At 45.0% G+C, this 72,089-nt stretch overlaps 1 protein-coding gene across 1 annotated transcript; it reads right to left on the bottom strand.

Moving 5' to 3' along the window:
* Positions 1-11,815: 11,815 nt before the first annotated feature.
* On the bottom strand, positions 11,816-71,117 carry LOC144511566 (E3 ubiquitin-protein ligase RNF144B-like). The gene is made up of 8 exons (XM_078241907.1): positions 70,756-71,117; positions 42,850-43,054; positions 40,433-40,537; positions 22,625-22,685; positions 18,300-18,510; positions 16,899-17,043; positions 15,115-15,204; positions 11,816-14,131 (listed from the first exon to the last, which is right to left on the bottom strand). Exons 2-8 carry the CDS (start codon positions 43,015-43,017, stop codon positions 13,991-13,993), a joined length of 921 nt encoding a protein of 306 aa, XP_078098033.1. The 5' UTR covers positions 43,018-43,054; positions 70,756-71,117; the 3' UTR covers positions 11,816-13,990.
* Between the last annotated feature and the right edge of the window lie 972 nt (positions 71,118-72,089).

The following is a 72,089-nucleotide window of genomic DNA, read 5'->3' as shown; positions in this document are numbered from 1 at the left end:
CTGGCATCACCTGACTCTGCCAGTCCTGGAGGACCATTTGCGTTCTAGCCATGGTGATCGAGCCCTCTGCGATGGCCCTCTGAGACTGGACCGTGCTAAGCAGCCCCTCAGCAATGACCCTCTGCGACTAGGCCATGTTCTCAAGGGCTGCTGCCGTAGCACGCTATGTCTCAGCACTGTCCCGCTGGGTCTCCTGCAAGCTCTCGAGCCTCTCAAACATGGGCAACAAAATCTCGAGAAATGTGTTCAGGCCCTCAGCTGTAGCCTGCTGTGACTCGACCATCACTTTGACCCTGCCACTCATGGTGAGGATTCCCTGCCCCAGGCTCTCCACCACGGACGCCACCCTTGCAGTGTTGGCCTGGGAACCATGCAAGACATGCAATAGCTGGTCCAATCAACTTTTACAGATGCACCATGGAAAGCATTCTTTCTGGTTGTATCACAGCTTGGTATGGCTCCTGCTCTGCCCAAGACCGCAAGGAACTACAAAAGGTCGTGAATGTAGCCCAATCCATCACGCAAACCAGCCTCCCATCCATTGACTCTGTCTACACTTCCCGCTGCCTCGGCAAAGCAGCCAGCATAATTGAGGACCCCACGCACCCCGGACATTCTCTCTTCCACCTTCTTCCTTTGGGAAAAAGATACAAAAGTCTGAGGTCACGTACCAACCGACTCAAGAACAGCTTTTTCCCTGCTGCTGTCAGACTTTTGAATGGACCTAACTTACATTAGGTTGATCTTTCTCTGCATCCTTGCTATAATTATAACACTATATTCTGCATTCTCTTGGTTCCATCTCTATGAACGGTATGCTTTGTCTGTATAGCGCGCAAGAAGCAATACTTTTCACTATATGCTAATATATGTGACAATAATAAATCAAATCAAATCAAAAAGCCTGAAAGGTTTGGGACTTCTCCCAACAGCCTCACAGTTGGTCCAGTGTGGCCGTCAGCCCCTCCTGCATTCCCTGGCTCTGTTGCTGCATCTCCAGCAGCTGTGGGAGAAGTGATCTCAGAGGCCCAGCATGGAGCCTGGGGCCAGCTGAGTCCTCGCCTCCGCATGCCAGAGGCCTCGGGCGTTCCCTCTTCAGCAGATGTGTCGTGAGCATCAGAGAGTGACCCAGATGCCTCGCCACGAACTTGACCCACCGATGTGAGAGTCTCTGGGATGGTGAGTTGTGAGGTGGAAGCTGACGCCAAACTGGTGCCCCCCTCGGAGGTCCCTTCACCAGCTTCCTCCGAGGAGTCTTCCAAGCTGTCAGCGGCAGGCTGGGTGGGAGCAGCAGTGGGGGCCGCGATGCCAGATGGCCCAGGTACATCAGGGTCCCTTCCTGCAAGACAGGACACAAGGTTCAGTGCCAGGGAGGGAGAGGAATCTGGGATGCAGGCAGCTTACTTGACATGTCTCCATTGAACAAAGAACAAAGAAAATTACGGCACAGGAACAGGCCCTTCAGCCCTCCAAGCCTGCAGCAACCGTGCTGCCCGTCTGAACTAAAACCTCCTACCCTCCCGGGGACCGTATCCCTCTATTCCCATCCTATTCATGTATTTGTCAAGACATCCCTTAAAAGTCACTATCATATCCGCTTCCATGACCTCCTCCGGCAGTGAGTTCCAGGCACCCAGCACCCTCTGTGTGAAAGACTTGTCTCGTACATCTCCTTTAAATCCTGCCCCTCGCACCTAAACCCATGCCCCCTAGAAGTTGCCTCAAACTGAGTGGAAAATTGACAGGTGCTCACTTCTCAACTCCAGCCTGACCATGCTGTTGCTGGTAGCCCAGATGTCCTCCTCTCCCGCAAGCTCCAGCGCCCGCTCCTCAAAGTGGACTCGGAGGTCAGGGTCACCACCCCCTGTCTTCGCCCCCTCCCAGCGATTATAGGCATTCTTCTCTTGTGGGGACAGAAGGAGCCATGACAAATCTGATGGTGTGACTCCTGCAGAGTATCAGGGAGTGGCCCTCAGAGGGCAAGCGTGTGATACTCTTGGAGGGGGGGAAGGAAGGAGGCGTTTGGGGGTCAGGGGTTGGAAGCATGAGGGGTGCTGGGGATGGGGGCATCTGGGGGAAGATGCTAGATGGGGTTAAACACTCGCCCTTGCTGCCCGGATGAGGTCATTCATTTTCTTGCGGCACTGCTTGCCGGTTCTCCTGGCCAGTGCCATGGCACTCACAAAGGCGGCCACTGCCTCTCAGGCCACATATCCATTGCTTCCCTTGGGATGATATCCTGTTGGGGGGAAGAGGGTGTCCTGTCTTGCCTCCACTGCCTCCAGCAACCTGGTAAGAAGTCTCACAACACCAGGTTAAAGTCCAACAGGTTTATTTGGTAGCAAATACCATAAGCTTTCGGAGCGCTGCTCCTTCGTCAGATGGAGTGGAAATGTGCTCTCAAACAGTGCAAACAGACACAAAATCAAGTTGCAGAATACTAATTAGAATGCAAATCTTACAGCCAGCCAGGTCTTAAAGGTACAGACAATGTGGGTGGAGGGAACATTAAACACAGGTTAAAGAGATGTGTATTGTCTCCAGACAGAACAGCTAGTGAGATTCTACAAGACCAGGGGCAAGCTGTGGGGGTTACTGATAATGTGACATAAACCCAACATCCCGGTTTAGGCCGTCCTCATGTGTGCGGAACTTGGCTATCAGTTTCTGCTCACCAACTCTGCGCTGTCGTGTGTCGTGAAGGCCGCCTTGGAGAACGCTTACCCGAAGATCAGAGGCTGAATGCCCGTGACTGCTGAAGTCCAGCAACCTGGCCAGGTCAGATTCAGAAAATCTGGGAGCTGCCTTTCTTCCTGCACTGCCTGCCTGTCTGTCCATCCTTGGGGTTTTTATGGAGCTGTCTGTCGTTAGGGCAGATAAGCTGCAGGCCATTTGGCAGAGCATTCCAGCAAGTTAAATGCAGTTTGCTTAGAAACATAGAAACATAGAAACCCTACAGTGCAGAAGGAGGCCATTCGGCCCATCGAGTCTGCACCGACCACAATCCCACCCAGGCCCTACCCCCACATATTTACCCGCTAATCCCTCCAACCTACGCATATCAGGACTCTAAGGGGCAATTTTTAACCTGGCCAATCAACCTAACCTGCACATCTTTGGACTGTGGGAGGAAACCGGAGCACCCGGAGGAAACCCACGCAGACACGAGGAGAATGTGAAAACTCCACACAGACAGTGACCCGAGCCGGGAATCGAACCCGGGACCCTGGAGCTGTGAAGCAGCAGTGCTAACCACTGTGCTACCGTGCCGCCCATCAGCATTGAGGGGAAGTCAAGTGAGTACTTGCAGGTGTGCTGATGAGGGGGAGGTGAATTTGTGCCTCTATGATGATTGGGGGCAGGGGAGAGAGAGGGAGAGAGGGTCGTGTCAGGCAGCCATCAGGGCTAGGAGGTGATGGGGCCAAGTGCAAGTGGGTCCGGGGTGTGGGGGTAAGGGGACCAGTAATGTTGGGGGGGGTCTAATGTCCGTGGGGGCTGGGGGGGAGGCTGTGTCCGGCCCGGGAGGGATCTGGCGGGAGAGCTGCTTTATGTTAGTCTTTTTCTGCGCAGTGCAGTTTGAGGCTCCGATCGGAGCTGCAGGTTTTCGGGAGCGTTAAGCCCCGTCCACCGCCTTCTGTAGCGAGAAATAGACTCGCCCAAAATTTTGCAGGCAGGGTGTATGCGATTGGGCTTGAAAACCTGCCCAGAAAATGGATCTGGAACTCTCCCAGTTTCACGCCAGCCCAACACTTAGAAACAAATCTCGTAAAATTAGTCTTCCTCTTTCATTCAGTGATTCACTGGGATATCACCCCAAACCCCACTCCCCATCGCCCCACCACCCACTTAGTAATCATTCAACCTAAAAAGAATGTGAACTTCAATCCCTCTATAAACGTGCTTTACCCAATTACACATACTTTCTTCCCCAGTGGGAAATTTTACAACCATCGCTAATGACGTCCTCCAATTGCACAGGATTTCCTGCTTTGCTCTCCCTGTGGTGACTGGCCGAAAGTACACGGAAAGTACAGAATTAGCAATATGATCTAACAGTTCAAGCAGTACAGACGAGTTTGCAATGCATTTGACACTTGAGCCAGTAAATCAACAAGACTGAATTTCTCTCTGTGCTGTAAACGCTCTATGATTCTAAGGACATTACAAACCCAGAACCTCAGTCCTTGATGTTTTTGAAAAAAAAACACTTGTAAGGAAGTTCTACATGAGGAATATCCCCAGATTTGAGAGCTCTCAATATGTGCAAATAATTGGAGATCTGTCGCTAAGAGACTTATAAACCTGGCCACAGCCACAAGTGGTCAACCCCATTAACTACTCAGAGAACTTCTGGCCACAGACTGTGAGCATCTAGTGTCATGTGTACAGGATATTCGGAGGCTGGTTGTCTGGTTTGCGTCATCATGAATTAGTGGATAAATGCGTTTCAAATAAATTTAAGTTTGTGTTCTTAAATTTAATTAATATTAAAGGAGATGTCATTTACTCTGGAGTTTAGAAGTGTCGGAGGTGATCACATTGAAATATAGGGGGTTCTTGACAAGATAGATGTTGAGCGATTTGCGGCACAGTGGCACAGTGTTTGCACTGCTGCCTCACAGCGCCAGGGACCCGGGTTCGATTCCAGTCTTGGGTAACTGTCTATGTGGAGTTTGCACGTTCTCCACGTGTCTGCTTGGGTTTCCTCCGGGTACTCCGGTTTCCTCCCATTGTCCCAAGACGTGCGGGTTAGGTGGATTGGCCATGCGAAATTGATCCGAATGTCAGGGGAATTAGCAGGGTAAATGTGGGGCCTGGGTGGGATTGTGCTTGGTGTGGATGGGCCGAATGGCCTCCTTCGGGGATTCTATCTATAGTCTGGAGCATCTCAAACTAAGGGTCAATGGCTGGAATTTTCCAGCTGTTCCTGCCAGCTGGATCTTCTGGTCCGGCCGATAGTGCATCCCTGCCACGGGTTTCCCGGCATGTGGAGGCAAGACAATAGGAAACCCCATGGACAACAGCAGGACCAGAAGGTCCCGCCACCGGCGAACAGCACACCACCTCCCGCCATGAGAAACATGCGGTGGGGAAGCCAAAAAATCCCCTTCCTCCGCCATCGTCTCAGGATAAAATGTTGACCTTTTCGTACTGAGATGAGATGAAATTCCTTTACTCAGAGGGTTGTGAACCTTTTTCTCCCCTGAGGGATTGTGGATGTTCAGGTGATGAGTATATTCAAGGCAGAGATTGATAAGTTCTTGAAGGGAACCCATGGGATAAAGCGGGAAAATGGAGTCCAGCCCAGTACCTTATTTATAGTTAAGAGTAGGCTCAAGTTCATATTGATTTGATTTGATTTATTATTGTCACATATATTGGGATACAGTGAAAAGTAGTGTTTCTTGCACACAAAATAGACAAAGCATACCATTCACACAGTACATAGAGGAGAAGGAAAGGAGAGAGTGCAGAATATAATGTTACAGTTACCGATAGGGTGCAGAGAAAAATCAGCTTAATATTTGATGGGACCATTCAAAAGTCTAATGGCAGCTGGGAAGAAGCGGTTCTTGAGGCGGTTGGTGTGTGATCTCAGACTTTTGTACCTTTTTCTTGATGGAAGAAGGCGAAAGAGAGAATGTCCGGGGTGCGTGGGGTCCTTGATTAAGCTGGTTGCTTTTCCGAGGCAGCGAGATGTATAGACGGAGTCAATGGATGGGAGTGGAATTCGCTACCTCAATGTGGGGTGGATGCTGGGACAGTGAGTAAATTTAGGGAGGAGTTAGACAGATTTTTAATTGGTAATGGGTTGAAAGTTATGGGGAGAAGGCAGGAAAATGGGGATGAGGAGCATATCGGCCATGATCGAATGGCAGAGCGGACTCGATGGGCTGAATGGCCTAATTCTGCTCCTATATCTTATGAATTTATGAATAAGGCTGGTTTGTGTGATGGACTGGACTACATTCACAACTCTTTGTAGTTTCTTTTGCGGTCTTGGTCAGAGCAGGAACCTTACCAAATTGTGATATAACTTACTCTTGCTCCTATTACATTCCTTGAATAATGTGCACACACGCTTCAGTTCCTGGTAAAGTGCTGCTCCTTGGTGAGTTTAGTGGTGCGTGTGGGAAGTGTGGTATAAGCTGACACTGCATGTGATTCATCAAACATTGAGGTACTTGCTAATTACATCATGAGATTTTCAGATGATGAGAGAAGTGGCCCCATAAACCAATAAAAAAAAAGATTTGAATCATGTGACATCTCATCACAAAATCCTTGAATTCTTCATTTCAAAATGATAACCCAGTGAAAGAGCTGTGGGTTTCTGTGGAGAGCGGAATTGTGTCCTCATGTCTGTGAATGTTGCCACCAAGGAGTGTGGCATGTGGGCAAGGGAGACGAGGTGGGCAAGAATTGATTGCTGGGCACACGAGGTAACTGCAATAGTTTGTGGGGAGATTTGGCTCAGTGGGGTCGGGGAGGGGATAGAAAGAGTGAAAAGAGCTGAACAAATGTGATGGCAATGAAAGCCACAAGCTCCTCATACTTGCTACAGATGAGATTGGTGGGTAAAGGGGAGAGTGGAACTTTTCAAGGGGAAGAAAAATTAGGCGTTATCTTTATTGTCCAGGATGACGTGGTGAAGGAGAGTTTTAGCAAATAGAAGTGAAGTCCAGTAACATTTAATGTGGACCTGATGGCTTGGCTAAATACGTTGTGCAAAAGACATACTCAGTTCTGGATTTGAAGATCTATAAAAGTAGCATCTTACCAAATCTAAGTGGTTCAGTTTGAAAGCATGGCGGGGGGGGGGACGGACTTGGGTACTGTTGGTGGGAAGGAAATGTGCAAGGTGCGTCCATCTCTTATCAATAGACAATTGAGATTCAACCGGTCTCTGTCAGCATTATATTACTGATAAACACATGCACAAATTGGTTCTGTAGAAGGATCATTTAGATCCGAACCATAAGCTCTGTTTCTCTTCACAAACTCAGTGGGTCTGACAGCCTCCATCTTACATCTTTCAGTTTTTGTTTCAGATTTGCAGCGTCTGCAGTATTTTATTTGGACACAAATTGGTGCCATTGGAGCAGTTGCCCGGTCGGTACGAGCAACAATGACCCTTGAAGGTGTGCTGGTGGCAGGAGATGGATCTGAAACATCACTGTGGAAAAACGGTGCGCTGTCTTTAGAAGCCCATTTGGTTGAGAGGATGGCAGAATGGATCAGTGCCAAAGGGGTGGCAGTTTTTGGGTTCCTGACCTCAGCGTGCCAAGGGAGACATTAAGCCAACAAAGACCAGGCGGCTAAGACTTTTTTTTAGCAGCAGAGGATGCCAAGAGAATTAACTCGGATCCTTTGGCACAAACATCCAACGAGAATAACATTTGAGAACCTTTCATTCAGGTTGCATTCTAACCTTTTCAATTATAGATGGTGCATACCAAGCAGACACAATCTTGACATTTGAGCCTTGGGTTCAGAAGCAAAGTGCTGCTTCACAAAAAGGGTGGTAGAAATGTGGAAGCCCCACCCCAAAAAGACCATGACTGGGATTTTACACCTGTGCTCACTGCGGGCACAAACAGCAACGTACAGGAGTCAGAAAATGAGAATCGCACTGGTGAGATCCTCTCATCCCCCGCCGCCGGTGATGGTTTCCTCCCGCAGTCCAAAGATGTGCGAGTTAGGCGGATTGGCTATGCTAACTTGCCCCTTAGTGCCCCAAGATATGGAAATTCGGGGGGATTAGCGGGGATGAGTGCGTGGGCCTATGGGGGTGGGGCAGGGGTGGGCCTGGGTAAGATGCTCTGTCGGGGAGTCAGTGCAGACTCGATGGGCCAAAAGGCCTCCTTCTGCACTGTATGGGCTCTACGGGCACAATCCTTCTGGCCCGCTGCGCCGGCCGATCGGCTATGGGCCGGGAAGACAGCGTGCGAGGCTTTTATGCCAGGCGCAAACTGGTCCCGCACCGAAAGCCATCTTCCCAGCCCTGTTTTGCCAGCACGACCGGAGCACAAAGCCGATTTGAATATTAATGACATGCTTATCCGTTTCCAACCTTCTGGACATCTCCCCCTTCGCCAGCGAGAGGTCTTACGACAAGAATCACTCGTGGTTCCCATCCAACGAGGACCAAGTGTGATGGCTACAGCGGGGGCATCGGCGACCATTGAAGTCCCTGGGTGGTCGGGCGCGTGGCCAGGTAGTGCCCATCATGCATTGCCAGCCTGACAGTGCCCATCAGGCAGCATAACAATGCCAGGGGCAGCACCAAGGGGGTGGGGCCTGAGTTGGGGGGGGGGAGCTATGAAGCAGGAGCTTTGCAGGGGGTGAGGGAGAGGCTTGGGGGCATTGCAGGGGGAGTGGGGAGGCAAAGCAGGAGCTTTGGGAGAGGGCTGATTGGCAATGGAGGCGGCGTGCAAAGGGTCAGCAATGGTGGGGGGCATGTAGGGGGGGATGATCAGCAAGGGTGGCTGCAGAGTGGGTCATGACGGGCAACTCATCAGGAGGGTCCCGTTGCCCTGATGCTGGTGACCCATGTTACCATTGGGGTTACACTGCTGATGATGGGAGTGAGTGATGTCGGTGTGGCAGATGACAGGGCACCTACACACTGGTGCCCCGAGTCTGCAGCCGGTTTCCCTGGCGAGCTTTCCCCGCCCCTGCGCCCCTCACTACCCCCAGAACGCTCCCGCCAGACCTTTTTGACACATGGAATTTATTGGGAAGATTGTCCCCCATGATCCATTTAAATAAACACCATCGTCCCCCAGCAGTGGGGGTCACCCCTTAAACCTGGCGAGGTTTACAACAGGTTTTTTAAAACGGGAACCAGGCCAAAGGAACCCCCCCCCCCCCGCCCCACCAACCATAGGTGTGCACAGGTAAGTAATGCTCCCCAGAGGGAGAGAGACATGACCAGTCTGTACCCTGGCACTGCCACCAGAGTGTCTATGGGGCACCTCTGGGGGGTCCACTGGGGGTGGGGTGTGGCACATGTACCCTGTCTTGTTGAGATCCGACCCACTACGGTGGTGTCGTCAGCAAACTTGAAAATCGAGTTGGAGTGGAATTTGGCCACACAGTCATAGGTGTATAAGGAGTATAGTAGGGGGCTGAGAACGCAGCCTTGTGGGGCACCGGTGTTGAGGATGATTGTGGAGGATGTGTGTGGCCTATCCTTACTGATTGTGGTCTGTTGGATTATATATCCAGCAAACAGTTACCTAAACAATAACTGAGCTACAGGTTAAGGCTACAGATGCTAAACTTACTTACACTGGAGATTGTGGAGAGGTGATCTTAGTCAAACAAGATCGCCGAGGCTACCAACAAATTGATCCTCTCCCTGTGAACAGGAATTAGGATCAAGAGAGAAACTGAACAGACAGAACAAATGTAACCACTTCACAGAGAGTTGGCGAAATTGGAACCGGCTGCTTGGAATGGAAAGCTTGCGTCATTGATTATTTTAAGCACAGGTTGGGTAGGCATTTGGTCAGAAAACTTGTTGAAGGTTTGGGAAATTAGCTGTGTTTCGGTCTTTGAACTCTGGGACTAGTCCAGTGGATTAAAATGGTCTTTTTTGGGGGTCATACATGTTCTCAAACACATTTTTCTTAGAATCCTACAGTGCAGAAGGAGGCCATTTGGCCCATCGGGTCTGCACCGATCACAATCCCACCCAGACTCTATCCCCATAACCCCATGCATTTACCCTAGCTAGCCCCCCGACACTAAGGGGCAATTTAGCATGGCTAATCCATCTAACCTGCACATCTTTGGACTGTGGGGGGAAGCCACAGCACCCAGAGGAAACCCACGCAGACACAGGGAGAACGTGCGAACTCCACACAGTGACCCAAGCCGGGAAATGAACCTGGGTCCCTGGCACCGTGAGGCAACAATGTTAACCACTGTGCCACCGTGCTGCCCCTTGGTTCAAGTCAGAGAACAGACGACTATATAAAATAACGTTTACTGCTCCTACAGATTCCCAATTGCTTGATCCCAATGCAATCGTTAATATTTTGAAAGTTATCTTAAAAGTCTCCTGGTTGCAGATGTTTATATATCAGTGAAAGGTGGAGCTGTATTAGCCACTCTCTGCAGCGGAAGAGGCAGAGCCATCATAATTCGTCTCAATCAACCAGGATTCCTGCTCTCGATTGCAGTCAAGCACTTTGATTTTATTTATAAGTGTCACAAGTAGGCTTACGTTACCACTGCAATGAAGTTACTGTGAAAATCTCCCAGTCGCCACACTCCAGCGTGTTTGGGTACACTGAGGGAGAATTTAGCATGGCCAATGCATCTAACAAACACGTAAGAACATAAGAACATAAGAAATAGGAGCAGGAGTAGGCCATCTAGCCCCTCGAGCCTGCCCCGCCATTCAATAAGATTATGGCTGATCTGATAGTGGTTTAGTTCCACTTACCCACCCGCTCCCCATAACCTTTAATTCCCTTATTGATCAGAAATCTATCTACCTGTGACTTAAACATATTTAACAAGGTAGCCTCCACTGCTTCAATGGGCAGAGAATTCCAGAGATTCACTATCCTCTGAGAGAAGAAGTTCCTCCTCAACTCTATCCTAAACGGACTCCCCCTTATTTTGAGGCTGTGTCCTCCAGTTCTTGTTTCCTTTCTAAGTGGAAAGAATCTCTCTGCCTCTACCCTGTCCAGCCCCTTCATTATCTTATATGTCTCTATAAGATCTCCCCTCAGCCTTCTAAACTCCAACGTCTTTCGGACTGTGGGAGGAAACTGGAGTACCCGGAGGAAACCCACGCAACACGGTGAGAACGTGCAGTCTCCGCACAGACAATGACCCAAGCCGGGAATTGAACCCGGTCCCTGGCACTGTGAGGCAGCAGCGCTAACCACTGTGCCACCGGTCCTTGACATGAATGTGAGTGAACACAGGCCAAGATCAAGTTTGATTGTAATGCTGATTATATTCATATAGTAAGAAGTCTCACAACACCAGGTTAAAGTCCAACAGGTTTATTTGGTAGCTACCAAATAAACCTGTTGGACTTTAACCTGGTGTTGTGAGACTTCTTACTGTGCTTACTCCAGTCCAACGCCAGCATCTCCACATCATATATTCATATAGTCAGCCAATACATGCCATTGAGACACATGGGCTGGAGCTCTACCACCTCGTCTGCCACAGAATTGGAGCAGGCGAGGGTCCAACAACGTTGACCTCGGGCAGGAATTTCCCGTCTCACCCGAGCGAGGTTGTAAAATCCCACCCATGAATGAAAATTGCTTACTTGGATGAGGTAACAGAAAGAAGTCGCCACCTGTAAACACACACCAAGTCCTTGCATTTAATGCTGCAAAATGTCCCAAGAAGCTGCTCAGAAACATAATCAAACAAAAACTCACACGGATCCAGAGAACAAAGCATTGCTGGTAGATGCTTCATTTGTACAGAAGGCAGGGTTGTGCATTATGACAAATGGCATAGCCCTCACCTCCAACTAGCACTCCCTTTGCTTTCTTGCAGGCAAGCGCGGAGAGCTCCAGGTTCCCAGCTCAGATCAGCGTCAGACAATTTTAACCAAGGCCCAGAAAAGAATGAAACAGTAAATCTGCTGAAGATCACGGGCGAGGGGGAAGGCAGCTTGCAATAAACCCCAGGCCGGACTAGGAATATCAATGCCATACTGTTCAGTGAGACTGAAGCTAGTTCTTCCAATATTATAGTGACGTGCTGAGGATAGCAGCCAAATGTCAATAAAAAGCAACACACCAGGATAAGTAATAGGATTTATTTTAATATCAAACAAAAATATACACAAGCTTCCAAACTTTTATTTTCTTACAAACTTTGAACATTATTCAGCAATATGGCACAATTATATGGAGAGTTATATATATATATATATATATATATGTATATACACAGATATAAAGTGCATGGATTTACAATATTGTTCTTATCATTTTATGACAATGAGAACAGGCATCATAAGATGGTCAATGACGTGGACTGCAAGAGCAGTTGTAAGTGGCCTTTCCATTACTCAAGTGAAGCTGACTGCAGCCCAGGAGTTGCCAATCCTCCATGATTGTCCTGGTCTCTTTTGAAATTGAAGAGGAATATTCAGGACACTTGCTGTGTCCGGGAAGAGGGGGGGGGGAGTCATCGAAGCATTGAAAAAGGTAAGTTGTGTGTTTGTCCCCCAATTCCTTTTCCACTATATTTCTACTGAGTCCTGGAAAATGGGGGAAGATGATGAGCAACCCATTAAAAGCAGGAGATCATGTGATGAAAACTGACCTCCAACCAGAGGTGGCAACTCTATTGCTGTTACATTGTGCTCAAGATGCCAGCTGCAGCCATCAGTAGTGTTCCCACTGATCCTTCTTAGGTGAAGTCTATCCGTTTCGGCAGGGTAAGCATGGGGAAAACAGGGCCACAGCTTGTGCCCTTGTCAGAACGGCATGCAAGTTCTCGCTATGTGACTTTCTTACCTTAGGATTTAAATTAAGGATATTTAATAAATTATCAAAAGTATATAATAAGAGCTTCCTAAGGATCCCAAAAAAGATGCAGTAACCTCATTGCATCTTTAGACTACCAGGCTTTGGAACTGTTTCTCAAGTGTGTCCCATGATTCACAAAGTACTTAACACAATTCAAACTAAAGACATTCTTCCAGGCCACCCCCGACTCCCCCACTCCCACCCACTGCGGTCTCCAGTGTGTATGTGTGGGGAAGGAGGGGGAGCGATGTTAGAAAACAGTAAAACATAACAAAGTGCAATATATACTGTGGTAGGGGGATAGGGTGGGGGAGAAGGGGAAGAGAAAGTCCAGTATATGAAGCTTCTTATCCTGGACCAACAACACCAAATAGATAAACACAGAAAAGCTTCTTGAAATCCGCACCAACGTTAAGAATTTTGACATTCATTCAGTCATAATTGAGGTAAGCTGCCCAAGATTGTCATTCAACTGGCACAGTGGCACAGTGGTTAGCACTGCTGCCGCACAGCGCCAGGGACCCAAGTTCAATTCCGGCCTTGTTCTCCCTGTGTTTGTGTGGGTTTCCTCCAGATGCTCCAGTTTCCTCCCACAGTCCAAAAGATGTGCGGGTTAGATTGATTGGCCATGCTAAATTGCCCACAGTGTCAGGGGATAGCAGGGTAAATACTTGGGGTTTCGGGTATGGGGATAGGGCCTGTGTGGGATTGTCATCGGTGCAGGTTCAATGGGCTAAATAACCTCCTTCTGCACTGTAGGGATTCTATGATTCTGTGCATGACTGGTGCTTTTGCACATAATCAGCACATAACACAGAGAGCTCGCAATGACAAAGAAGTTAGTGTTTGGGGGAAAAGCAAAGTCTATAAGTGCACGAACAAAACAACAACCATCGTCCAAACATCAGAGTGTGGGCCTCGTGGTAAAACCATGCAGTTTCTCACATCCAAAAGGGACAGATAGCTCTGAGTTCCAGCCTCAAATTGCCCCTTCCATATGAATCCCTTTATGTTACTGATTGTAGTAATTTTACCTCTGGTCAAACACTGCATTGACCAGGGGAGGGAGGAAGTTGGGATTGAGAATCTTATCCCGTCCCAAGGCGGCCAAACAAATCAATGGATCTGGGTGGGGAGGTAGGGGGGGGGGGGGTATAACAACTAACTGAGAACGTACAGTTATCCACAGATTATTAAGAAATGTGGACTGCAGCAGCTTGCAGTATAAAGACAGTTGGGCAATGTCAAAACACATCCGCCAACTTCACTTTGGTGTGATGTGTTTCCTTCAGTTACTACAATGATATATCCACAATCTAAGCTACCCCAACACCCGTTCCCCCGACATAATCTACATTATATGTGCTTCCGCAGCACTGATCCAACAGGCACTTCTCCACTCGCCTGATCATTCTCTCAGGTGAAGTCTTGCCACCAGAAGGACATTGGATCGGGGGCTTTCCTCAGTTTTAAGTAGATGGCGGGCCATGGTGTTTCCTCTTACTTCTGAGGGACTTGCAGGCACAGCAGACGATGCAAGGGGAGGCCAGGAGGAGGAGCGGAGATGTGACCAGTACAATAAGACCTAGACCAAAGAGGATCCCGACAACCTGCAAAGGAGAGAAGGAAGAAAAGGCCTTAGTGTTTCCATCATGCACAGGATCAGTGACTCGAGCTGCTCAGACACCAAGACTCAGATTCAAACCCCAAGTGCTTTCTTCTTCAATTGGTAAGATACATCAGCACTAGGAACTTCCAAATAAAGAATATTTTAATGATAAGAACCAGAGCTTATCTTCCAATGCAGGAGGATTGCGAGCCCACTTGTCATCTTCCTCACTTTCTGCTTTTTCCAAAAAAAAACATTTAAACATCCAAATTGAATCCTGAAGTTTGCACCAGAAAGGAACCACCAATAATTTTTGTAGAGCACATAGGGCTTTGATTTATATATTTCTAATCACGGCACGGTGGTGTAGTGGTTAACATTGCTGCCTCACAGCGCCAGGGACCAGAGTCCGATTCCAGCCTCGGGTCACTGTGTGGAGTCTTCACGTTCTCCCCGTGTCTGTGTGGGTTTCCTCTGGGTGCTCTGGTTTCCTCCCACACTCCAAAGATGTGCAGGTTCGGTGGATTGGCCATGCTAAATTGTCCCTTAGCATCCCAAGAGGTGTAGGTTAGGGGGATTAACAGGGTAAATCGAGGGGGGGCGGGGTTTATAAGGATAGGGCCTGGGTGGGATTGTAGTTGATGCAGACTTAATGGGCCGAATGGCCTTCTTCTGCACTGTAGGGATTCTATGACAATCACTTGTAGCATCATCATATTTCATGCTAACTATAATTTCTCTCATTAATGCACAAACACACCAACACGTGTCAGTCCCCTGTGGTGCTGCTCACACGGGGTCAAGGACTAAGTTCATCCCCAGATGGAGGAGGGAATAGTTCAAGCTGTATAGACCCAATTCAATCTGCACTAGTTACCAGATATCCTGCAGAGTACTTCACACCTGCACTTCTAGACCATTATCTCCACATAACACATCAATGCAGAATTTAAGTGGTTCCACCTTCTCCGTTGGGCCACTCACCTGGGTTCTGTTCCAAATAACGGAGGCCCTGGAATGGCCAAGTTTATTGCGACATGGACCTTTGTCATAATGTCTCAAGAAAATGTCATTCTGAAAGATACAAATTGTCTGCATCTGAATAAACTATATTGAATTGCCACATTCTACTGAGTGTCATCAACAATGTGTTCGTTCAATACCAGTTGGTCATCAATAATACTGGATCTGAAGATTTGCATGTGGTTTTGTTTGCTGGGTTACAGAGATTAATTCAAATGACATTAATTCAAATAATGTTTGAAGCACAGCACAGAATTACATTTACTACCGCCACTGCAGTAACAACAACAACTTGAATTCGCAGAGCGTCTTTAACATTGAAAATATCCCAAAGCTTCATGAGAGCTTTAATAAAAAGAAAGGATCTCAAAGAACAAAATGGAGACACAAGGAAGAGTGGCCAAAAGTTAGGTTAAATAGAGTTTTAAGGCGGAGGGGGAAACAGAGAGGAGGAAAGGGTGACAGTGGGGTAGAGGGGTTTCTATACCATGGTATAGATGCTGCAACTGTTCTCCCAAGACTAACGAAAACTAGAGACAGATTTAATTGAGATCATAGAATCCCTACATTACAAAAGGAGGCCATTCGGCCCAGTGAGCCTGCACCGACAATAATTCCACCCAAGCACTATCCCCGTAACTCCACGTTTTTACCCTGCTAATCCCCTCATGCGAAGGGTCAATTTAGCATGGCCATTCAACCTAACCCTGCACATTTTTGGAGTGTGGGAGGAAATCGGAACACCCGGAGGAAACCCACGCAGACACGAGGAGAATGTGCAAAATTATGAAGGATTTTGAGTAAATATGCAAAAACTAACAGGAAAGTTATCATCAAAGGAGACAGATTAAAAGAGAAATCTACCCAGTGAGGCAACGGTGCAAACTGACCCCACAATCTGCTGAGCAACCTGGAAGGGTTTATTCTCATGTTGCGAAGATGAATTAACGAGGCCCTCACTGAATTTCTTTTGCCTTTCATTGGGATGGAATTTTCCGCATCCCCTACACGCAGTGTTTTGTAGCGGTGGCCAGCAACAGGATCTTCTGACCGCACCACTGTCAACAGGATTTCCCCCTTATTCATACTCTCCGCCCACGGGAGACCCGCGGCATAGGGTTGACTGTCACCGAGACCCGAAGAACCCGCGAGCAGGAAGAGTCGGAAAATCCTCTCCATAGAATCCACAAATAATAAACAGTTAGCTAATGAACTATGTTTTGTGTGGAGCAGATTACAGTTCATAACATGGTTCAAGATAGGTTAAGTGGCCTCCATCCGTGCAGTTCAATGTTATACTAGGCAACTGAAGGCACAACCTCCAATGGTGGGGCCAGGATGGGGGGGCAAATGCATATCAGATCAGTCCCGTGAACACTTTTGCCTAGACCATAACTTTCCAACAAAATTAGAAGCAGCACGGTGGTCAGCACTGCTACCTCAGAGCGCCAGGGACCCGAGTTCAATTCCTGACTTGGGTCACTGTCTGTGCCGAGTCTGCACGTTCTCCCCATGTCTGTGTGGGTTTTCCCCACAGTCCGAAAGATGTGCTAGTCAGGTGAATTGGCCATGCTAAATTCTCCCTTAGTGTTCCCGAACAGGTGTTGGAATGTGGCGACTAGGGGATTTTCACAGTAACTTCATTGCAGTGTTAATGTAAGCCTACTTGTGACATAAATAAAATAGAAAAATAAAATAAGAATACGAATTGAGTGACTAACAGCTTCTTGGAGGAAGACACTTACATCCAGATTATGAAGACAGTACCAGCAAAAGGTGTGCTTGCAGTTTTTACACATCATTTGGGCGCAACCTTCATTTCGTTCTATGAAGATATGACACACCGGACATTGTTTAATGGGAGCATCGGTGTCCTGGCTGGTGGAAACCCTATCAGAAAAAGAGGCAAAAGACAAAGAAGATGTGTTAGAATATATTAAAATGTAACTTTAACCTTATAACTTGGAAAGAATAAACAGACTACGGCCAATCTCTAAAAAAATCCTAATGTATACTAGAGCGTATCAGAATTACTACACAATATAATCAGATGATTTCATAATTAACACCCGGGATATAAACAAATTAGTTGCCATCAAAAAAAATCATTCTCTGAATATTGTCTCATTTTGGAATTTTCAAATATACATAAACATCAAAAGCGATTGACTATAGTCTGATCCACGTCAAATGATTAATTGTTAATTGGTCTAAGGACTCCATGACCTGGATTGGAGCTTCCAAAGTGGCGGGTGTGACCCAGATGTGAAGTCCCACTCTTACTTCTGATAGATCCAGTTTTTGCCAATGGAAAAAGCAGGCAGGGTGAAATGCACACACAAGGTAAACCTAGACCCAGCCTGGCCATTTGAACTCAGTGCTGAGTACAAGCAGACCCCAATTTGGCTGCTGCAAAAGACTTAATCTGCAACGTAGGAGTATACGAAGTTATGGGGTGGGCATATGCAGCGGGATTCTCCAACTCTTCCTGTCGGCAGGATCTTCCAGCCCGTCCCCCAGTGGCAAGATAGGTGAGCCACGCATATTATCATAGACATCGGTGGGACCGGAAGATCCTGCCAGCGGCCAATGGCGAGCTGTCTCCACTGCCAGAAAACACACTGCAGAATGATTGGAAAATTCCACCCAGAGGCTCTTGAAGGGGGAATAAGGTTAATCATACTGTCATCATCTGAAGATTATTAAATCCCCTGCTCTTTAAGCTTTAAAAACCCTGGCTGCAGCTGTCAAGGTAGCCTGGTGGCACAATGGTTAGCACTGCTACCTCACAGTGCCAGGGATCCAGGTTCGATTCCTGACTTGGGTCACTGTCTGTGCGGAGTCTGCACGTTCTCCCCATGTCTGCGTGGGTTTCCTCCAGGTGCTCCGGTTTCCTCCCACAGTCCGAAAAACGTGCTGGTTAGGTGTACTGGCCATGCTGAATTCAAGGGCAACCCTCCGCGCGTGTTGCCTGGCAGCGGAGGGTGCGGGGCATGCCAAAAAAACCCATAAAGATCAGCAGGACTCGCCTGCAAATGGGGACCACCTCCACCACCGGAAAATACGCATCGGGGTGGGGATCCCATCCAAAGTGTTGCTTATTCTGAGAATCGGAAGGATACTGTTTCCTGCTTCATAATTCTTACCCAGCATCATCCGCTTTTGAGGACATGAAGGACTGGCTCTCTTGACATGCTTGCCCTGGATGCCAGCTGGCCTTGCAAACGGAACAAAACTGGATGTGGCAGGAGGGGCATTGTACTGGTACAGCCTGATGAGAATCAGCCGCGTCAATCTGGCACACAGCCTGACACTGAACTCTGGGGCACCACGTCCTGGAGGGATCCAGATGGACTTCTAAAAATAAAACGAAGAGACATTAAGCAAATTCTCAATACCAACGATTAATTGAGTGCAAACTATATTCAATCCTAACCCTCTAGATATTAGAAAAATTAGATTTTATCAGCAGTTGCGTTAGTTTTTCTCCCTCACCCAGGTAATGTATCATTGTGTGTTTGTTTTAATTTTCACTGTTGTGGATTGGATAACCCTCTTCTCAAGAGCTTAGACATGAATATTAAAAATCAACCTAAGTGAAGCAATTGTTAAATGTTTGGTTTTAAATCAACTGCTGTGCATTTTATTGCGAGGATAAGCGCCTCTTACCTTTCCCCTTGTTTTTGTGTCTCTGACTCATCTTTCATTCCCTCCTCCTGCAGTATAAATATCTCCCACTTTCTATGCCTTTTAGCTTTGACAAAGGGTCATCTGGACTCTTTTTTTCTCCTTACAGATGCTGCCAGACCTGCTGAGATTTTCCAGCATTTTCTCTTTTGGTTTCAGATTCCAGCATCTGCAGTAATTTGCTTTTATCCAGTGTTCCCGGAGTTATTTTTGTGTGTAAACTCCACGCAGACAGTGACCCAAGCCGGCAATCAAACCCGGGTCCCTGCAACAGGGACTTCCCTAGATTTTCCATTTCTCGGAAAGGTATGGCATTTTGAGGGCAGCGAATGTGTGGAAAACGGCAATGGAAAATAACCCCAATACCTAGGAAGGCATTCTACAACTGTACCATACTTCAACTGAAAGAGGCAATTATCACAAAGAAAGAAGTGCTTTATGCAATGATCAGAATCTGCTGAAGGGGACATGTGAAGGAGGATAATGAACTAGTTACACGGTCTGTTAATAGGAGGAGCTTTTTCCCAATCATGATACATGTGAGTGTCATCTACCTAGAAAGGGTTAAAGGGAGAGTGTGACGCCTACAGGAAATAAATTCCAAATGCAAGACTTCACCTATATTTGTGAGGGTTCTTCCCTGGTCATTCTGAGCCTTTATTTTAATATTAGCAGATAACAGTAAAAACCAGTGTGCTCTGCATCATCAGTATTTGATAATGCCCACACTGATGGAACAACAATTGGAATGGAAACTTTGCAGTTTATGGGGGTCACAAGCAACAACTGGTTTGAGGAAAGTAACACGAGAAATTTTTAATCCATTGAGGAGAACCGCTTGAGCCTCAGGTGAAACAACTTAGAGAGAGCACTGTGCCAACTAACAATCGAGCGGATTCTGTTCCACTAGTAATATATCATCAGAGATATCTCAGCAATATTTGATGGAGGATGTATAGATTAAGAAAAATTGCCCAGAGGAGTTAGAGAGAAATGGTCGCTATTTACCAAGTGTCAGAAGAACTCATGAAATAGATAAGGTACATTATCTAGCACATTGCTGCAACAAAGAGGACAATTATATTCAAGTGAGGCTTATCACTTCTCCATTTCCAAACAGAGACCAGTTTATACCCCCTCTAGCATCCATTGTACCACTCTTATTTGCCCTCCACTGAAGGCAGTGACCGGGTCAATTGGAAGTACTCACCACCCCTCATTGGGACTATCAAAAGCATTGAATAAACCCCTTCCTCACTGGTCTACTGAAAGCAGCGAACAATCCCTCCCCCTCTGGATTTTAGAAAGCCCTGCCCCCCCACCCCACCCCCGCCCCCCCCTACCCCACTGGACTATTGAAAGCCCTGACCCCATTCCAAAGATGGTTGGATTACTGAAAGTATGGACCACCCTCACTGGACATAGTTTTTTGGGCTCTGGTGTCATGCTGAATTAACCACTATTCGAGTGCAAGAATTGACAGTACACACCAGCAGGTTTTTGGCTGCAAAGCATCACCAGTGAACCCAATCTGTCCCCACTCAATAATCTCATGCAAACTTCCAGCAACAGTTGCTGGATATTAATCAGGAACAGGATTCTAGCTGGTTTTCCTCCCTTTATAATGCAGTGACACTGAGGCCAATGCAGCACTCATACTGTCATTTCAGATTAACTTAGTACTGTCCCAGAACCAAAGGTGGTCATTTCCTCAGCTGTCAGCCCATCTGCTCCTTAGCATCAATATTTTGGCTGAAAAAGAAACTCGGCTGCTCAATGGGATGGTCATTAGGTTTTTCACTACCTAGTTTATGTAATATAATCATTACAGGGCAGCATGGTGGCACAGCGGTTGGCATTGCTGCCTCTCAGTGCCAGGGCCCCAGTTCAATTCCAGCCTCGGTTCACTGTGTGTGGAGTTTGCACATTCTCCCCGCGCCTGCGTGGGTTTCCTCCGGGTGCTCCGGTTTCCTCCCACAGTCCAAAGGTGCACGGGTTAGGTTGATTGGCCATGCTAAATTGCCCCTTCGTGTCAGGGGATTAACAGGGTAAATATGAGGAGTTATGGGAATAGGATCTGGGTGGGATTGTGTTCAGTGCAAACTCGATGTGCTGAATGGCCTCCTTCTGCACTGTAGGGATTCTATGATTCAGTACAGACGGTAGCATTTGCCACAAGTGAGAATAAACTTCCACGTTCATTTCCCACCAGCCCCCCCACACACGGAGAGTAATAGCAGCTCAACCACAAGCTGACTCTGACCATAAGACCATAAGGGGTAGGAGCAGAAACAATCATTCAGCCTATTAATGATGATCTCACGGAATGGCAGAGCAGACTCAATGGGCCGAATGGCCTATTTCTACTCCTACATCCTATGGCCAGAGTCAGCTTGTGGTTAAACGTCCCCTGGTCAAGAATGGGATTGAACATCATAGGAACCTGTATAAACAGAGATGCTCAAAGGAACACGAAGGGCGATTCCCAGATGCAGAATTGCTCAAAAGGAGAAATTCCACGAGCGAGCGCAGCTCATGACTTTTTGCATCCATTAATTGCAACTTTAGCTGATTAAAAGTCACAGGTTGTACGCCTGCAATTTTCCACGCTGGACTTCCTGTGGGTGCCAATATTCACCTCGATAACAGCTTCTTGGACAGATTAAATGAACGCTGAAAGCAAACGGCCATTGTTGAACGGTAGGAATGGGAGGGATGAATGGATATGTTGCAGATTCACTTGAGTATCTTTTTCGGGCCGGGGTGGCGGGGAGATGCAATTTTCACAGAATTTTCCACCAGCAGATTAAATAATTGGTGCAGAGCCTGTGATATGACTGGTTGTTAATAGACTGGGGAAGATTAAGTAGTCAGGATAGACTCCATTATAGGACCATTTACACATGGACTGTAGAAGGAGATTAAGTAATCAGGGTAGTACGCAAGACTGGAAGAAGTGAAATGGAGTGGCAAACTTCTCTTTCTATGCTTCCTTTCATTCTCGAGATCAAAGTAGAAACTTTCCAAGAATTTAACAATTTTTTTTTTCTGGATGTAAATCATGGCTCAATGTGCAAGTAATAAAACCACATTTTACCTTACGTCCAAGTCTGAAGAGAGACCACTTGTCTGACATATCACATTGAACAGTGTGCAAAGTATTCGAGAAGCTAACAAAGTAAGTGTGGGAAAATAACGAAAGAATCAGGAGAGAAGTGAAGCAAAATTTGAGTGCAATATAGGCAAAGCACAAACAAGTCATCTCAGCTTGCTACCTCATCCTTAAAGTTACAAAACCAATGCTCAGAATGGACCGGGGAAAACCCAAATCCATTCCTTGCTTGTTCCAAAAACCAAATTCAAAATCCAATTGAATTCAATTCATGGTCCCCCATAAGGGAGACAAACAAGATCCAAAGCTGACAAGATGAGGCATTGCATCCCATCTTGGGCTTGATCTTAGACAAAAGGCTGAAGATGTCAAGGATGTGAAAGGTTGTGGGCGGAATTTTCCCATCTCGCCCGCCACGGGAATCGTAGTGGGCGGGACACGGACGATGCAAAGATCTGTTGACCTTGGGCGGGATTTTCCAGTCCCGGGGCGAGCTCGGTTGGAAAATCCCACCCTATACCTGTAACAATGTAAAATAAAAGCCCACTGACACCCCCAGCAGATGCAGTGATTTTAGGCGCGAGTTGCTTTGAGAATCAGAAGGTAACAGCATCCCCGGCGCAGGAACCCAAGACATCATGCTGTTGCATATATTAAAAAAAAGTTGCACACCTCGTTCAAATTTCAGTTGCTGGTACAACTGAAACGCGTCAGCTGGAACCAAACATGCAATCTGAAACAAATATAAAATACCACAAGTTAAACAAGACCTTTGGAAACAAAAATTATAAATAATTAGACACACATGCAACTCAAAATACATCATAAACACTCTTTCTCTCCGTCGGCTGCCACCAGTGAGGCGGGTCATTATCTAGTAATGAAACTTGTTGTTGTCTCCGAGTACCGAAAGTAGAGAGATATCGTTGATTCTCGGAGAAGGGGGAACAGATCAGCTCGTCATTAAATGATCAATGGCAGAACTTTCTTGATTATCTGCATTTTGCATCTGCTCTCTTGCTGAGGTGCGGTTCCATTGGCATTGGTTGCCTGTTATACCTCATCCTGAACCATAAAAGTGAGCCACATTGGACTGTTCGATGCGTACGGAGAGACGAGGTGGTGGACACCCATGTGCCAATGGGCAGCATGGTGGCACAGTGGTTAGCACTGCTACCTCACAGCACCAGGGACCTAGGTTCATTTCCAGCTTAGGGTGACTGCCTCTGGGAGTTTGCACTTTCTCCCCGTGTCTGCGTGGGTTTCCTCCAGGTGCTCAGATTTCCTCCCACAGCCCAATGATGTGTGAGTTAGGTGGATTGGCCATGCTAAATTGCCCTTTAGTGTCAGGGAGATTAACAGAGTGAATGCGTGGGGTTACGGGGATAAGGCCTGGGTGGGATTGTTGTCAGTGCAGGCTCGATGGGAGGAATGGCCTTTTTCTGCACTGTAGGGATTCTACGAACAGGGTATTCCAAATCCAGATTAATATCCCTATCTTCACCCGAGCTGAGACCAGTCAACTCGGTGTAACCCAGGGATCACAGCTGGGACCTTTGTGATTTGGTTATTCGCTGAATTACCTAGCTGGGATACCAGTACAGCTAGTTTGCCGTATTTTATTTGCACTTGCACTGAAAAAGCCAGAAACTTCAGTGTCACTATAAACAACTCTTTGGGCCGCAATGAGCTTATATTTGAGCATTCAGCAGGGTACCTTAGCTGTGCAGAGCACATAAATGTTTTTACTTTACACCCAGCAAATTAGTCAATTATACTAATCTCATAGATGGCAATGTCACATGCTGCAGCTTTGGAATGTCCCTGTCACTCGACAGCTAAAACTGTGGCTGCTGGGACTGCTGGAACTCTGACAGTTTGGCAGAATCCTCAGATGACCTACGCATTTCCACTGATGGGAAAATCTGACTTTTGGCTAGTATCTATATTCCTTCCGGTAATCCCACCTCCTCCCAAAGGAAAAATTGTACAATGCAAGTTCTGAATCATCCTCGAGAAAGTCACATTACAAATTATTACAGTCCAGTCAAATAAATGAGCTAATTAAATTTAATAATCAGAAAGCAGTTTTTCTTTAACCTGCACACATTGTGTTCACTTCTAATTGAATACTCCCAGATATAAACTTGTGACCTTCACCACCCAGAAAGACAAGGGAGTCAATGCAGGGAACGATCCAAGTCTGTCTCTATGTCACACACCATCCAATTTGGAGATACGTTGGCTGGAATTATCACCCCACCACCACTGCCAGCAAGAACAGAGAATTTGGCACTCAGACAAATTTCCATTTCTAGCAGCTGGACCGGGGAATCCCAGCTACTGACATGGTCAGAGAATCCCAGCTGCGGGCGAGGGCAGAAAATCCCAGCCATTATCATTTAAAAATCGAGGAACTCCCTACCTAGTGGAAGTATCTTCGCCACTCTCACTGCAGCAGCTCAAGAATGTGCCTCAATGCCATCTTCAAGGATAACTAGGGATGGGCAATAAACGCTGGCTTTGCTGCTGCCAACCACATCCTCACAAAGAATATTTTTAAGCCAACAAATAGCCCAAACAGAGCAAAGATGTGCGGGTTAGGCAGATTGGTCATACTAAATTGCCCCTTACTGTCAGGGGGACTAGCTAGGGTAAATGCATGGGGTTATGAGGATAGGGCCTGGGTGTGATTGTGGTTGGTGCAATGGCCTCCTTCTGTACTATAGGATGCTATGATTCTATGAAATAGCCTTACTCGTGTATTCCTTCAAATAAAATGCTTAATTTGTTTGCAAGGATCAAGTGCATGAACCATAGAACCCCTACAATGCAGAAAGAGTGCAGACCCATCAAGTCTGCACTGACTCTCCAAAAGGGCATCTTACCCAGGTCTGTCCCCACACCCTCCCCTCCCCCCATTATCCCCGATCCCTGTTACCCCGTGTACTTACCATGGCTAATCCCCCTAACCTACACATCTTGGGACACTAAGGGGCAATTGAGTCTGGCCAATTCACCTAACCTGCACATCTTTGGAGAAACCTGGAGGAAATCCACGCAGACACGGGGAGAACATGCAGATTCTGCACAGACACAGTCACCCAAACTGGGAATCGAACCAGGGTCTCTAGCGTTGAGAGGCAGCAGTGTTAACCACTGTGCCACCCATGAAAGATATGCCTGATTTATTTCCTCGCTGAGGCCAAGAGTTTTTATACCCTGCCCAGCATAGCATTCCAAACAGTAATTAACCAAGGAGAGACAGGCGGGGATGTATGGCAATGCTGGGAATTGAAGACACATGGCAAGTTACCTAGAAACCCTGTTGCCTAACATTTTTAAACAAGAAAAAAACTAATAAGAGGATGAATTCACATCCTTAAATCAAAAAAAAACTGCTTCTCCAAAATGGAAACAGCTGAAGGAAGTGGCCAGAACACAACAGCTGGTGTGCTTAAGTTATACAAGGCCAAAAGCCCTGGGTTCAATTGTTGGCTTCTACTGCATTTGCTGATTTCAGCCAGTGTAGCAGATTTAGTGATAGCATTGGCCTGAGGATCCTTGGGCTGGGAACAGGAAACTAACAGTTCCCCCAGGAAATCACTATTCACTGCTCCCAGCCGTGTGGATAGAAAGTAAGGAATACAAGGAGCCTGGTTGCCCTTTTCCATTTCCAATCTGGAGAGCTGGCACATCCACAAGGTATTGTAGAACTGGATGGTGCTTGTGGAGTGGTAACCCATGGTCACAATCACCAAATGACCAGCTCATAAGGGGGTAAAAAAAAAATTAATATTACGCTGTTCATGGGATCTCCTGGTGTGTAAATCAGCTGGCCCATTTCCCAAAATTAGCCACTTCCTCTCTCTAAATTACAACATTGACAAAACATCAAATAGAGTTTTGATGACCGTGAACTGCTTTGGGACACCTGGAGGTTGTGGAAGGCACTCTAGATGGACATTGCATTTGTGTCTGTAAAAGCTGTGCTTGTAAAAGCCGATTCTTGCGACTACACAAGACTGAAAGATGGTCCAGAGTGATGTATGTTTAATAACAAATATATTATCATGCCAATGGCTCCAAACTGTGGATTTTACTTTTGAGACTGGGCACAATAGGACAGACAGAAAATTCACTTCAAAGAAGGAGGGAAATCGTATCAGCATGAAGCATCACAGATGAATGGGTTGGTTATGAATGGATAAGTCATCATCACACAAGTGATGCCAAGTTACCATGGTGACTAGTCACTACTGAATCCACAGTTACAAGGATGACTGTAAACTTCTTAATTATAGCATTACGTAAAAATGAGGAAACCAAACAAACTGCCCAGATTCCTACACATAGATCTGAGCTCTAACGAAGGGTCATCCCAACTTGAAGCGTTGGCTCTATGCTCTCTCCACAGATCCTGTCAGACCTGCTGAGATTCTCCAGCAACTTCTGTTTTTGTTTCAGATTCCCACTTCCGCAGTATTTTGCTTTAATGTCCAAATTCCTACTTTTCCTCAGTAACTCCCGGGGCATGTCTATTTGTGTATGTACACCTGGTGCAATAGCTCCCACCCACCTCCACATTCACTGTCCAAGGTTCATAGGTGAAGAAAGACCAGCAAAAATGTGTGTTCCTAGTTGCTGAAACTACCTCATCCCGACCACTCCTGGAAGCCCCCTCTCCACCTTTGTTACCATCACCCTCTACAGCACTAACGTACTCCTTTCCAGTCTCTCAACCCCACCCTACACAAATTTCAACTCCCCCAGAGATCCAACGTCACCATCTTCACTGACAACTGCTGGCTATTTGGCCCTCAATTCAAGATCTTGCTCACCACGACCTTAAGGACAGTTCTGAATGGGCATTAATTCTGGCCTTGTCGGTGACTCTCAAGTCCCATGCACAAATAAAATAAATAAACCACACGTCTGTCTCTTCAACCATACCTTTGATCACTTCCTGCAACTTCAGCTCTGTGCCCATGTCCATGGGGGGAGTTAATTTAAATTGAAAACCTCCCAGCATTGGTTACTATTCTGAGTAACAATCAGGAATGCTTTGGATGAAGTGGTTGGGAAGAATCGATCTTAGCTGACAGGAGAGTTGATAACCAGAGGACACATATTTAAGATAACTGGAAAAGAATCCTGGGGCCTGGGGCCCGGGGCGGGGGGGGGGACACGACAGGATGAGGACATTGTTTTTGTTTTAAATTATGATCTAAATACACAACCTGAAAGAAAGAGTGGTGAGAAGAAGAATCAACAGAAACTTTCAAAAAAGGGAATTTGAGATAAGACTTTGAGTTCTAGGCCGGAATTATCCAGCCCCCACATGGCTGGAATTATCCAGCCCCCACATGGCTGGAATTATCCAGCCCCCACATGGCTGGAATTATCCAGCCCCCACATGGCTGGAATTATCCAGCCCCCACATGGCGGGTTCACCTCCAGCAGGGTTGATGAACCAACGAAATGTCCGTTCACACCAATAGGACCCTGAAAGATCCCACCAGCGTGAAGGGCTGGAAAATTCCAGCCATAGAATTGTTACAGCACAGAGGCACCCTTTAGCCCTTCATGTTCATGCTGGTTCTCAGCAAGAGAAACTAGTTCCAGACCACTGACTTTCCACCCCCGTACCCACATCGCCCTGCAATTGTTGTTCCCTTCAGAACTGTTCTGGAGGACTCGGTTCAATCTGCCTCCACCACACTTGCAAGCAGTGCATTCCAGATCCTAAGCACGTGCTGTGTAAGAAAGATTTTTTTCCTCATGTCACTGTTACTTCTTTCGTCAATCACTTTAAATCGGTGTTTCCCGATCCTTCTGCCAATGGCAACAGTTTCTCTCTTATCTACTCTGTCCAGACCCCAGTTAACATGGTGCTTTATCAAGTGTCCTTTGGAAATCCATCTACAGCACATCAACCATGTTACCCTTATCAACCCTCTGTTACCGTATTAATTAATCTGCTTGCACTTTTTAAACACAATTTCCCTTCAGAAAATCTCTGCTGGATTTCCATAATTAATCCACCCTTGCGTAAGTAACAGTGGCTTTTAGAATTATCGATTCAAATAGCTTTCCCACCACTGGGGTTAAACGGACTGCTCTGTCGTTGGTTAAAGGAGGCAATGGCCTAGTCGTATTCTTGCTGAGCTTAATCCAGAAACTCAGCTACTTTTCTCGGGGCCCGGGTTCAAATCCCACAATGGCAGATGGTGGAATTTGAATTCAATAAAAAATATCTGGAATTAAGACTCAACTGATGACCATGACACCATTGTCAGTTGTCGGAAAAACCCATCTGGTTCACTAATGTCCTTTAGGGAAGGAAATCTGCTGTCCTTACCTGATCTGGCCTACATGTGACTCCAGACCCACAGCAATGTGGTTGATTCTCAACTGCACTACAAGGGCAACTAGAGATGGACAACTAAAATGAGGGAAAAGGGTCAAGGATTGGGCTAAGTGAACAGTTCTTTCACAGAGCTAGTACAAGCACTATGGGCCAAATGGCCTCTTCTTTTATGTCATTCTAGAAACTAGCCAATCCTTTTTAAAAAGGATTTGTGTTGTGTGAAATGCTGGAACTGAGAAAAGAAGTTCAGCTTCCATTCAGATGAGAAACCTAACATCCATGTAACATAGAACAGGAGATCCTGGTGTCAAATTGTTGAGGAATGACTCAAGGCAACAACTAACTGCAGCTGTGGAGCACACGGAATCGCAGGACAAGAACCCGTGTTGAACTTTAATGCAAGCTTTTAAAACATTGTAAATTAAAGGGCAGGTGTTGCACCTCCTGTGTTTTTGCCTCCTCTCTCTTCATTGTGCAAGGCACAAACACTCCTTACAGGTCAAACACCAATTTAAGCGTATTTCTTTTGATTAAATGTACTGTATTCATGCTCACAATGCATTCTCCTCTACAATGGGACGACCAAACACAAATTGGGGGTACCTGCTTTGAGGGCACCTCCATTGAGAATGTCCTTGAGCATCGTCCGGTGACATGGCTTTCTAATTCACCACCTTGCTCGAACGCTGATATCTATTGTCCTTCTGCAGGGTTCCAATGTAGTTTGAGGAATAATATCTCATTTATCAATTAGGCACTTTACAGCCTTCTGGACTCGACACTCGAGTTCAACAATTTTAAACCATAATATACCCCACTAATCCCCCTAGCCTACACATCTTGGGACACTAAGGGGCAATTTCCCATGGCCAATCCACCTAATGGTGCACATCTTTGGACTGTGGGAGGAAACCGGAGCACCCGGAAGAAACTCACACAGATACGGGGAGAATGAGCAAACTCCACACTGACGGTCAGTCACCCAAGGCCAGAATTGATCTGTACTCAACCTTTTTGTTTCCCTAATTTTGCTCGCTTCAGTTTTAATCTTGTTTTTCTCTTGCTTAGAAGGACATCATTCTGTCATCGTTCACACCGTCTCTGGACACATCTTGTTTCTTTACTCGTCATATTATCACTCTCATTTGGTGCAGTCCTACCAACTCTTTTGCCATCAAAACTCTCCTATATTCCTCCCTATCACACCCCTTCCTTTTTACTCTTTTTCCACCCTCCTCCAGCCTATTACATTTATAGTTTGACAGTTTACTTGTGCTTTCTGCATGGCTTCGTTTATTTTAAATTATTTCACGGGATGTGGGCGTTGCTGGCTAGACCAGCATTTTTATTGCCCATTAGGAATTGCCCTCGAGAGGGCACTTTACGGCCCATTTGAGTTCGTGGGTGGCACGGTGGCAGAGTGGTTAGCACTGCTGCCTCACAGCGTCAGGGACCTGGGTTCGATTCCCGGCTCAGGTCACTGTCTGTGTGGAGTTTGCACATTCTCCCTGTGTCTGCGTGGGTTTTCTCCGGTGCTCCGGTTTCCTCCCATGTGCGGGTTAGGTGGATTGGCCATGCTAAATTGCCCCTTAGCATCAGTGGGACTAGCTAGGGAAAATGCACGAGGTTATTGGGATAGGGCCCGGGTGGGATTGTGGTCGGTGCAGACTCGATGGGCCGAATGGCCTCCTTCTGCACCGTAGGATTCTATGATTCTACGGTGGTGATGAGCCGACTTCTTTAACCACTACAGTACCTGTGGGTGTAGGTACACCCACAGTGCTGTTAGGGAGGGGGTTACAGGATTGTAACCCAGTGACAGTGAAGAAACTGATCATTTCTAAGTCAGGATGGTGTGTGACTTGGAGAGGAACTTGCAGGTGCTCGTGTCCATGTGCACCAGCTACGTGTCCTTCAAGGTGGTAGAGATTAATACCAGCAGTGGTGAGAGGAGGCCTTTAAGTCTACAATTAATGCCCACTTAAGAGCCTCAATTTGCAGCGGGGCAGAAAGGTCATCCACGAGCCTTAGCATCGCAGACTAATCAAGCAGAGACAGGAAGGGAGCAGGGCATGCATCTGCCACCCACCCACCCAAATATAAGCTCCCCAGTCACCAAACTCACCAGAAGGGATGGCACAACTTTCCACCCATGATAAAACAGCAAGAAAGATTGTAATCAACCTGACTACGATATATACTGGCTGGTAGAATGGGTGGACATATGGCAGATGAATTGCAAAGCAGAAAAGAATGGCGATAAAGTTTGATGGGAAGAAAGGCAATACATGCTCATTTTAATAGGGACACCGGACAGAAGCTAGGGGGAGTTTGTGAACAAATATTTGAAGGTGGCAAAGCAGGCTAACAAAATATATGGAATCCTGAGGCTTAGTGTACAAAAGCCAGGAAGTGATACAGAACTTATATAAAACACCAGTATGGCCGCACTTGAAGTATCATGTTCAATTCTGGGCACCACAATTAAAGAAAATGAAGGTTTTAGGGAGGGTTCAGAAAATATTTACTGGAATAGTTCGAAGGATCAAGATTACCACTAGGTGCATAGTCTGGAGAAGCCGATATTGTACAGTATAAATGGCCAAGAGAAGATACGATAAGTGTGTTCAAAATCATGAAGGGCTTAGTTAGTTGCTCATCATTTCCAAATGCTAAAGGCTTGATAACCAGCCAACACAGACTTAAGGCGATTTGCAAAAGAATCAGATGAAAAAAGATTTCACACTACAAGTATTTAGGATTTGGAATGCATGCCCGGTAGGATGATGGATACTATTCAATAGTAACCTTCAAAATCGGAATTGGATGAACACCCAAAGGAGAAAATCATTGCAGAAATGTGGAGAAAGTACAAGGAAATGGGACTAACAGGACTGCTCTTGAAAAGAGCAGTGGACACTCGATGGGCCAGATGACCTCCTGTTGTGTTATACTATTCTGTGATCCTAACATAAAAGTGCGCTCTTGTTATATTATGTTCCTGACTGGTCAAAAAGTATGATTACCAATGAATATTGAAGAATAAAGTTGATTTCAGAAAAATAAAACATTTGCAGTAAATGCAGTTTTTTTTATTAGCTAGTGTTTAACTGCCGCCCAGCGTACATTGGCCTTTCATTTTACACATCCTCCTCAATGCCCTCTGCTTCTAAACAATCCCATATTCAGAAGCTCTGCACTTCTTGGGAATTTATCTACATACAGCAGTGACCCTTTCACAATTTAAAATCAGAAAGGCAGCTGAGGTCAAATGAATAGTCATTAGGTTTTGTACTGTTTAAAGAATTCATCCCATATTTGCCTAGGTCGGTTTCCTAGTATATGGCTTACAGAAGAGCAGGGTGGGTCTGATACAGTACAGAACTTGGCAAAAAGCTACAGCTGCACTGAGTCATACAAACCTCCAGTAATACAAAACAAATACGGTCATTGCTGGAAATCCAAAATAAAACAACATAAAATGCTGGAACCACTCAAAATCAGGAGCATCTGTTCCTCTCGTGAGATTTTGCCCGAGCTGCTGAGTATTTACAGCATTTTCTGTTTCTATCTCCAATAATGTTTGGTCAAGTACTAAGGAAGTGAACATTTCTGCAATGCAAAGTCAGGTTGAGACTATTAAGAGTTAAAAGACTTCCAGTGTTACACTTTTCTTGTACTTGGGAGATAAATACGAATTAGAAATAGGCAGCTGGAAATATTACACGCGGTTTTCAATGGGCACATATCTGCTTTCAATCATGAAAATATTGAGCTAGAGCCCAGAAAATTAAATCACCATCTCACCCAACAGTGTTCTGCACCAGGAGTGCACTCAGTCCTGTTTTGGCCAGGGCCATTTAGTCCCCAGAATACCTGTCCAAAGCCATCTGGCACCTAGTTCATATTGCCAAAGGAAGGTCCTGCACCTTTTTCCAAGGACTTGATTGCCATTTTTAACGTCTCTATTGTCCCACTCATCAGCTCCACAATAGACACAGGAATTGTGGCTAGGAAAGTATCATTTCCAGTTGATATCTCGAGGGATCAACTAATTTCAGTTTTATCACTTGTTTGTTAGTGATGATTGCTTGTGGCCTGTCATCGATTTCTCTTGGCTGTTGGGACAGACATTAAATCCTCTGAAAAATTATCTGGCTAAGCCTACTGTGGAATTTTAACCAGAGCTTCTGGTAAACCTCTGGCTTACTCATGAAGCTGATCGTGACTAGAGGAGGAGGAAGAAGAGCCGGCAAGTGTCCAAACACCTACAGCTGCAGACAGAAAAGACAGGAAGTCCGCCCCCATGGCAGCAGGCACAGGGCCCCGCCCCCATGGCAGCGGGCACAGGGCCTCGACCCCATGGCAGCGGGCAGGTCAAGAACTTCATACCTGTGAGGAGTGGTGTGAGGGCAGTTCTGCTTTACCAGAGAGCCATCACAAAACTTTTATTACCTGCTACAATACGAACTGCAGTACAACATTAGATGACACTCACTCTTGCCGCCTTGCGGACAATCACCGTGCATTTTATGCCAAGGATTATTCCACCTCTCAGCAGTTGGTTATTTGCAACATCAGGCAAATCGGCTCTGCATGCCTGCATCAAGCATGTGACAGATGTGCTCTTTAGCAGAGCCAATTACTTCATCACCATCCATTTGAAGGTCAAAAAGCAGCAAGACAGGGCAGCTTCAGAATTGCAAGATCTTCCCAGGTATACAGCAGCAACGACTGCACATGCGTACCTTTGCATGCAGCAAGAATGCAGGTCAACAGGAAGGGCTTCAGTTCACTGAACTAGCAATCAGTATGAAATGCATACAGCATGTCAGGATTCCTTTAACTTCATATTATGGATGTAACTATAACACAACACTGTCCTGTAGAATCCAGAACACACTGCCAGCATTCAGAAACTAGTTAAACCAACATGTGCTTGACATTGATACTCCCTTTCTTTTAGATTATGAAAAACGTCCACAGACTAGAGGATTCAAATGAGATTCCTTACCTCAATGACTGACCATTAAGGTAGTTAATGTCTCTGGTCGGGATTTTCCGGCTGTTGGAGCACCGCTGCCAGCAAGGACAGAGAATTTGGCACTCAGCCAAAATCTCCATTCACTGCAGTGGGACTGGTGAATCCCATAGTGTGAGCGACCAGGGAATCCTGCCCTCACCCTGGTAGCACAGTGGTTAGCACTGCTGCTTCACAGTGCCAGGGACCCGGGTTCAATTCCAGCCTCAGGTCACCGCCTATGTGGAGTTTGCACGTTCTCCCTGTGTCTGCGTGGGTTTCCTCCGGGTGCTGCGGTTTCCTCCCACAGTCCAAAGATGTGCAGGTTAGGTTGATTGACCATGCTAGATTGACCCTAGTGTCAGGGGGATTGGCAAGGTAAATATGTGGGGTTACGGGAATAGGACCTGGGTGGGATTGTGGTAGATGCAGGCTCAATGGGCCGAATGGTCTGCTTCTGCACTGCAGGGATTCTATCTCTTGACATCTTTGATATGAAAGGCTTGATCTTTCATATCACACATGTCAAAGTTAAACAGCTTGGGTGAAGATCTCCCAAGCTGTTTAACTTTAGATCATTTTCATTTCGGATAATTTGAAACAAAAAAAAGGTCCCAATCACATCATAATGGGTGGCTTATTAAAGTCCATTTCATCCAAAAATATTGCAATTTACTAGTTGGTATAAGAAACAAGCTAAAGAAGATATTCTGACTCCTCTTAAATTATACCGATTTTTGCTTTCTAAATACTTATACAATCAGAATCTTATTATGTTTTCCTGCTTTTATACATCTTACTTAGAAATAAATCTGACATTAGTCTTAGCCTGAACGTCATGTAAATACCACACTGTCAGAACCTTAGCTTTCAGAATAGAGAGAAGTGGGAATACCATCTGGTCTGTGATATCCAAGGAATAATTGTTAGTCTGGCGTTACTCTGTCCCAGTCATATCACATCTAGTTTGAGTTCATGGAATTAAACCCAAATGGTAACAGAATAGATATCACATTTCCCACTTGAGAAGCCTTGCCAACGGTATGATTCAGGAGGTGTAAATTGTCATACAAGCAGGATTTCAGTTTAATACTGGAGTACACTTTCACAGAAGTTGATTAAAGCTACATTGGTCTCATGAGTGGGATGTGAAATTTGAGCCTAAATCTTCTATTTCATGTATTCATGTTTCAGATGCAATATCCATCAATGCAGTACTTGTTGTGTCTTGCCTCATGATTTTGATGACTCCAAAAGTATCATAAACTACTTGTCTGCAATTGTATTTGCAGCTTAAGTACATACGCATCTGAAACCCCAAGGAAATTGGAGCAAACCACGAGCATTCATATGGCGAAGCTGGCACGGTTAGCACTGCTGCCTCACGACGCCAAGTTCAATTCTGGCCTCGGGTGACTATCTGTGTGGAGTTTGCATGTTCTCCCCGTGTCTGCGCAGGTTTCCTCCGGGTGCTCCAGTTTCCTCCCACAATCCAAAGACGTGCAGGCTACGTGTATTGCCCCTTAGTACCAGAAGGTAAATATGTGGGGTTATGGGGATAGGGCCTGGCTAGGATTGTTGTCAGTGCAGTGCCCTCAGCCAGCTCTCCCTCTCCCCCTAGTCTCGCCATCAAGACCTCCCATCATCAGAGCCCCTCCCTCCCTGTCCCCGCCATGACAGCCCCACACCGATCTCTAGCCTGGATCCAGGACAGAGAGTTTGGGGACTGCGTCTGTCATCCCAGCAGTGACCAACAATGCCGGTAGCCGTACTGGGACTACAGAGCTGTCATCCAATCTAATTGACGACTAGGGGATTTTCACAGTAACTTCATTACGGTGTTAATATAAGCCTACTTGTGACATTAATGAAATAATAATAAAATTTGCTTTCCCAATTGCTTGCTGTATCTATACAACTTTCTGCACGCCTTGTACATGGCTCCCCTAATTCCTCTGAATACCAACAGACTTCACACTTCCCCACATTATATTCCATCTGCTACATTCTATCCACTCACTTAAATCCTTTTATAACCTCTGCACCCTCTCTTACTTTCCCACCTAACTTCATATTGCCAGCAAAACTAGATATATTGCACTCAGTCATCTTATCCAAGTCATCAATATCGACTGCGAGTTGCTGATACAGAAGCGCTAATCCTGGAAACATTCCACTGACAAACAAGGAAAATGTCCTAATTATTCTGTGATGTGTGTGTGAGAGAGAGGTGTTGAGTATGTGTGAGAGAGAGAGACGGACCGTGAGAGGGTCATGTGAGTGTGTGAGAAAGAGAGAGCGCGCGCGAGCAGGGGGGGGGTTGAGTATGTGTGTGTGAGAGAGAGAGAAGGGCCCGAGTATGTGTGTGACAGAGCGAGAGGGAGAGTGCGAGAGGAGCGTTGAGTATGTGCGAGGAGAGAGACACGGACCGCGAGAGGGGCACGTGTCTGACTGTGAGAGAGAGCCCGCGCGTGCGAGAGGGGGTTGAGTATGTGTGTGCGAGAGAGCGTGAGGGGGAGAGAGAGAGGGAGAGCGAAGGGCGTGAGTATGTGTGAGAGAGAGAGAGAGCGCAAGAGGGGCGTGAGTATGTGAGTGAGAGAGAGCAAGCGCAAGAGGGGCACATGTGAGAGAAAAGCGAGAGGGGCGTGAGTATGTGAGAGAGAGAGAGAGCGCGCATGAGAGGGGCATGTGAGAGTGAGAGAGACAGAGAGAGCGCAAGAGAGCGGCATGTGTGTGTGCGCACATGTGTGAGAAAGACAGAGAGCGAGAGGGGCACGTGTGGGAGAGAGAGGGCCACGAGTGTGTATGTGAGTGAGAGAGAGAGAGAGCGCGAGCGAGTGCGCAAGAGGTGAGGCTCAGTCTGACAGAGAGCAAGAGAGAGAGAGAGAATGTGTGTGTGTGTGGTGGATATGAGAATCCAGCTCTTCAGTAACACTCCCAATATTAAACAAATGTGAGCAAAAAAGGAACAGCATCACTCCTTCCATTAAAATTGACAAAAAGGTAAGACTCAAGTACTTTGTTGAATAAGATAACTTTTATTTATAATAAATGTAGATATATAAATGTATACATATAAGAAATAGAAAAGGCTTTTATCAATGTGCTTCTGTATGTTTGTACATATTCTGCAGAAAAGATCAATTCTCTGTAGCTTAACTCTCCAACATAAGAAGAATGTTTGTTTCTTCGGGGGTCTGTCAGTACTCTCGGGAGGTCAAACAGGTTCTGTGGCTGGAAACGTTGGGGAAACGCTCAGCTCACTATATAAATGCATGTCTTTGCTACAGTGAACAACTGCAACTTGCTAGTCCCTCCACTTCTTACTCTTCATGGTACTGACCTGTGTGGGCACTAGGCTGTTTTGCAACCCAATAACCAGAAAACCTCCGAGCTCGCTTGGGGCTGGGCTTCTCTGGTGCCGCTGCGTGAATGGAGTTTTTGGCTGAGTGCCAAATTGTCCATTCTCACTGGCAACGGGGCGGGAACGAATGGGATCAGAGAATCCCGCCCAACATTTTTGTTTAAGATTGTCCTCAAGTCAACACTAGATCCATTGTAATCAGCCTCTGTTCAGTATTGTGGGCCGAAAACTGCTACATCAGGGCAAGTTACCAGGCCACATTCTTCACATTGTCTCAGTACAGGCAGCAGGAGGGGTTTTCCAGGCTGACACTATCAAAGGACATCATGGGGAATTTTGAGGTCAAAGTTAATTTTAAAAAGGGAGACACCTGGTCAATTTTCCTGATGTTTAGGTGCTTTTCCACGAATAAAAGCTTTTTAAAAAATCCAATCTTCACAATAATAAAACTTAATTTCCTCAAATAATGAAGTTGTTTTGTAATGAACTAAACTTCAGATGTTGATTGATTTGAATAAGAGGAACATAATCTTGCTGCAGTGGAATTTACCGTACGTGTACAAAAATAAAAGTTAGTTCTCAAAACCACAAGCTAACTTGTGAGGTTGAAGATAATCGGTGGCTGCAGTGACACTTCCAAAATTCAATGTAAAATGATGAGAAGTGGAATTGGTTTTAATCTGAGTCAGAGGGTGGACAGGAGACCAGGCACCAGATAGGGAAGAGCAGAAAGAGAGAGTGGGCCTAAAGATACATGGGGCTAATTCCCCAAAAGTTGCCAAAGAACAGCACCCACGTAATAATTTAAATCAACTCAATATCAGATGCTTTGGGCAGTAATTCTTTGACAACTCTGAAGACATGTACCAACCGACTCAAGAACAGCTTCTACCCTGCTGCCGTCAGACTTGAGCGGACCTGCCTGATGTTAAGTTGATCTTTCTCTACACCCCAGCTATGACTGTAACACTACATCCTGCACCCTCTCCTTTCCTTCTCTATTAACAGTATGCTTTGTCAGTATAGCACATAAGAAACAATACTTTACACTGTATACTAATACGTGACAATAATAAATCAAATTCAAATCAAGGGGTTCTAGCACATATCTCCCATTTGTGAACTCTTGCTTGGATGATCAGGATGAGATGTTGGTCAAAGTTTGGAGTTGTATCATGTTGTTGGGGCAGAGTAGGAGGAACCTTTACACTAAACCTCGGTTAGAATCATAGAATCCCTACAGTGCAGAAGGAGGCCATTCAGCTCATCGAGTCTGCACCGACCACAATCCCACCCAGGCCCTATTCCCGTAACCCCACATGTTTCCCCTGCTAATCCCCTGACACTAGGGTCAATTTAGCATGGCCATTCAACCTAACCCGCACATCTTTGGACTGTGGAGGAAACCACAGCACCCAGAGGAAACTCACGCGGGGAGAAAGTGCAAACTTCACACGGACAGTGACCTGAGGCCGGAATTGAATCCAGGTCCCTGGCGCTGTGAGGCAGCAGTGCTAACCACTGTGGCACCCCTACCTGAACTGGGAATAATTGATACTTGATACAGTGTGGGAAAATCCATGATCTGGCATGAATTTGCCTCAAAGAGTTCTGATTGACTCTATTATATTTTCAGATGCTCATCAATCAACAGTGCACTTTATTGACATGGATATTCTTTACTTTGTCAAATACAAAAACCAAAACATGTATTTTTCTTATACAGCAGATTAAAACTCAGAGGTAACCTATGGATATTGACAAATGCGCAGTCCAGCATTACAAGAATGCCCCCTGCATGTCAACACAAAGCAAGTTTCCAGTGTTACTCAATTGCAGGCATAAGACTGAATGGCACTAGCTAATTTTAATTTATTTTGATACAGGCATTACTTGATGAGCATTCTGACATAATGCAACAAGATTGACCACCAAAATAGATTTTTAAAAATGAAAACAACAGGGTGAGCGGCTACTTAAAATCCAGACAAACAATCCACAGCAGCAAGGTATTTCAGCAGGCAAAAAGGAAATCAGAACTCTTTGAGGCAAAAAGTCAAATGTCTGCAAGTCATATGGCACTTTCCTAGCCCCAACCAAATACACTGCAGGCACTTTCTAATATGGAACACATTCCACTCGTCTCAAGACTCCTGTCTCAATCCATGAACAAAGGTTCATGTGTAACCGTACATAGTTTACAGGCACTCCTTTTCAGAGTCCAGTAACAAATGTTACACTCTTCGGAGGAGCACTGAAAACAACCCTATGATTTTGTCTACCTTTTTAAAAAAAAATTTAAGTCTCTTAACACCCTCTGGGTGGGCAAACAAGGAGCCAATCTCCAGCAAAATCAGCCATCAGGAAGCACAAAATTGTGTTCCGGGTATTCTGTCACCAAATTCCCTTCTCGTGTGTAAAAATATCACTCACTTTCATATCATGTTGGTAAGTGGAAAGTTGGCAATGGTAGGCAAGAATTCGTCTCAACCAAAAGAAGCACTGCCATCTGACGACCCCTCACTACTCAAGCAGGTCTTTCAACAGTTAAATAGTCAAATCCACTTTCGAAGGAAATCACTTAGAATTTCAGTCTTGGTCTTGATCTTTCTAACCCAATTCCTTTTTGGATAAAGAAGTGCTCTGTGCTGCAAAGCAAAATCATGGCAGCAAGCAGGGAAACTATGTCAGGGGACAGAGTTCTCCAGTCCTGAATCAAGATGGGACAGGACGACAAAAAAAAAGATGTTGATCTGCGTGCCAACTTACAAATTTCCCGAGGACCCGGGTGATGTGAAGAGCAGACGGCGGTTGGAAAAAAAAGTCACCTGCCTCATTAATTGAGCGGCTCAAAGTAATCAGGGAGCTCACCTTCAGACCTTCCGAGATATACATACAGGTAGGCAGCAGCAGTCAAGTGGAAACAGGAGAGGCAGCAATGAAACAGTTCCATTCAAGTGTAAGTTTGGACAAACCAAGTAGTAATAAAGTCTTAACATATAACCTTTCCCTACCCTATCTATCTTCGGTCCCAGCATTCCATTTGTCCTGGCCACTTTGAACATGAAGATCCTTTCTTTAAAAAGTAACACAACATAGAGAAGTCAGCCACAGCAATAGGTGCTAATTCGAACCAGAACGTGGCCCACTTCCTTGCTGTCCCTGTCATCAGTCTCACCCCCACAGCCACTAATCGAGTGGCAGATCCATCTCCAGGGTCAATAATGCATCGACCCCCATGAGAACCGTGCTTCACAGCACACCGGTATCACGGATGGGTTCGCAACTTGGGATCAACCCTGCCTCCAATGGGGAAATCCAACCCAGGTGGGTAAAATTTCAAATGGATGCCTTGTTCTATTTTCCCTCTGGAATCACGCCTGCAAGTTTGTCCTTGCTGGCAGTGACAGAGCAGTTATTGTTAAAAAGCTAAGAAATGGGAAGGGTGCAGCAGTACCTGTTTGGAGAGTGGTGAATGACCCAGTTAGGATGTGTGAGAATAATTGACAGATTGGAAGAAAATAAATTGTATCAGATTGATTGGCTGGACTATCAGGAACTGTGTGTTAGAAGGACATTAACATTGTGGATTTCAAACATGAAAGTTCATAAAACTATCAATATTACAACATTGAAAAATAGTCAGCACAATCCGCAAGCATCAAACATCAGGTTGTTAGGAAGAGCGAATCCTCTTAAACATTGCAACTCGCCAAACATTCTTACCTCTGCATCCTGCAAGGCTCCATTTTTAGGGCATCCAAGCTCTGGGCATGTGATAGGAGATCCACAACCTTCTCTGATCATCAGTTCGACATACCGTGTTAAGCACTGATGAGTCAAAACAGAATAAAGAGAAAGTGCATCAGTCATTCAACGTGACATAGTCTCAGTGTGCTTATTTCATCAGTGAACCCTGGGTTTTACTCTTCGTATCATCTGGCATGACATTCTAGGAGGATACACATTAGCTGACAGCAATACTGAAAAATACTGTACACAGGGATAACACTGCTGCCTCACAGCACCAGGGACCCGGATTCAATTCTGGCCTTGGGTGACTGTGTGGAGTTTGCACGTTCTCCCTGTGTCTGCGTGGGTTTCCTCCAGGTGCTCTGGTCTCCGCCCAAAGTCCAAAGATAGGTTAATTGGCCATGCTAAATTGCCCCTTAGTGTCCCAAGATATATAGGTTAGGGAGATTATTGGGGTAAATATGTGGGGTTACAGGAGAAGAGTCACTGCAGACTCGATGGGCTGAATGTCCTCCAACAGCACTGTACAGATTCTATGATTATCTATGTTTGTGCAGCAACTTTGTTCACAGCCACACAATAAATTGTACGAGAATTATTCCATTCTTTCCCCAGACACCAGATAGAATAAAACAACCACCATATGAGTTCTGAAGAGTAGCCCAAACATTCTATCTCTCCACGGATGCCGAATGAATTATTGTGCGTTTCTAGCATTTTCTGCCTATCTTAAAGAGAATTCCCAGTGCCCAAAGGGAAACCACATCAAACTTAAAAGTTGAAAATCATTTTCTCAGACTGCTGCTTTTTATTTCCCCTCTAGTGAGTCACTGGCGGCTTCCGAGTGTCTGATAAATTTCAGACAAATTCAGCCTCAAGTCATAGAATCCCGACAGTGCAGAAAGAGGCCATTTGGCCCATTGAGTCTGCACTGACAACAATCCCACGCAGGCCCTATCCCCTTAAACCCACGTACTTACCCTTCTAATCCCCTGACACTAAAGGGGCAACTTTTAGCATGGCCAATCCATCTAACCCACACATCTTTGTACTGTGGGAGGAAACCAGAGTACCCGGAGGAAACCCACGCAGACACAGGGAGGACGTGCAAACTTCGCACAGACTGTGATCCAAGTTGGGAATCGAACCCAGAACCCTAGTGCTGTGAGGCAGCAATGATAACCACTGTGCCAGCCCCGAAGTCTAACACCAAAAGACAAAGTCAGAATTTCAGATCACCCAAAATCATTCCAAGACGCTGTTCCAGTGTTTGTATACAGCTATAAACCATTCTAGGACTTCACAGTGGCTAGCACTGCTGCCTCACAGCATCAGAGATCTGGCTTGGGTCACTGTTTGTGTGGAGTTTGCACATTCTCCCTGTGGGTTTCACTGCAGGTACTTTGGTTTTCTCCCACAAACCAAAGATGTGCAAGTTAGCTGGGTTGGCCACGCTAATTGCCCCTTAGGTGTCCCAAGGCATGTAGATTAGGGCTCTTCCATAGAATCTCTACAGTGCAGAAGGTGGCCATTCAAGTCTGCATATCCCCCCACCCCCCCCCCCCCCCCCAATCCCTGTAACCTTGTGCCGAATGATCTCTTTCTGTACTGGAGGGATTCTAAATAGACAAAAATATAGTTGACTCAGCAATGTAGCACCTGTCATTGAAAATTAAACCCTGTGCCATTTTACCTCTTCACCAATGAAGCACCCTTGATAAAGTAAACCCTAGCAAGGCATTTCACAGGAGCGTAGCAAAACAAAAATAAACACGGAACCGTGTCAGGATAGGTGAGCAAACACTTGGTCAAAGAGACAGGTTTTATTCAGAATCTTAAAGGAGAGGTGGCGAAGTTTGGGGAGGGAATTCCAGAACTTGGCAACTAGACGGTTGACAGCAAAAGTACATTAAAGGAAGTAGGAGGTGGAGTTGCAAAAGTTGGAGGAATCCTTGGACAATTGGAAGTTTACAGAGATAGGGAGGTACGAAGACTATGGAGTGATCGGAATAAAAATAAGAATTTATTTTTTTAAATGTGGTTTTAGTGGATCAGAAGCAAACATAGGTCAACGAACATAGGCATGATGGGTGAACAGATCTTGGTTTGTATTAGAATATGAGCAGAGTTTTGAGTGTGCTTAATGGACTTTGGGAGAGGGAGGTCAGGCGTCAGCCAACAGAGCACTAAAATAGTTGAATCTGGAAGAGGGGGAAATAAAAAAATAAGAGCATTAAGAGGATTTCAGCAGGTTGATATTATGGAGGACTTACTTGAAAGAAAACTATATCCTTCCAACCCAACCAAAACAATAGTGATCTCATTAACACCATTCAATAAGCTTCAATTTCAATAAACCCCTGTTATTATGCATTGCTGGACACACTCACCACAGTGCAGAAAATGCAGTTGCATTGCTCCAAAGTGGTCATTCCATCGAGAGGGTATTCACAAAGGCAGAGCTTGCACATCATCAGTGGGTCCAAAGCCAACTCCCCACCCACTGACAAACCTGTTGCAAAGATTGGGTGGTGGTGGGTTTTACTGGAAGGCTCCATCCTTCTGCTGAATTACACCAATGGATCCCCCTTGTACCTGTCAGTAAATCACAAGAATTGATGAAGATGCTTCCACAACATGACAATGCCTTCAATCACATTTGGCTGGAATTCTCCGACCTCGCCTGCGGCTGGGTCCCACTGAGCACCAAATTCTCCATTCTTGCTGGTAGCAGTAGCGGGACGTGCGAAACCGGAGAATTTCAGCCATTTTTTCCTCTCATGCACCATCATAAAGTCAAGTTATAAGCTAGAATATGGAACACCTGTTTTGGCAGAACTCCAAAAGGTTGAGCAGTTATTTAGCTTTGCTTGCGAGACCCACCCGTTTCAGTTCCTTCTGGCTTTACACCAAGTCATTTCTACTTTACTGAATCCTTGGTTTCCGGCTTTTCGGTAAAACATCATGTTGCTAACTGACAACCTACTTTGCAACTCAAAAAGGTGTTACATAGTCACTCCTTAAAATCACAAGTTAACTTGAGGATTTTTAATTCTCTCAACTCGGGAACAAATTTTCTCTTTAGCTATGCTAATGATTCCCTTCAAAATTGCTAAAAACTATATCAAGATTCTTCCTTTATGGATTGAATTTACACTATGGAAACAAAAGAGGTAGAACACAAGCACGGTGGTACAGTGGTTAGCACTGCTGCCTCACAGTGCCAGGGACCTGGGTTCGATCACTGTCTGTGCGGAGTCTACATGTTCTCCCAGTATCTGAGTGGGTTTCCTCCGGGTGCTCCGGTTTCCTCCCACAATCCGAAAGATGTGCTGGTTAGGTGCACTGACCATGCTAAATTCTCCCTCAGTGTACCCGAACAGGCACCAGAGTGTGGTGACTAGGGGACTTTCACAGTAACTTCATTGCAGTGTTAATGTGACCAATAAGTAAACTTTACTGTATTTCATCTTTGTTGAAATAAGAGGCAAAATAATTTAAATCTAACTTCTTTATTAGCAATATCAAATCATACCATTGAAATCTCCTTGGAGTAATTTTTTTCTGTGCAAAATTGAAAGGTGTCAGCTTGGTTAAGTTGGTAGCTTATCTTTAAGTCAGGTGGTTATTGCATCAAACTGCACTCAAAGCTTATAAATCAAGGTTCAAACTTCAGCTCCATTTTCTGATAGGCACTATCCTGAAGCAACTTCAAACTGTATCTGCTATCAGTCTGTTCAGACTACAAGGGCCAATCACGTTCATCCAATAAGAACAGGGAGTTGTCCCAATATCCTGTGCCTGTCATTCTTCATGCAATCACACAAACTTGTTATCTGTCATTACAGGGCCTTACTATATACAAATTTCCTCAGTGTTTGCCCAGTGACCACGTTTCAAAGGTAATTGGTGTTACGTGTTTTCAAACATTTCTCAAATGTGAGATCATATGCTGTGCAGATGCAAGGTTTTCTATTCGTGAGCACGTTGCTTACTCATAAGAAAAATGATCCAATTCAAATAAAATCATAAGCTCTTCTCTACATCCTTTTGAGGTCTCACCAAAGTACACACCACTGACAGGTTTAGCAGATGGATAATCAACCAAGTCTCCATGCAACATCACTAGGAAACTTGCTAGTGAACCCAGAGATCCCTTCTTCACTCTCCTTTGAGGAGGAGAAATAGTTTCTCATCTTCATACTAGCCCCAATTAAGGTCAAAAATTCACTCCATAGAAAACCACAGATCTGAACTCATGTAAACTATGTCCCTGTGATGTAGTATTTTGACATTGTAGCCCCAGTGTTGCTAGACATTCAAGCACAATGATAATCCAGGCAATGGGCATAGCTAAGTTTATGTTCAAAGTTTGTTTAATACTGTCACAAGTAGGCTTACATTAACATGCAATGAAGCTAGTGTGAAAATCCCCTAGTCACCACACTTAGGCACCTGTTTGGGTACACTGAGGGAGAATTTAGCATGGCCAATGTACCTAATCAGCACATCTTTTGGACTGTGGGAGGAATGATAGAATTCCTACAGTGCAGAAGGAGGCCATTTGACCCATCGAGCTTGCACCAACAACAATCCCACCCAGGCCCTATCCCCGTAGCCCCACGTATTTACTCTGCTAATCCCTCTGGGACAATTTAGCATGGCCAATCAACCTAACCCGCACATCTTCAGAGCGTGGGAGGAAACTAGAGCACCCGGAGGAAACCCACACAGTCACGGGGAGAATGTGCAAACTCCACACAGACAGTGATCCGAGTCCAAAATTGAACCCGGGCCTCTGGCACTGTGAGACAGCAGTGCTAACCACTGTGCTACCGTGAATGGGACTTGAGAGTTAGGATGCAGGCAAGTTTTAATGGGATATAAAACAGGAGGCCTGCCATGAGGGTGTTGGAATAGCCGAGTCGAAAGATAACAAAGGCACAGATGCACAGTTTCCCTTTCAAATTATTTCTTACCAAGCTATCCCGCACAGACAGTGACCCAAGCCGAGAAACAAACCCGGGTCCCTGTCGTTGTGAGGCAGCAGTGCTAACCACTATGCCACCCTATGCTAAGTATAGACTGTAACTATGGTGATTAAACCTCTATTCAAATGAAGCCAACTAAAATGTGTCCTGTGACATTTAAGAATTTTGATTGGCAGCCAAGAAACATGAGCTAACCAGGGAGCTGTTTTGGTAACATTCTTCCTTCAATCAACACCACTAAAGCAAATCATGAAATCATTTATTGCATTCCTGTTTGTGGAATCTTGCCGAGCATAAAATTGGTAGCTGCACTGACTACCATACAGAATTATTGAAGACACCTTCCTCAGTAGTTCAATGGGTAAATGTATCAGATGTGCTAAATGAGCTACACAGACCTCACTAAGTTCCATAAACTTTTACCAGAATTGGCTGATCTCAGCTAGTCGGCAACAAACAAGAACTAGTATTTACAAAGCACTAACAATGGAATGAAATATTCCATGGCACTTCACAGAAATGTTATCAAAAAGGTGACTACCAAGTCACTGTGACAGGTAATTGAAAGCTGGGTAAAGGACCCGTGGTTTAAGGAGCACCTTAAAGAAGAGCAGAGAGAGTTAGAGAAATGGAGAGTGCAGGGAGAGAATTCTAGAGATTAGGGCCTAGGTAGCTGAAAGCGCCGTGGCCAGTGTAATCAGGTCTATGCAAAAGTTCAGAGTTGGACAAGAGATCTTGGGATGTTTGTTGAGCACGGGATGATTACAGCGATAGGGAAAGAAAACTGAAGGGAGTTAAAATCAATACGAGGCTTGATTCAGCAACGTATGTCAGTGAGCACAAGAGTGAGGGATGGATGAATGGGACTTGATGAGAGTTAGGATACAGGCAAGTTTTAATGGGGTATAAAATAGGAGGCCTGCCATGAGGGTGTTGGAATCATAGAATCTCAGTGCAGGAGGCCATTCGGCCCATCGGGTCTGCACTGACCACAATCCCACCCAGATCCCATAACTCCATGCATTTACCCTAGCTAGTTCCCCTGACACTAAGGGGCAATTTAGCATGGCCAATCAATCTAACCTGCACATCTTTGGACTGTGGGAGGAAACCAGAGGAAACCCATGCAGACACAGGGAGAACACGCAAACTCCACACAGAGAGTGATCCAAGCCGGGAATTGAACCTGGATCCCTGGTGCTGTGAGGCAGCAGTGCTAACCACTGTGTCACCGTGCCGTCGAGTCAAAAGGTAACAAAGGTATGTGTAACCCCCTGCTGACCACTATATGGGGTTACTATTTAAATATTCAATCAACAGGATCCCGAATTCCTAGCGGTTGATGTTGATTTGGCTAATTCCCTGTTTACCCATAAATGTCAGTGCTGTAATCGGGATATCAAAAATAAATTTAATAACACATATAATTAACAGACATAAAACAGTGAGCTCTGATCTATAATCGTTGGGGGCCCTCCGTTGGTGCACATATAGGGAAACTCATCCTCAGTAACACATTTGTAGACACTGTTCCTCTTGGACTGTATAGTCCCCACCAGTTACTCACGACACCCACACACAGTCCAGGAGAGACACACGTGTGGAAGATGATGCCGCAGGAGGCAGAGGTGCCGCGAGCTATCCGTGCAGCAACGTAGGTCGAGTGCGCTGAATGCTGTCCTCCTCGGCAGTAATGAAAAGAACAGGCAGGGGAACGCCTGGCAGCCTCTCACTCCAAACCGAATTCTCCCTGCCTGGAAAAAGCCCTCTCTCTTCAGCTCTGCCTCTCCAGCTCTCCCTCTCTCTCTGCACTCCCTCACTTCCTGGCGCCTTTTTTTTTCCCGCCCCCAGAGCAATCCCATTGGCCCAGCCCACATCACTCAACCAACAGCATCCTGTTCACAGCACCCACCCGGCAAACAGGACACTGAAGCCCACCAGGGACAAAGAACACTGGTAACTGTCTTCCCCACAAATTTTCCTCAGTCCCTTACATATGGATAACGGTTTCCCTTTCAAACTATTTCTTACCAAGCTATTGTCACAGATTGGATATTTCTGATCTCATCACTTCGTGTTCAGGACAGTACATCAGCCCACCATCCCAACCCCAGCCTCATTTGTAACATATTCACGGTGGGCTCCCAGAAAGATTTCCCTCAACAAGTTGAAGCCCAATACTGTCCACTAAGAGATTACAGGTGACGTTTGCAGTGGAGCTGCTCCTGTGGCAGTGCAGAAGGAGGTCATTCAGCCCATCGAGTCTGCACTGACTCGCTGAAAGAACATCTTACCCAAGGGCAATTTAGCATGGCCAATCCACCCAACCTTCACATCTATGGGCTGTGGGAGGAAACTAGAGCACCTGGAGGAAATTCACACAGACACGAGGAGAATGTCTGTCCATGTGGAGTTTGCACAGTCACCCAAGGACAGAGTCAAACCTAGGTCCCGGGCACTGAGGCAGAACCCTGCAATTTAGAATAGGGATAACAGGGCTGAAAGAAACCATTCACAAAGCTTCAGCTGTGGCCGAGATCTTTAGCTGATAGGTTAGGGAAGCAAATTAGCAGGAAAGGGGGCCACATATCTAGTCAATTCCACCAATACTCAGGGCCAGGCACCAAACTTCACTGGTGGCCCCTATGAGCAGCGCAAATGGAGGCACCAGGAACCTAGGCCCAGCCCTGTTATTATTTACAAGGTGAATAGAGAGAAAGAGTATCCTGTAGCAGAGATGGAGGTCAGGTCAATGAGATACTAGATGATTTTAATGCCAGTCTTGTCACTTTTCTGCTGCACCCTGTACAATTCCAATATCTTTTTATTATGTTCCTTTCTCTGCTATGCTTAATTGCATGATCTCATCTCTAAAGACAACTCCTTTGTCTATCTTCTATCCATATCTATATGTACGTGGTGGATTGGCTATGCTAAATTGCCCTTAGTGTCCAAAGATGTGTAGGTTAGCTGTTCTTTTGGAGAGTCGGTGAAGGCTCAATAGGCCCAGTACACTGTAGGGATTCTGTTTCGTCATAACATCACTGGTTTCCGTGTTAATTTATTCTCGTGTCTTTCAGTTTACAATGCTCCCATCTAGCCCCTGGAGGTACCAACAAAAAAAAGCAATAGAAAACAAGAAAAGGAATTTGAAGCACATTAATATAACTCACATCAGTAGCTAAGGTTACACAACATTAATTGGTAAAAGATTAGAAAAGTAAACAGTCTGGAGTGAAAATTCCAGGACTTCCTGACATTGACATGATTTTCAACGGGAGGGTCTCTGGCATAGATCCAGTTTAGCAAATATTTACCTGTGCAGGTGTGTCTTCAAGTGAGATGACCCTTCATACTGGATTCCAACAGGTTTTTTAAGAGAGAGGCCAGTAATTTAATCTACAGGTAGCACTACTGTTATGGTACTGGATGAGGCATGGTACAGAGGTCTAGAATTGTGAAATTGGTCAACAGATGAAGTAATTTGTGGGTTGACACCAGAGGAAAATGAAATTGGAAACATCTAGATTATAAAATACCAAATGATTTTACTAATGTTTAAGGGAACGGAAAATTCATGCTTTGATTTGACTTTTAGGATTTTTGTCTCATGCAGGACGGAGGCCTCTTGAAGTCCTCAATGCTTCAAAGGATGGGCAATAAAGACTGGCCTGCCAGTGTGATCAATATCCCAAGAAAAGCTACATGCCTTTGGCATTTAAGTACCTTTGGTAGTTATTAGTGCTCTTCAGCAGCACAACACGAGCTGAAAGTTTACTGAGCCCATTAGCCCAAGGAGGCTCCAAAGATATGCGGGTTACGTAGCTTGGCCATGCTAAATTGCCCCTTAGTTTCAGCTGGATTAACAGGATGAATAAGTGGAGTTGCGGGGATAGGGTCTGGGTGCGATTGTTGTTGGTGCAGGCTCAATGGGTCGAATGGCCTCCTTCTGCACTGTAGGGATTCTATGGAGACAATCATTTTCCTCCAAATGGAACTGGACAAAAATGCGAAGATCAGGGACAGCGAATTGGATGCCTTTGAGAAATTCAATTGGAATTTCTTACCGTCACCTTAAAACAGTGCATCAAACCTACACGGTGATTTGCTGAAGAGCTACCAACTGGTTACCCTCCTCCCCATCCTTTAATATTCCTTCTTTCCAAGCCAATATTTGATACCCTTTCAAAAATAAAATGTTTGGATACTTCAGGAATGCTCTACGCAAGAACAAGGAGCAGGAGTAGGTAATCCAGCTACTTGAACCTGCTCCTCCCGCCATTCAATACAAGCATGGCTGATCTCATCTCCGCCTCAACTCCACTTTCCTGCCCATTCTCCATAACCCTTCAACCCATTACTAATTAAAAATCTGTCTATCTCCTCCTTAAATTTACTTAATGTCCCAACATCAACCGCACTCTGAGGCGGTGAATTCCAATGATTCACGACCCTTTGAATCGGCTACATCTTATCCTAAAACTGTGGCCTCTTGTTCTAGATTGCCCCACAAGAGAGTTGGTGCAGCCCATCAAGTCTGTACCAACTCTCTGACAGAGGATCTTACCCGGGCCCTCTTCCCCACACATTTACCATGGCCAGTCCATCTAACCTACACACCCTGGGAGTGTGGGAGGAAACTGGTGCGCCCAGAGGAAACCCACACAGACACAAGGAGAACATGCAAACTCCACACAGTCCCACCCTATCAGCAGGAAGGCCAAAGCTTAAAGCTGCGTGTACATTCTGGAGCAATTTTGAGGACTTGAATTCATTGGAAAGCAAACATCAGGAGTAAAAGTCCCATAGTTTTGTTACATATTCAAGAAAGAATTTTAGCTCGAGCCCCAAGAACAGAGGAATGAGAAGGTAAAATGGAGCAATTCCATTTCCAGCTCCATCCCAATCAATGGGCTACCGGTGAGGTGGCACATTCAAGGATGCCAACTGTGGCTAGATGCATCCCTAGAGATTTTAATCACATGGCCCCCTGTCCCCAACTGCTCTGCACAGCCAAATAACCTTTTCCACTCACCTCCCCCCACATTGCCAATACTTTTATAACTAAGAGAAACAAATAAGAAAGTACAACTATTTTTAATATGCCAATGATTTTCTCCCAGGTTGCTCACAGCACTGTCCCGGAGGTTAATCTTTAACTGTTGGAGACTCCAGGACAATCCCAGAGAGTTGGCAATACTAACTCCTCTGGTATAAGTGCTAATTATGCCCGATGTTAGCAGGTCAACAGCCAGTGAGAAGGAGGAGACTTCCCAGGTAAATGATTGACCTTTCCATATTTGAGTCCATAAGGAGAAATGCAAATGTCCCTACCTAGGTCTCACTCTCTCTCCCCTCCCATGAGAAGACTCCATTAAAACTCCTCCCAAATGTTATATTTCAAATCACATGGGCAGCCAATGGCTGCATGATTTGCACCAAGGTAAAGGCAAAATATTGCAGATGCTGGAAACTGAAACAAAAAACAGAAAATACTGGAAAATCTCAGCAGGTCTGACAGCATCTGTGGAGAGAGAAGAGAGCTAATGTTGAGTCTGGATGCTCTGATGAAGTGTCATCCAGACTCAAAAAGTTAGCTCTATTCTCTCTCCTCAGATGCTGTCAGACATGCTGAGATTTTCCAGCATTTTCTGTTTTTGCTGCATGATCTTCCAATGACAATGATCACTCTGTGTCCTCTTCCCACCCTGGAACCAGATAAGGCCCAAGTGGTCAAAATTGCTGTGGCATCCTGTGAGAAACTGACCCATCTGCTCCGCTAATGCCCTCGAGGAAGAAAATCTAAAATCCTTATCTGATCTGGTCTACATATAATTCCAAACCCACAGCAATATGATTGACTCCAAAGTGGCTGGAGGTTGGGGGGGGCAGTGAGAGTGGTGGATGGGATCCCACCTGTGAGAACAGACGGATCTGGAGAAAGGCCCTCCCCCCGCCCCTCACAACCACCTCACCAGGGCCTCCCCATCTGACCCCAGCGAATCTGCCCCCCCCTTCCTGGGCTCCATCATCATTCCCTGTTGAAGGCCACAATGCTGGGGCCACCAGTCCCCATGGCACTGCCAGTACTGGAGTGCTTCCGATTGACCAGCTGCACTCAGAGGCTGGACAGCAGCAAGATCTCTAGACTGAGGGAAATTTCCCGTTGGAGCTGGGAAGCCTGAAAGCAGCTGCCAAGTGTCCAATTGGGGCTTAATCCCATTAGGCCCCCAGAAAACCTCACGGTAGGGTTGCCATTGGTTCCCCACGGACTGTACCCACTGCCGTGACCATTAGATTCTACCCCTAGTTTCAAATACCTTGTGTGAGAGCAATACTGTATAAATGTGACTAAAAAGAGCGTACGTGTGAATCAACAGTATTGCAACATGAACTCAGAGAATCTCAAAGACACTAGACCATAGCTGTACTGAAGCTAAATACCCAAGAAACATTTGTTCTATGATTCTGTGTTTCTATAAACAAGTCGGAAAGCTGTTGTGTTTCCCAGTTGTGATGAAACTAGGTGTGGTAATCCAGTCAGGGACTGAATTTCTGGAATTGGTCTGTTAATCAAAGTTCAGTATAATTGCCATAAAAGTGAGAAAAGCAATATTATGGCACAAAAAGGCATCATAATTATACAATGATTAGCATCAGAGCACATTGGGAAATTGCAGAGCACAGCACAAAAAAAAATCCCTTGTCTTTATTTCATTTGCTTTTTTGTTATTCCAGTTGGGCAGCTGTGCTTTGGATCAAGCAGCAGTCATAATAATTTGGAGGAAGCCATTTCAGACCTCGTGTGAACAATTATCTGCTATTGTAGAAGTTGTGCTTCACGAGTGGAAAAACTGCTTGACCTTCAGGATTCCAACTTGGTAAAAATGACATAATGCTCTTGTGCCTTTTCTCACTCTTTCCCCTCCAGCAAACAAAGGTTTTGTCAGAACAATTTTGAAGAGATTTGGCACTTCCCTTAATTCATGAACATTAGAAATTACGTTCAACAAAGGGCAGTTCCCAGAGCTGTGAAAGAAACTAGAGAAGGGATGAAAGGACATCTGTATGGTCAAAAAATGGACCCAATCTATCTCTGTCAATGATTGCAGGCCTTGAGTAACTATTGAAGTTTAACAAGTATAGTTCATCTTTGTATGTCACAGATGATGATCAAAGTATCTAATATGGCCATATAAGGAATCAAGTTTCAACTTTTTTTGAAACCAAATAAATGAAATTTAGATGTGCAAGGGATCTTTATTGATTGGGAATTTTGAAACTCAGTAGAATCATAGAATCTACAGTGCAGAAAGAGGCCATTTGTCCCATCGAGTCTGTATCGACAACAATCCCACCCAGTCCTATCCCCGTAACCCCATGCATTTACTCTACTAATCCCCTAATACCAAGGAGCAATTTAGAATTGCCAATCAACCTAACCTGCATGTAGTTGGACTGTGGGAGGAAACCGGAGCATCCAGAGGAAACCCATGCAGACACGGGGAGAACATGCAAACTCCACACAGACTGTGACTCGAGGCCGGAATTGAACCTGGGTCCCTGGCACTGAGGCAGCAGTGCCAATCACTGTGCCAACATTATGGCAGAACTCCATTTTTGAAGCAACATTAAGGACATCAGTTACACCATCACCACATTAAAATGATAATAGATGGAATCTGAACAACAGTCTAAAATCAGTCATTCCATCATCCTTAGCTGTTGGTTGTTTGTCCAGTAGTACAAGATGTTTAATTACAATTCCATTATTCTAATTCACATACCTCTGCAAAGTGGAAGGCATTGAAATGCCTTAATATCAGTGTTGGCGATTATGACTGGTAATACAGCGATTCTACCATCAAGATTTGACGACTGGAATCTACCCAACACCATATGGTCCCAGTTCCATGCCTACTTTGAACAGCTTTCTCAATGAGTTAAAGGATTGTATTTATGTACCTGACTTAGTCATGATAAAACACATTGCACCCACCAAGTTGTAATATTTGCTTGATTCTTTAGCTATATTGTGCTAAAAAGCTGTTGTGGGCAACAGTTAGCCACACCGGGAGATGTGAACACTCCTACTGTCGGTAGGTAGGTAACCACGGCGATGTTTCAAGATGGGAGGTGCCCTCCGAACACTTCTGAATACTTAAAATAAAGCGCAGAATGGACTGCAGCCCTTAGGTAACCATAGCTCTGGAGGAAAGAGAATGAACGGAGACCTTGCTGGCTCCCAAGCCTGCCCCAGGAGGCCACCGCCAGGCATTTACCAGGATTTCTCCTCACCGGCTGTGAGCAGACCCCAGCTAAGGTTCCAGCAGTGTCACCAATCTGCCCCTAGGTGAGCACTTAATTGCTGATAATGAACTACCTGCCATTGCTGGGTGGGTAGCTTATGCCAGTCTGACCTTCATTCTAGCAAGACCATTCAGAGATGGGAACACATCTGCCCAAGACCCAGTGGCAGATTTCAAAAATGTCCTGCAACCAAAGCTGTCCCTACACAGCTGCTAAGATTCCGTCTTTGGTTTCTAAAATTAAAACTTGCATTTACATAATATTTTCCATGACCATAAGATGTTCCATAAATGTTTGGGAGCAAATAAAGTATTTTAAGCATAGTCACTGTTGCAATGCAGAGAGCCAATTTGCACACAACAAGAAAATGGCCAGATAATTGGTTTTCGTGATACTTGAGGGATAACTAGTGGCCAGGCCACCAGCAAGATCTCCACACTCTTCCTCAAAATAGAACCATAGGATTTAATGTCAACTGGAGAGGATGAGGTTTAGGGTTAAACCTCATTTCGAAAGAGAGGGTGTGATTCTTCGATCTTGTTCACTCCACACGGTGGCACAGTGGTTAGCACTGCTGCCTCACAGCGTCAGGGGCCCGGGTTCGATTTCCGACTTGGGTCACTGCCTGTGCAGACTCTGCATGGGTTGCCTCCAGGTTCCTCCCACAGTCTGAATGATGTGCTGGTTAGGTGCATTGGCCATGCTAAACTCAGCCTCAGTGTACCCGAATAGACGCTGGAGTGTGGTGACTAGAGGATTTTCACAGTAACTTCATTGCAGTGTTAAATGTAAGCCTACTTCTGACATTAATAAATAAACTTTCCTGCCCTGCTACCAGTGAGGATGCAGAATTTGGCGCTCAGCCAAAACTCCATTCATTGCAGCACACCAGAGAATCCCAGCCGTGGGCAAGGGTGGAGGTTTCCAGTGGGTACCTCTTGTCTTTCCCGCCCATTGTTTCTCATTTCAAATCATTGACAAAATTTCGTCTGACGTTGATTCTAATTGGATCGGAACGTAGAAACATAGAAATCAACATAGAAACCCTACAGTGTAGAAGGAGGCCATTCGGCCCATCGAGCCTGCACCGACCACAATCCCACCCAGACCCTATCCCCACATATTTACCCACTAACCCACGCATCTCAGGACACTAAGGGGCAATTTTTAACCTGGCCAATCAACCTAACCCGCACATTTTTGGACTGTGGGAGGAAACTGGAGCACCCGGAGGAAACCCACGCAGACACGAGGAGAATGTGCAAACTCCACACAGACAGTGACCCAAGCCGGGAATCGAACCCGGGACCCTGGAGCTGTGAAGCAGCAGTGCTAACCACTGTGCTACCGTGCCGCCGTAGCCTCTATTCCCACGGAGCAGACCTTAAAAAATTGGCAGCTGTTCAACTCTGAAGAAAGGTGCATCATGGTTCACATGACCTATTAAGAAGCAATAAAGCATTTTATAACAATCCTCATTATATGTCATTAAACAGAATGATTTAAGAGTATGCATACAAACTGAAGGAAGAGAGAATGTAGAATACTACACTTCAGAAACACCTTAATCACTTAGTGACCAAGTACTGGTATGGACACAAAATTGTTATAATTTGTCACCAAGCACCCTTTTCCAAAGTTAATTCCCTGACTTTGTATTTCTCTGGTTGAAGGCAATAAATTTATTAAAATAACATGAAATGGAGTGTTCAGTTTCCATGCAAAGGGTAATGAGTCCATGGAGGTCTCGCACTGGTGGATGCAGAATCCACACAAGTTTTAAATAGCAAAGTAAATGTTTAATAAAGAAGCATGTAGGGAGCTACAGGGAAATGCAATTACGGAAACGGTTCTTGTACACAGTCCAGCACAAGAGTAATGGGCAGAGTGGCCTACTTATATATTGCAAAATTCCATAATCACAACTAGTGCAAATAATTAGATACACCAACATGTACACAGTCATACTGGACTCAAAAGATTAACTTTTGAGCTTTCAAGCCATTCACGCCAATCGGATCTTCCAGTCCCGCCAACAGCGCACCCCCGCCTCAAGTTTCACGACGGCAAGGGGTGTATCCAATGGGAAACCCCATTGACAATGAAGGGACCAGAAGATCCTCCTGCCAATGGTGGGCCGCCTCTACCTCCCGCAAAACACATGGCGGATTGCATGGAAAATCCCATCCTTTGTTTCTCTCTCAGCAGATCCTAGAAGCAGGAGTAGGCCATTCGGCCCTTCGAGCCTGCCCCACCATTCATTTTGATCATGGCTGATCATCAAATTCAATATCCTGATACACACCCACCCCCCATTTCCCTTTAGCCCCAAGAGCTACATCTAACTTCTTGAAATCAGACAACATTTTGGCCTCAACTACATTCTGTGGTAGTGAATTCCACACATTCACCACCCTCTGGGTGAAGAAATTTCTCCTCACCTCAGTTCTAAAAGGTTTACCCCTTATCCTCAAACTATGACCCCTAGTTCTGGACTCCTCCACCAGCGGGAACATTCTTGCTTAAATCTACCCTGGCTAACCCTGTTAGAATTTTATAAGTTTCTATGAGATCCCTTCTCACTCTTCTAAACTCCAATGAATACAATCCTAACCGACTTAGTCTCTCCTCATGACAGACCTGCCATCCCAGGAATCAGTCTGGTAAGTCTTCGTCTGCACTCCCCCTATAGCAAGGGCATCCTTCCTCAGATAAGGATACAAAAACTGTACACAATTCTCCAGGTGTGGCCTCACCAATGCCTTATACAATTGTAGCAAAACATCCTTATTCCTATCCTCTCGCTATGAAGGCCAATTTACCATTTTCCTTCCCTGCTGTATCTGCGTGCTTACTTTCTGATGCACGAAGACACTAAGGTCTCACTGGAGTATCCAACTCTCTCAATTTACACCCATTCAAGTAATAATCTGTCTTCCTATTATTGCTACCAAAGTGGATAACCTCACATTTACCCACATTATACGGCATCCGCTATGCATAAGCTCACTCATTCAGCCAGTGTGCCAGACTTGTTGGGTTCTTTTTTCCAGCACTCTTATTTATGAACTTAAGATGTTGTAAGATATATCTGGGAGAAATCCAGGAACATAGATATAGCATGTAAGCTTGGAATTAAATTACAAGAGGATATTTAAACCTAATGTTGCAAACAGAATTATAAACCTTTGAACTTGTGTAACGTCAAACTCATTCAGGCAACAATCTGGACAGAACATTGGGTTCGTCACATGATGGTAAATATGTCAGAATTATCACACTAATCTTGGACAAATACTTGCTTGTGGCCAAGGTACACACGCTTTCACATGACTGTAAAGTTGAAACATTAGCAACACTCAGGCGAGCTTTATTTTATTGCAGATATGATGGCATCTGCATCCAATCCTGCTCAAAAATCATCCTTAATTCTTGCTGACCCCAATTACTTTTGTTACTCTTTCACAGGATGTGGGCATTGCTGGCTAGACCAGCATTTGTTGCCCATCCGTAATTGCTCTTGAAGTGGTGACGGTGAGCTGCCTTCTTGAATTGCTCCAGTCCATTCAGTGTAGTGACACCCACAGTAAAGGAGCTCCAGGATTTTGACCCAGTGACAACGGTGTAGTTCCATGTCAAAATGTGTTTCTTGGAGGGGAACTGTGTGTAGTGGTGTTCCTGTGAGTCTGCTGCCCTTGTCTTTCTGGGAAGTATTGGTTATAGGTTTGCAAGGTGCTATCAAAGGAGGCTTGGTGAGTTGCTGCAGTGCATCTTGTAGATGGTAGGCACTACTGCCATTGTGTGTCAGTGGTGGAGGGGGTGAATGCTCAAAGTGGTGGATGAGGTGCTGAGTATAATTCAAGCTGCACTCATCCAGGCAAGCGGAGACACTCCTGGCTGAATACGCTTCTGACTGGAGCTTGTAGATAGTGGATAGACTTTGAGGAGTCAAGAAGCAAGTTACGTTCTGCAGGATTCCCAAGGTCTGACCTGCTCCTATAGGCACAATATGTATATGGTCAGTCCAGTTAACTTTCTGCTCAATGGTAACACTCAGGATGTCAATGTGAGGGGTTTCAGCGATGCTAATGCTTTGAGCATCAAGGGGAGAAGGTTAGTCTCTCTTGTTGGAGATAGTCATTGGCTGGCACTTGTGTGGTTCAAATGTTAGTGCCACTTATTAGCCCAAACCAGAATGTTGCCTAGGTCTTGCTACATACGGACAGGAACTGGTTCAGTATTTGAGAAGGCACTTCTGGTACTGTGCAAACATTCCCAGTTCTACCCATGAAATGGAGCAGTACAAGATGATTTAGCCCAGGATATTGCCCTGAGAAAACTGCGCATCTCACCCTTCATTGCATTAATTTTAACATCTTTGACCACTTCTTCAAATCTCTCCACGAGCATTCTGTGCGATATTAGGGCATGCTTGATCAAGGTATGCCAGAAATGGGCAGGTTCGACACATCAGCTGGAATTTCCTTGTACTCCAAATACATTTGAGTTACTTCACCCCTCTCCATTTTTGCCATCTCTTCCAGACTATCGTCTCCTCTTGCAATTCAGGTTTGCTTCATATTCTCTGGTGTGCGTCACTTCCTCAACTCTCTCAGTGGCAGCCAAGCCTTCAGCCATGAAATCCATAAGACAGGAATTCTTGTCCAAATACTTCCATCTTGCTATTTCTCTCCCCTTCATAAAAAAATAAACGCTTTAAAGAAAAGCTCCTAACAGTGCTTTCTGCAACCTCCCTTCCTACACTTGCTGCATTGCAACTCCTAACATGAAACGCCTGGGGTTACTTTGCTAAACTGGTTGTTGCACAAGTGATACACTGAAGCAGTTTGCGTGATGCCATACCTTTGTTGATTAATGAGAAAATACTTCCCAAACATTTTGTTATGAATATCTAAAAATAAGTCATGCAATTCTCAACTTAACATGTGAAGTGTTCACGATAAGTGAATTGTCAAATTTTCAAAGTAGGCTTAGTTATTACAGAAGTTTCCATTGAAGAATCAATTGAAAGTCCATTCTCTTGTTAGCAATTTGGGTGAGTGTTCGGTGTAGCAGCCACTATATAAGCTGCAGCATGAACTCTCATACCCTGCTGTTAACCCTTTTGCAGTCATTTTAAACTTAGAGAGCCGTAGAAAGTGCGTTGCCACTGAGCTGAGCAGAGTTGGAAATCTATGAAAACAAATCCCATTCCAGAGACCTAGAAGTCATAGGATCTGAATAGTGCTGAAGGGGGCCATTCAGCCCATCCAGCCCACACTGACAACAATCCCACTCAGGCCCTATCCCCGTAACCCCATGTATTTACCATGCTACCCCCTAATACTATGGGGCAATCTAGCATGGTCAATCTACCTAACCCACACATCTTCTCCAGTGCATTAATGAAGGAGTACCACTGTACTGTCGAAGCTGCCTTTCTTTTTGGTGTAACAGGTTAAACTAAATTGAACAAACTGAGGGATAAAGGGGGTCTGCCCGAAACAAAACACAAATGAAACTTAACACATCAAACCAAAATGTAATTCAAAGGATCAATAACACACTCCAGCCCATGCGGTGCCCAAATGAGCATGGGACGCCTCGATGGTGCCTGTGGACATCACATGCTTCTTCTCCAGGGACACCAGGCCGTGACTGTAGCCACGGTATAGGAGCAGACAGTCAGGTCGGACAGCCTCCCCCGTTGTCCACTGCCTGAACCTGACTGTCGAAGCTGCCAGGTTGAGGCATTAAACCAAGGTCCCAAATTGCCCATTCGGGTGGGTGTGAAACAAATCTCTCAGGAATTCTTGTCCAAACATGGCAACATCATCACCCTAACATCCAGGCCAATATTAAATGCTAAAACAAATCCACTGTGACACTAATAAATAATCTTTAAACTTACAGAGCCATGGAGAAAAAGCAAGTAAGGCAGGGAGTGGGTGGATGATTCATCCTGTATTACATCTCAAGAATCAACAAAGACACAATGGGCCAAAACAGCCTCACTCACATGCTTTAAACTTGTTTGTTAGGTTATAAATAATGGTTGGTGAATAATCAGTCAAGGTTAGGACTGCTCCAACTTTCATGATTAGAACTGCTTTGACATTTTCATACAAATACAAATAGGATGGCAAGGTGGCATAGCACTGTGACTTCACAGCGCCAGGGGCCAGGGTTCAATTCCCAGCTTGGGTCACTGTCTGTGCGGAGTCTGCATGTTCTCCCTGTGTCTGCGTGGGTTTCCTCCGAGTGCTCCGGTTTCCTCCCACAGTCCGAAAGATGTGCTGGTTCGGTGCTGGCCATGCTACATTTTCCCACAGTGTACCCGAACAGGCACTGGAGTGTGGCGACTACGGGATTTTCACAGTAACTTCATGGCAGTGTTAATGCAAGCCTACTTGTGACACTAATAAAAAAAATTAATATGGGCTAACGGGGAAAAAAATGTCAGTTTAAAAAGATAGCGATTGCTCCCTGTTAGAGTTAGTTATTATGAGGAACAGTAGAAGAGATGGCACCGGAGCGTGGCAACTTCTTGTGAGCCGTCCCCAGCATAACCTTTATCTTTTATTCTCGTTCTATGCTTTTAAAACGCTACTCCAACTCTTATATACTCTCTAACAATGCTCTTTCTCTACACCCTAGCTACGACTGTAACACTACATTCTGCACCTTTCCTTCTCTATGAACGGTATGCTTTGTCAGTATAGCACGCAAGAAACAATACTTTTCAATGTATACTAATACATGTGACAATAATAAATCAAATCAACTCCTGCAGCATTCCACAGCTGAACAGCCAGGTTGACAATCAGCATCAGACATGGCATTAATGAGCTTGGCGAGAGAAAGATTTAAATTTAACACCAGAAAAAACAGGTCTTTAACGTGGGATTACCTCACAGATGCACTGCAGGTTTGAAATGCGAGTGTTTTTTTACCAGTGAACGAATCGTACACATGCCATTACGGAACTAAAGAATTTTACAGCACAATAGGAGCCTATTTGGCCATCATGCTTATGCTAGCTCTTTAAAAGAACTATCCAATTAGTCTTCTCCCCACCCCCCACCCTTTTCCCAGGACCCAACAAATATATCTATCCCAAGTACAAAATGTTCCTACCTCTTTCCAGCACCCCTTCAGACAGCAGCCTGCAGATCATAGCTCCCTGGTTTATATGCCAATTATCTTAAATTATTAATCATCAACCCTTCTAACCAGTGGAAACAGTTTCTTCCCATCTATTTCATCAAAACCCTTTGTAATCTTAATTACCTCTATTAAATCTCTAATTAACTCTCACTGCTCAAAAAGGAGACCATATTAAATCTCCAATTATTTGATTCAATTTGGATTTGATGTATTATTGTCACATATATTGGGATAAAGTGAAAAGTACTTGCGGCAATTCTCCCAAAAAAATTCGAAGTGTTGAACTTGTGTAAAAACTGCAGTGAGTCCCATTGGTTTATTCAGCGGGAGTTTCAAAATGAATCTCCCATCCTCTGAGCACTGCAGAATGCCAACGCCGGCATCTCCACATCATCACTGCAGAATGCACAGGCGTGAATCACGTTAAAACTCAGTGGGGCCTATTCCCGCTGGCCTCCCATTGATCGTTGGGCAACCCCTCATCCCCCGCATTGCTGTCTGTACGACGCTGGCCCTCCAAACATATCCGGGCCAACCTCTCTTCCCCCCCCCCTCCCCCCCCACTTCAAAGCCCAGCTCTAATCGCTGGCCTCTCTCCCTCTGCTCGCGATCCTAGTGCAGAGTAGCAGAGGGACCCCCGACCCCCACCAATCGCCCCATCTCAAGGCCACACCCCGGATGGTTGTGCGAAGGGGCCAGGCTGCACTGCCAAGGTGGCAATGCCCAGGGGCCACACACTCCCCACAGCCCCTGACCCTCAGGGGGGTATTGACGGTCCCCCCCCTTCACTCCAGTGGGATCGGGCCGCGAGCTCCCTGCAAATGGAGGCTCGTGGACCCGGAGATTTCAGTCCCGGGCCCACTAATTATACGTTAAATAGATTTAAATGAAGATTTACATAATTTATACAGCTTCACACCAGAAATCGATGTGGAGCTGATGGTGCCGGAAATCTGGCTGCTGGAGATGCGCTGAGGTTGTGGGACCCAGCAGGGAGCCGCGAAACAGCCTCCGCTCGAGTCTCCTGGCCCACTGCACTACAAAAGCAACGCAGCAGGCTGGGTGAATTGCCCCAATTGTTTCTTGCGCACCATACAATCAAAACATACTGTTCATAGAGTACATAGGGGAGAATTCTCTCTCTGCACAAAAAGGAGACCAATATCAGATTCTCCAGTCTCTCCACATAACTGAAAAAGTTTTCCATCCTTGGTATTCCAGTCAATCTCCTCTGCATCCTCTCCAGGGTCTCAACATTCCTCGGAAGTGCAGTGCCCACTATTGGACACAATATTCCAGCTGGGTCTCAACCAACAAGTTTAAACTTATATATATTTTAATGCAATTGTTAATGTAAAAATCCCAGTTTTGATTTGTTCTCCTTGGAGGAAAGAGAAAGCAAACAGAACCTTCTTCCCTCCAAACATCTTACGCCAGTACTAACTGTGCTAGTACCACTCGACTGGACTCAATCTCCACTAAAGCACTTTTATCACTTAATATGTAAGTGAATAATTTTCTAAGTGTCAGGAATAAATACATACATTAGCAAAAGAAAAGTTCTCACCGATTGAGCTCACTTATGCTACCTCCTTCCTTCCACCCCCCAGAAATAGTACCTGTGAAATAATCATTTCGCATAAGAATATTTGAACAGGTTCATTGCGTACTTGTTAGCTTATATTTAGCAGTGCCTAAATTTGGCACATATGTTTTTTTTTTAAAAGTCAGTTTCCAAAATGCTTGGCGGTTTTGATTCACTCTCAGACACAAGTGTGCCAAAGTCCTGTAGTAGTCCTTGATAGACGGACTACACAACTAGGATCATATTCTAAGGCCTGACAGGGATGAGCAGAGCAGCAGATGCATTGGGAGAGATCCAGATGGTATACATCACAGAATACTGAAGGAGGTGGATAGGAGAAAGCAGACATTCAAGTCTCAAAGTTTTGGTAATGGGGGATAGCTCCCAAGGAGAGGAAGGAGGCAAATTTTACAACTATGTTCAAAACAAAGAGGAATCTGATAAGCCAGGAAATGTTATTTGCCTGTTACCTCAGTTGTGGATTAACCCAGGACTACTTTTAAGAATGGAAGAAATATTTCTGTTTCAGTGACAAAAAAGAAAGGTATTAACGTTATGTCAATTGTATTGTTAAAATTAAAAAGACAAACAGATGGAGGGTAGTGGTTTAATTGATTGTCATATGAACATGGAGTGTCTGCCTCTCTACTGCAGCTGTATTCATAAGCGGGTGGCCCTGGAAAGATACACAGTGACTGCTAGTACACTTCAGGCCTTCTGTGACCACTGGGCTGGGGTGCATCATCTCCCCCCAAAATTATATTTTGGTTTAGTTAATTAAGGTTCCTGTGATGTTTTGATTTCCAGTGCCCCGCCACGGCTGCCATTTAAGACTTTAATAGGGGAAATGCCCCTTTAAAGATGCCTTCAATTAGTTTATTTCACTGGTGTATGGTTTTATAAGTACATATACTAAGGGACTCTTCCATGACAAGTGCGCACCACAGGCGCGAGAGTGCATCATCAGCCCCCAGGAATGAAATTTTAATTTGATTAAGTTTCCTTTGAAATTTTGATTGCCCCTTCGAGGACTGTCGCCCCTCTTAATTGTTAACTTATTTTACTGACCGTTGTTTTCTCTCAAAAAGGGCATGTAAAAAGGATTCTTCTATGACTGGTGGTCACTGCAGGGGCTGGAGTGTGTCATCAGCCCTGGGAATAATGATTTGGAGGAAAATGTAACTGGTTTGATTAGTAAGGTTGCGGACGACACAAAGGTTAGTGGATTTGCGGATAGCGATGAGGACCATCAGAGGATACAGATCGGTTGGAGACTTGGGTGGAGAGATGGCAGATGGAGTTTAATCCAGATAAATGTGAGGTAATGCATTTTGGAAGGTCTAATACAGATAGGGAATATACAGTAAATGGCAGAACCCTTAAGAGTGTTGATAGGCAGAGGGATCTGGGTGTACAGGTACACAGGTCATTGAAAGTGGCAACACAGGTGGAGAAGGTAGTCAAGAAGGCATACGGCATGCTTGCCTTCATCGACCAGGGTATTGAGTTTAAAAATTGGCAAGTCATGTTGAAGCTTTATAGAACCTTAATGAGGCTGCACTTGGAATATAGTGTTCAATTCTGGTCGCCACACTACCAGAAGGATGCAGAGGCTTTGGAGAGGGTACAGAAAAGATTTACCAGGATGTTGCCTGGTATGGACGGCATTAGCTATGAGGAGAGGTTGGAGAAACTTGGTTTGTTCTCACTAGAACGATAGAGGTTCAGGGACGACCTGAAAGAAGTCTACAAGATTATGAGGGGCATGGACAGAGTGGATTGTCAGAAGATTTTTCCCAGGGTGGAAGTGTCAATTACTAGGGGGTATAGGTTTAAGGTGCGAGGGGCAAGGTTTAAAAGAGATGTACGAGGCAGATTTTTTTTTTTTAAACGCAGAGTGGTGGGTGCCTGGAACTCGTTGCCGGGGGGAGGTAGTGGAAGCGGATACGGTAGTGACTTTTAAGGGGCGTCTTGACAAGCACATGAATGAGATGGGAATAGAGGGATATGGTCCCCGGAAGCGTGGGGGTTTTAGTTAAGTCAGGCAGCATGGTCGGTGCAGGCTTTGGAGGGCCGAAGGGCCTGTTCCTGTGCTGTAATTTTCTTTGTTCTTTAGTAACATGGAGGACACAGTTTCAAGATCACCAATAGGTCAAATCAAGTAGTCAAAAGCTTTCTTTTCCATACAAAAAGGTCATGAGAACAGCAGTGTTTTACTACAAAAGAGAAAATGCTGGAAAATCTCACCAGGTCTGGCAAAATCTGTAAGGAGAGAAAAGAGCTGACGTTTCAATTCCAGATGACCTTTTGTCAAAATGTTTTACTACAAATGGCTTCCAAGGTAAATACCATGAAATCATTTCAAACTAAACCAGATAAATATGAAATGGAAGAATGTCAAAGATGTAGGGAAAATCAAAAACAAAATTATTGTAGACAGTTCTGGTTGATGAACAGACAAAAAAGATGTTGGGCCAAGCAGTCTCCCATGTTGAAGTTTCTTCAGACTCAGATTCTTATCTCATTGACTTCTGTGAGATTATAAGGGTGTGGAGAAGCACTGTGTCTGGCTAATTTACATAGTGAACAGGTAACAACAAGATTTAGACTGTATGAATCATGTACATGGTCTCCATAACAATGAAGATTCAACACTAACCATTATTACTTAAATTAAAAAAGATCTGGCACCATTCAACTCATATTGCAGATAGCAGCTGGCCCTAGACAGCGAGATGTACAAACCAATTTATCCGCACTTATTTCACCTTACTCAAACACTACATTTTACATCCAGGTATCCATACTCCGGTACAAGGAAACACTGTGGAACTTCAATCGCTGAGGGTCCCCATCTAGATCCAGACACATTATCTTGCGTAGGCTTTATTCTGCTGCTAAGAGTTGTTTTCTGCTTTTCTCTCCTAATTTACTGTTCTAAAATACTTAATCAGCATTAAACAACTTGTGCAGTATTTATAAGACATGCAAACTGGAGCAGTTTGCATATTTACAGTATTTATTTTCATTCAAATTCACAGTAAATGAACAGGAATCCCAGTTACAAATTATATTTATCAAAAAGTTAAGAAGGTGAAGTGAAAGAGAGAAAAGACACATAACATTAAGACAACGCAAAGCATTGTAAGCCAATTAAATGTTGAAGCCTAGTCACTGTTGTAATGTAGGAAATGGGCAGCCATTTACACACAGCAAGCTCCCACATACAGAAATGTGATATTGATTGTGTGATAAATATTGGTCAGGATACCAGGGATAAGTCCCCCTGCACTTCTTTGAAAGAGTGCCAAGAATTCTTCTGCGTTCAACTGAGGGGGAAGCTTGAGCGTTGGTTTAATGTCTCATCCAAATGATGGCTCTTCTGACAGTGCAGCACTCCCTCTGCTTTGCACTGGAGTGTCACCCTAGATTTTTGTGCAAAGACTAACAGAGAAGGATTTTGATTTGCATAGCAACTCATCACAACATTGATGAGTCCATAAGTTCTTAAAATATAGGAGCAGAATTAGGCCATTCAGCCCATCGAGTCCACTCCGCCATTCGATCATGGCTGATATGCTCCTCATCCTGCCTTCTCCCCATAACCCATTACCAAATAAAAATCTGTTTAACTCCTCCTTAAATTTACTCATTGCCCCAGCATCCACCGCATTTTGGGGTAGCAAATTCCACAGATTCACAACCCTTTGGGAGAAGTAGTTTCTCCTCAACTCTGTTTTAAATTTGCTACCCCTTATCCTAAGACTAATGACCTCTCATCCTAGAGTGCCCCACAAGAGGAAGCATCTGCTCCACATCTACCTTATCCATACTTTTTATCATCTTGTATACCTCAATTTGATCTCCCCTCATTCTTCTAAATTCTAGCAAGTGTAGGCCTAAACTGTTCAATCTCTCTTCATACGACAAACCCCTCATCTCTGGAATCACTTCTGAAGTACAGTCATTGTTGTTCAATAGGTAAAGGCAGAAGTTAATTTTCACAAAGCACAATACCACAAGAAACAAATGAATGGTCAGTCAATCTATTTTTTGGGCTAGTGCTGGTAGAGGAAAAAAATGTCAACCAAGGACTTCTATGAAGACCATCTTTTACATCGAGCTGAACTGGCAAATGAGGCTATGGTAGTCAAAGATAGCAGGTGGGATTTTATGGCAGCGCTTGTCCCGAAACCGTAAAATCCCACCCAAGGTCAACAGACCTTCCCACACTCTGCCCCTCACCCACTTCAATTCCCGTGGCAGACGGGCCGGTAAAATTCCAGCCATCATCTCAAAGAAAATGCAAAATTCTCTCAGTACTGCACTCATCTGTCAACCCAAGTTACATGCTTGAATCTACAGTGCCTTTTTGGCTAAGATCAAGCGTCAGATCGAGCCCAAGATGGGGTGCAAGCCTTATCTTGTCAGGCTATCTTGTGAGGGCATGAATTGGGTTTTGAATTTGATATTTGGAGCAAACAAGGAATGGATTCGTGTTTGCCCGGTCTATTCTGAGCATTGGTTTTGTAACTTAAAGAATGCAGTTTAAAAAAATGAAAATAAATATGCCTGAATCTGCAGTGGAACTTTAACTCAATCTTCTGATTCATTAACAAGAGCACTAGCAACTGAACCAACCCACTGAGCAGCACTGAGTATACATGACATAAGAATGAATATACCAAGACCATGAGTTCTCATTAGACCAAAATTGTGTAACTTCCTTCCTAATAGAACTATACAAATACCCACACCACATGGACAACAGTGATTCAAGATGACAGCTCACAACCACCTTCTCCAGGGCATTTAGGGATGGGCATTGAATGTTGGCCCAGCCAGTGACACACTCAACCCATGAAAGAATAAACAAAAGTCATTCCTACTTGCTGCTGAGTCAGTAAAAGGAGCAACAATAGCGGCATCATGAAACAGCTGGAATTCTCTTGCATAATCATTATTCAGTCACCCTGACTAGAGGACCTTGGCTTCGACTTCAGATGAGGACATGACAAAGCAAGACTTTACGGTATCCCAAAGCCAAATGTACCACCCACATTTATCAATTAAGCTTGCACCTAAAAAATGACTACATGATTGGTGTTTCTGACTCTTGCTGGCTAACAGTAACTGGGTGTGGTGCGTTGCCAGCAATACTCCTGGCTATGTATCAATCCCAGTAAGGTTCTGAAAATGCCATTGTTCTTATGTGGCAAAGGTAGGACTTGGGTCGGAAGCCAGGAGAGTAGATTGTGAAGGATAACTAGGGACCCAGCTGATTTTCCCAGTGTGGCAGAGGTACGACCAAGTAACATCAGGAAATTTCTCTATCATTCTGATCTTAATTCCTGCCCAAACTGGAAATTACACCTTCCTCATCTCATCAAAAATCTGAAAGGTAAATTGATCCCACCTATAGGTAAATCTGACAGTGGGCAGACACTTCTCATATTTCACCTTATACATGGGGGTTTGAATTACCCTCACCATCTAGATCACCAATAGAAACACAGCCCTGCCCATCTTAAGAGACACTACATGCAAGCACTTTTCCGTGCTGGCTAAAATTAAAACCTTGAATTTTACTCCTGGAAAATCTGTCCTACTTGATCTGTCTCTACGTAGAACATAATATATTAGTTGGAGCAATTAATTTCAATTATTAATTTCCCCTGAATCTAACACCCAAGGAAAAGATTTGGTGATCTCTACTTAGGGCGGCATGGTGGCACAGCGCCAGGGATCCGGCAAAAAGCAGCACAGAGGAGACCATTTGGCTCATCATGTCCGTAATGGCCCTTTGAAAATGTTCATAGAAACCCTACAGTGCAGAAAGAGGCCATTTGGCCCATCGACTCTGCACCGACCACAATCCCACCCAGGCCCTACCCCCATATCCCTACATATTTACCCGCTAATCCCTCTAACCAACGCATCTCAGGACTCTAAGGGGCAATTTTTAGCATGGCCAATCAACCTAACTCGCACATCTTTGGACTGTGGGAGGAAACCGGAGCACCCGGAGGAAACCCACGCAGACACGAGGAGAATGTGCAAACTCCACAGAGACAGTGACCCAAGCTGGGAATCGAACCCAGGTCCCTGGAGCTGTGAAGCAGCAGTGCTAAGCACTGTGCTACCGTGCCGCTCTATTAGTTACCCTATTAGTTGCATTCCCCTGCTCTTTCCACAGAGCCCTTTCACTTTCAAGTATTTATCCAACTCCCTTTTGAAAGTTACTATTGAATTTTCTTCCACCGACCTTTTTCAGGCAGTGCATTCCATCGCATAAAAAATTCTCCCTATCTACATTAGAAGTGTGACTAGATTTCAAAACTACTTAATTTGTTGTAGAGTAGTTCGGTACCTCCAGAGGTCAAGAAAAGCACTATGGAAATGCTACAGAAAATGCTGGAAAATCTCAGCAGCTCTGACAACATCTGTGGAGAGAGAATACATCTAATATTTTGAGTCAGGATGACCTTTTGGTCAGTTTGTAGGATAAATAAACAAACAGTTTATTGTCATCCGGACTCAAATGTTAGCTCTATTCTCTCTCCACAGTTGCTGTCAGATCTCATGAAATTTCCCAGCATTTTCTGTTTTTGTTTCAGATCTTATACAAGTGCAAGTCTTTCTCCAGTTATCTTATGCAATGAGATGCAAAATGGCAAAAGCATTCAAGTTTTTTTCCTTTTTTGTTGCTGGTGGCAGGATTTTTCTGGGGCTCTTGAACAGGGAAGGTCCTGTCTGGCAGAGGCAGGGTGATGGAGATACTAAAGCTGGCTGAAAAGGATTATAGGAGAAAAGCCTCGCCAAATTGTCCTCCTCTTGTTGTGACAACAAAACTAGGTGTGGGATGGTTATCCCCTGAGCACTGTATTATAAAGAAATCAGTTAGTGATGTGACTCAAGTACCAGAAACTGTACTTGTGCTGATTTCAAAAAAAGGTGTGGCCATCACCCAAATTATTACTCATTTTAAAATATCAGGACATGTTCACATTGATGGGTCTCAGTATTCCCACCACCCTACCCTCTCATACAGGACACTGTCTTTCCCTGTGACCCAGTCAGTCATCAGCAAGTCACTGTTTTGCCAGCTGATGAAGTGCTTACAACCACGAGGGTAACATTTTGTAGACTGAGTCAAATTATCACAGCACCGGGGACCCGGGTTCGATTTCTGGTTTGGGTCACTGTCTGTGCGGAGTCTCCACATTCTCCCCGTGTCTGCGTGGGTTTCCTTCGGGTGCTCCGGTTTCCTCCCACATGCTGAAAGACGTACTGGTTAGGTGCATTGGCTGTGCTAAATTCTCCCTCAGTGTACCCGAACAGGCGCCGGAGTGTGGTGACTAGGGGATTTTCACAGTAACTTCATTGCAGTGTTAAATGTAAGCCTACTTGTGACACTAATAAATAAATCATGTGTCAGTGGTAGAACCAGAAGACTATATATTTTCTCTCAGAGCATGTGTGACAGTTTCGTACCAAATTCACAGCAATGGAATCAGACCCAGTTGATAGCTGCATAGCGATCCATATAATCTAATTGAACTCCCATTTGATTCAGGCTTGAGACTAACCTGTTACTCGGGATCACACACACATGCATACAACACCAATAGGACCTCAGAGTACCAGCAACAACAGATGTCACAGCTAAATTACATTACCGACCTTACTAAAATCTCAGTGCACAGCATTTCAACCCACTGTCACAAGGGACATATGCTTCATCCCCAGGGTCACAGCTCAGTACACAGCGTTAAAGGTGCAAAGTGGCGGAGGAGTTGGGGAGTTTTTGATCCAATTATTTCAGGTGTAGAAAGAACCAACTACCGACTCCGCCACCGCAAAATACCTCTGGTTTTTGAAACCAGTAACGAGGGCGGTTAGGTATTAACCAAGCTGAAATTCACCAGATAATAAGACAATGAGAGGTATTTGAAAAACAAAAATCGCTTCCAGTTTTTTTTCCCCAAAATACTGTAGTTCCGTGAGAAGGTATCGTGATTTGGAGATTATCAAAGGGTCGGACAGATTAATGGACTTCAAAAAAAAAACCAAATAGATTTCCAAATAAATAAGCTTTCGTTTGTAAATGTCTGGGGGTGTGACTCAAACAATGGATACACATCAAAGTAAAAACATTATGACCTGACAGCCTGTTATTTGTAAATACGGCACAAAATTTGAATCCAAGAAAACTGTTCAATTTCAAACATTTAATTTCATACCTCAAAGATCAGCCTCTGAAGAAAACTCAGGACCAAGCTGTTGTTCTGATGAAATTAACGTGCGAGGCTGGTATGAAAGCCGACCTGTTCCTTGGAGAAACACACACGGCCGAACACAATGCTACTTTTCAGTTGCTGCAGTGTTTTTTTCCCCCCCTCAGTGGCTGTGCTGCTCTGTCTAAAAGGCTTCACAACAATGATACACACACACAGAGGCAGCCCCACAATCGCAAGCAAAAGAGGATCCTTCAACCTCTTGGTGGATTCCCCTTCACAGTGAAGCGTGCATGGTCTCCAAGTTCCTGAAAGGCTGAAGTTGTTATGTCAAACAGAAACACACCCGCTTGCTTTTTTTTGGAGCAAGCTCCCTCAGCCGACACACGTCAGAAGCTGCCTCCACCCATGGGAAGCTTGTGGTAAAACAGGAAACTGAGCGTAGAACTTCCTCCTTTCTGCGAGTTAATATTTAAATATTAATACAGAAGAGCTCACTTCTTTTTTTTAAAAAAAAACAAAACAATCGCTGGATAATTGAGCTAATCCCTAATCACCAGTCAATATTTCTTGCTTTGGGACGAACACCATTTTAAATTAAGTTTAATGACTCATTCAGAATAGAAAACAAAGGTGGATGGATAAAATACGTGTTAAAAATATAAATGGAAAAAAAAAGACCAAAAATAGTAATAGCCAAAATGAAACATTACAATTAATGAATGTTAGTAAAAGCCTTTTGGCTAAGATCAGAACATCGGATCAAGCCCAAGACTTATTTTGTCAGCCTGGACCTTGTTGATCTCTCTTGTGGGGACCCTGAATTGGGTTTGATTTGAATTTGGTTTTTGGAACAAGCAGAGAGATGGATTTCTGCTTGCCCGGTCCATTCTTACCATTGGCTTGGCAATTTTAAGAATGGAGCGGGTGTCGGGGAATTAGCAGGGCAGAGCTGTGGAGTTACAATAGAGCTTGGGTGGGATTGTGGTCGGTGCAGACTCGATGGGCCGAGTGGTCTCCTTCTGTACTGTACAGATTCTGTGATCTTTAAGAATGGAGATTTTTTTTTAAATTACTAAAGAAATGAATATTTCCCATATTAACACAAAAGTAATTCTATATAACTCCAGCAAATATTTTCTGAAACAGGGGAATTCAAGCATGTTTTCAGACGCTCTGCCTAGACTTTCTGTCCTTCTTCCTGCCCCTCCCCAGACCTTGGAGGAAGACTTGCTTTCACTCTAAATGGTTGATTTGCATGATCTACAGACTCTGCCACACATGTGGAGGTGGTGGTCAGGGTGACTGACCATCCCGATTTTACAGGGTTGTTCCAGAAT

Source organism: Mustelus asterias, chromosome 2 (genome assembly GCF_964213995.1).
Source record: "Mustelus asterias chromosome 2, sMusAst1.hap1.1, whole genome shotgun sequence".
NCBI lineage: Eukaryota > Metazoa > Chordata > Chondrichthyes > Carcharhiniformes > Triakidae > Mustelus > Mustelus asterias.
This window is presented reverse-complemented; position numbering and strand designations above follow the sequence as displayed.

What these genes read in the sequence shown, in the direction of transcription:
- LOC144511566 (XM_078241907.1), bottom strand. Translation starts at nt 43,017, where the DNA reads ATGGAGCCTTCCAGTAAAACCCACCACCACCCAATCTTTGCAACAGGT. An exon ending in ACTGTCTTCATAATCTGGAT is followed by an intron (nt 15,205 to 16,898) that starts GTAAGTGTCTTC and finishes TGTATCTTTCAG; the next exon opens with AATGACATTTTCTTGAGACA. An exon ending in TTATTTGGAACAGAACCCAG is followed by an intron (nt 14,132 to 15,114) that starts GTGAGTGGCCCA and finishes TCTCCTTTGCAG; the next exon opens with GTTGTCGGGATCCTCTTTGG.